This window comes from Eleginops maclovinus, chromosome 15, assembly GCF_036324505.1.
Source record: "Eleginops maclovinus isolate JMC-PN-2008 ecotype Puerto Natales chromosome 15, JC_Emac_rtc_rv5, whole genome shotgun sequence".
NCBI lineage: Eukaryota > Metazoa > Chordata > Actinopteri > Perciformes > Eleginopidae > Eleginops > Eleginops maclovinus.
Genome location: NC_086363.1, coordinates 21,508,154 through 21,578,402, shown reverse-complemented (window position 1 = coordinate 21,578,402; position 70,249 = coordinate 21,508,154). Strand labels below are relative to the sequence as shown.

Here is a 70,249-nt window from a genome sequence, read left to right as displayed (position 1 = left end):
AATCAGCTTCTTCCAATTTGAAAAATGAACTTGACAACAGATGCAGGAATGTTTTTCCTGAAGATTAAATGCCTGAACAACAGCCAGACATGTCCCATTTCACGTGTGGACAAGAAAGTGTGTGCTATGCCAAGTACTCTTTGACATTGTTCCAGATGTCCAAGTCTATCAAATGCTGTTCAAGGACTGCCATACGTGAAGCTGGCCAAGAAAGCACTCGCTTTTCTTATCTGCCCGGGGTCTCTGGGTCTTTGAATAAAAAGAGCCTCTTTTTTTCTTCTGCTTGAATGAGAACTTGACATTGTCAGAAGCAGATAATGGCTTCTAATAGACTCGCTCTTTGATATACAATTGTTAAACCAGAAGCAGTCTGTTAGTCATGAACAGTGGGAATGTTGGCATCAGCCATGTGCGGTAGTGACAGACGGTGACCTGATCAAAGGTAAATCAAATGTTTGGACTTTTGGATATAACACAGTGCTGCCAAGATGAATGTTTGCTTATGAGAATATCCCCACCGATGCGTCGCTGTGTGCGTATGAAAAGATGAAACAAGTCGGTTCAAGTAATCTTCCGCCAGAGCACGATTAAAAGAATAAATATTCAACAATCTTTATTCAGAGTCTGTCAGGGCATCGCTTCACCATGCAAGCAGAGAGGAATGATCGATGGCGTTATGCAGCGGACCTTTGTCTTTCTAGCTCCCAGAAATGAATATAGGCAATCATCCATCAGAGCAGCGGTTGCTTCCAGGATCTGAATCTATGATTATGTTGCTTTAACTCCATTTATCTGCATAGTTCCTATTCAGCAGTGTGGACTGGAGTGTGCTACTCCACCCCAAAAAACTGCAGCCTAGAACATTCCTCACAGGCTGTCCCAAATCCTCTTAATGCTATCAATCCTGCTTTCGCACATTCCACTTCATTGTCTCTTTATTTCCGCACTTTCCTGCATGGGGAAGCTTGATTGATTTGGCTTTCAAGGAGCGGAGACAGGAAAGTTGGGGAGCAAGGCAAAGTGTTTGGAAGCATCGTCTAAACTCTGACACAGACAAATGGCCCGAGCCGGATTGGATAAATTATTGGACTTTCAGAATATAGCAGACGCTTCCTCTCCTGAGCGGCCCTCTCATGCCTACTCTCCTGCTTCAAAACATGACAAGCGAATGTGTTGTCCTTTGGCCCATTTTTACAGATCATTACACCCACAAGACTTCAAAATGACCAGGAGTAAAGTAAAGTTTCCTGGTAAATAAATGACACCCTCACACAATAGAAACATGAAGTTAATAATATACAAATGTATTTAATATATGTACGTTACTTACTCACAGTCAAACAAGAAGATCACTATTTATTCAGTCATGTTCCTCAGAAACACGCCCCCAACAACTACCGAAATGTCTTTGTTTGAATGGTATCTTGTGAAACATATCTAAATATAATATGTATCATAAGCTTTGGCTAATTTGTTAGCGTACCATAGTTGGTAATAAATATGTGTAGATATGCGAATGACACATTGTGGATATCCAGGTGGCATACAATGGTTTTAAATGTGCGACATAGTACAGTCACTGGATAATATCAAATCAATCTAAAAAATAAAGATTGGATATGATAGTGACTGATGTTTTTTCAGATGATTATGGTCTGGTATGTGTTTTTAGATACATTGAATGAAATTGGCTACAGAGCTGAAATTGAAATGTATTGCTATATACTGGGATTTAATTGCAGCCATGATGCGAGGAAACTGCTCCGGTAAAGCGTGTTATTGAAAACAGTCTCTTCCCCCAGTAAGAGTGTATTTCCCTCCTCAACAGCACTGGATGTTCTTCACTTAGTTTTCTAACTGAAGCTCTTTTGAAGCTGCAGCCCGCTCCGCTCAGTACAGAATCAAGGAATATAAATCCTCTTTGCAAACATAGTTACAGAGTTGGCCTTGTTATGGAAATAGCGGTGGCATTGATTAACACCATGTGCAGATTAGTCAGACGGGGCTGAGAGGCAGCTGAGAGCCTAACTATGGGATGGGGACTTGGGGACAATTAACAGCATTGACACCATTCTGTGTGTTGATCCTGAGCAGCAGGGTTTTCATGGAAAGGCCCTCCAGTGCCAAGCGCTCTCTAATCCTCCGCAAGATTTCCATTTTTAATGAACTTCATTTATTTTTGTTACAAGCGCTTAAACATTTCAACAGGGTTGGAAGGTGCTTAACTTCATGTGTTTCAAATAATTGGTGCATCGGGGGCTTAGCTAAAATAATTATAAAATCAAGTCTGACCCCATCTAGTAAGGAGACGTCTGCATTCAGAAGCAGACACCCTGTAATGAAGATCTCGCCCAGCTGCACACTGCACCGTGTCTCTAGCAACTGTCTTATACCTTTGACCAGTAACAGACAGTGTAAAGGATGAGGGGGAGGGGGGGTGGGGGTTATGTTAGTTACTCTCTACATGGCAAACTTGATGATTCATACAAAAGTACAGTTACTGCCTCACCGTGCAGTTTACATGCATGTCTTTCTCTAGATGTCAACGCCTCGTCATATCATCCATATGGTGTGAAATATATTTCGTTTTTGTATACATTTTTGAATTGCAACAGGTTTTGTGAGGTCACAGTGGCCTTACCATTGGCCATCAAAATCTAATCAATTCATCTTTTATTCCAATAGGAAGAATTGACATTAGTTTTTTGTAATAGCGTTAACAAAAAAGATGCATCAGTACGTACAGACCAAACGAAGCAGAAAAAAGAGAAGCACCTATAGGTCATTTCAAAACATTAGTATATGGTGGAAAAGTTAACTATTTTCAGTAATTCAATTTAAAAAGTGAAACTCATGTATTATATAGATTCACACACAAAGTGAATATTTGAAACAGAAATGTGGGCCTTCTGAAAAGTATGTTCATGTGTCTGCTCTCAGCACATGGTTGGGCGTCCTTTAGCATGAATTACTGCCTAACTGCGGTGTGGCATGAAGACGATCAGCCATTGGCTCTGCTGAGGTGTGATGGAAGCCCAGGCTGCTTTGATAGCGGCCTTCAGCTCGTCTGCTTGGTGGGTCTAGTGCAGGGGTCTCCAACCTTTTCCCCTCTGAGAGCTACCTCTAAAGAAAAAAAATTACGGAGAGCTACTTGTGTTTTATATCATGTGTAACATTTATTCACATGTATCTAAATCCCTGAATAAGGTTTCGTTTGGCACAAGCATATACGGAACATACATCCAACACTCACTATGTGTGTAAGAACATTAATACTCAAATTAAACTCAAAGTATGCATGTCAAAACATTTCTTTCTCTTTTCAACAACATGTTTTTTTTGCATGAACATTTTCAAAATATTGGCAGCCAATACTCACACTCAAAATACAGAAATGTAACTAAATATGTGTCAGTATGCATGTCTATGCATTTCTTTCTTTTCAGCTATCACTGATAAACTCACCTTTTTTGCATAACATTTACAAAACACTGACCTCTAATACTCACACTTTGTGTGAAACATAGCCCAAATTGAACTCATCAGCATATGCATTTCTTTATCTGTGCAAACTATAAAACACATTAAACTCACATTTTTTGCATAACATTTACAAAACACTGACACTTTGTCAAAACATAACCCACACCTTTGAAATCACATAGGCTACTATTGATGTTGAACAATTATAACTTCTTAACTTTGTCCACATCACACTTTCAGTCATTTATTCACTAGCCTACATATTCAGTCAAGCACCTTTAGTAAGTGAGATACCTAACACTGCATGGGGCCAACAAGAGAGCTGTATGCTGGAATATACCCACTTAGGTTCACTCTTATGGAGTCTTTCAAATGTTCATCTGTCAGTCTTGTTCTGAACTTAGATTTGATGACATTCATGTCAGAAAAAGATTCACAGAGGTATGTAGACCCAAACAAAGCAGCTGTCTTCAGAGCTGCTTGACACAGATTCTTATAGTTTTCTGGCTCAACCAAGCTCCAGAAATGTTCAGCATGCTGTTGAGATTTCAGCTGTATGTCGTTTTGGAGGTTTAAAAGTTCCATTTCCATTTCCACAGGATCGATACAGAAAAGGTCTGCCATCTGCCCAGAAATCTGACTAATGTCCACATTCATGAATGGGTTGGCAATTAATGTCACACAGGGCTCAAGTCTCTCAAAGTCTCTGAACCTGTCTGCAAACTCCTGGCCAAGCTTGATCAAGAGGTCACAGTACTTCTCTGTGTTCAAAGCATCAGCTACCCCTGCATGGGTTTCCAAAACCTTTGTGACAGAGGGGAAATGCTGGAATCTTTTGGCCTTCAACTGCTGGATGAAAAAGGCCAGTTTTGCGCTGAACGCGTTAACAGCACTGATCATGTTGCAGACGTCTTTCTCTTTACCTTGCAACTGTACGTTCAAGTTATTCATTTTCTCAGTTACATCTGTCAAAAACGCAACATCAAGGACCCACACTGCATCAGATAACAAGGTGGTGTCCTCCCCCCTCTCTTCCAAGAAAATCTTGATTTCACCCAGCAAGGAAAAGAAACGTTGCAGTACTTTACCCTTACTGAGCCATCTGATGTCAGTGTGGAGCAGGAGATCTCCATAGGCCACAGTGCATTCCTCCAGGAATTGCTTGAAGGTCCTGTGTTGCTTAGCCTTTGCTCTGATGGAGTTGGGCTCCATGACATGTTCAAATCCCGTGACCTTCGCGCATCAAGCCTGTTGGTGAATTATGCAATGGTAGGCCAGAAATGGCGGAAACTCCGGGTCTGCTTTGCATCGGGCAATAAATCCAGAGTGACGACCTGTCATCGCTGGTGCTCCATCAGTGGTTATTGACACCAGCTTTTCTGGTTTATTGCTCAGTGGTCCAAAGTCCTCTTTAAAGATTAGGATTTATTTTGTATTTCATCTGGAAATCGAGAGGCGCACATAATCTAGGTTGCTTAAAGTCCAGTGTGAAGGTACCGCGGTTAGTGATGATTTTGGGAGCCATGTCCTTTGCTGGTGTTGGTCCACTGTTTTTTCAAAGTCAGCTGTCTACCAGGACATTTTATAGCACGTCATGCTTTGTTCTTCTGACTAGCTTTATGGAGATGCTGATTTCATATTCCAGCAGGACTTGGCCCCTGCCAAAAGTACCAATACCTGGTTTAATGATGATGGAACTACTGTGCTTGATTGGCCAGCAAACTCATCTGAGCTGAACATTTATGGGATATTGTCCAGAGGAAGATGAGAGACAAAAGACCCAGCCATGCAGATGGGGTGAAGGCTGCTATCGAAACAACCTGGGCCTCCATCACACCTCAGCAGAGCCAATGGCTGATCGCCTTCATGCCACACCGCAGTGAGGCAGTGGTTTATGATAAAGGAGCCCCAACCATGTGCTGAGAGCAGACATATGAACATACTTTTCAGAAGGCCGATGTTTCTGTATTCAAATCAGTTTTTTCATGGTTTTATGTAATATTCTAATTTTCTAATATTCTGAGATACTGAATGTTGGGTTTTCATTAGCTGTAAGCCGTTATTAATCTAAATAATACACAAGTTTCCCTTTTTAAATTGAATGACTGAAATGAATGAACTTTTCCACCATATTCTAATTTATTGAGATGCACCTGTACATAAGCTCAAACTACAGCAGCACAAATGAACGGGTTATGCAAACAGTTGTGATTGCACTGTTTGTCATGTCATTTCTGGGAAGGTCAAAACTACAACACCAACAATTCCTTACCTCCCTCCTAAATAACCTCATGATTTTCACTTTAAATGTAACTCCTGCAGAAGTTTATATAATACCATGCAACAAAACAAAAAAAACTAAACAAATCCTTCCTGTTTCCAGTGTATAGCGTTTAAGATGTATGAACATCTATTGACTCCCTGCAGTGCTTACATCTCAAATGTCTTTTTGTTTTAAGGTAGGCCTGCAGTGCAATGCAATATTTATTGAACCTTATGCTCTCCTAGTTGAGTCTTCCTCTAGGACAGAGGCTGAGATGTTTTGATGTGTGTGGCAGGAAGGCAGGAGCCTCCCACTAATTGTCTAGCCCGCTGATAGGAGCCTCAGGTGCTGTCGCCTGCAGACTGTAGCAGCAAAACACAAATCAGGGGTGTCGCCACTCTACTAATGAGGCCATATTGTCAAGGGACAAGGGAAAGAGAACAAAAGAGAGAATATGCAGACAAACAAATATATCAGAAGCATGGGTGATTTAAGAAGTTAGAGAAATCAATCACATTGGTTGTTCTATATTAACCGTCCTGTTGTGTTCGTCCCCACCCCTATACTTTGGTGTAACTGTTTTTACATTAACACAAAAAACATTAATCATCCCCAAATTTCATTTAACACCCTTTCAAACTGTGAATATTGAATCAGACTACTGGTACACATGAAAAACTGCAGCAAATATACAAAGAATAGGCACTGAACATTCTTTTTGAGATGTAATCAACATTTATTGTAAACAAAAACAAGTCAAAACAGAGCCCAAATTCTAAGAACATCAGAACATTAACAACAATAGTCATCTGTGTTTGTGTGTGTGTGTGTGTGTGTGTGTGTGTGTGTGTGTGTGTGTGTGTGTGTGTGTGTGTGTGTGTGTGTGTGTGTGTGTGTGTGTGTGTGTGTGTGTGTGTGTGTGTGTGTGTGTGTGTGTGTGTGTATGTGTGTGTGTGTGTGTGTGCACGTTTTCAGACACAGCAATGGTATGTTATGATCGGGTCCGAGTGTGCCATGCAGGGGCGTCTCTGCATTAGGGGCCGGTGGGGCCGGGCCCCACCACTAGTGACCGCTGTGGCGCAGTTCACGACATGATCAATAATTCGATTTCCACTAACAACAAGTAATATATATGTATTTTATTTCTTAACTAACATTATTGCGTGTTTATTACATGATATGACAATGGTAGCGCTGTAACTGTCTGGTGCATTCCAAATTGCTTCCTGTACGTGTTGAGTAATGTCGCGCTTCTCCTAGCAGTCTTCCTCAACGGGCATGGGGCCGGCCCCTCAGCCCCTGTTTAACCAGGTTAGCAGTCAAAAACACAGTGCGCTTGCTCAATGCGATTTCAATGATGAGCGCTGGGGCACAACGGTTTTGGCCCCATAGCCAATGAACAATAATAGAAGGACATACGTCACATATTACCATCCACCGTTGATGCAGAATTCTGTACAGTTAGACCGATCAGAGTTATTTGCATCCTTATTTGAATTTTGAACGAACCAATAGTCATTTGATAATTCACTTTGCCCGTGATAGGCAGAGGCATTTTGTCAGTCCAAGTTTCTGTTCTGAAGCGGCAGGTGCCATTTTGTTCTTTGCTATTGAGTCAGACCTTTATAGTTGTATATTACCTACATTTCTTTTTTTGTGAGTTAAGTAATGTAAGTGAGTGTAGCTGAATGACCTAATCTTAGCAAACACTGCTCAACTTTACGGCTTGTTCGTCGTTGAGGCTGAGTGGGCTTTTTGGTAGTGGCTGCTGTTAGCCTAACTTAGTTAACTTTAGCTGTGCTCCACTGGCACCTAGCCGTTCCCATTCCCATTGAGCTTGAGGACGACGGAGGAGTTGTTCTGCCAGGTGCTAGGCCCACCGGAGAACTGCCACTGGAGTCTTGTGGACTGAGTGCAATCGTGGTGAGTGAAGCCAGTCCAAAATGAATCAAATCGATAATTTACTCAGAGTTAAATTTAGTACCTTGCCATTAGAGCAGAAATTGGAGAGTAAGCGTTTGGGACCACACCAGCCAGTTCATTTTAATATTATTCAGTCTGGAAAGGACAGAAACCGCTCCTTTAATTCAGAGTGGTTAAAAAAAAAGGCATGGCTAACTGCGAGTGTGGCTAAAGGGTCTCTCTTTTGCTTTCCTTGCCTGCTCTTTGGGGGGGACACTACTTGGACTACAACAGGGTTCAAGGACCTGAAACATCTTTCGGAACGTCTGAACAAACACGAAAGCAGTGGTTTGCATGTTGAAAATGCTGTTAGGTTAGGCTTGCTTGGAAGGGTTAATGTAGCAGCTCAAATTGATAACGCTCACAGACTAACTATTACTGTACTATAGGCTACTACACCTGGCTTATGTGATCTCTCTTATTTAGTAGGTTAGCAGGTAGGTGCACTTTACACGACTCACATGTAGCTGCATGTCTATACATTACATCACCACAGTCAAATACTGATACAAATACTGCCTCTACAACTCTCTTCCTAGTAAGCAAAGGAAAGCTAGACCGGTTTCTGTATAGAGAGCCCACCTTCTGTCGGTGCTTGGAGGCGAGGCAGTCTATATGAGTCTTAAATGAGAGCTTCTCATCAAGCCACAGCCCGAAATATTTATAATCAGTAACTCTGTCTATAGGAGAGCCATCAACAGTTAAAATATAAAGTTTCCTTAAAAATCAATAGTTCTAGCTCTTCAAAATAACATAAATTTAGTTTTTCGTGTGTTAAGGACTAGTCTAAGGTCAGAGAGAGTGTCCTGTAATAAGTTAAAGGAAAGCTGCAAGTTGTCATTAGCAGCCTGTGGGGTATCTGCAGTACTGTAGAGAATAGTATCATCTGCATACAGATGGTGAGGCAGCCAGTTAAAGAGGAGAGCTCATTAATAGACATGGTAAAAAGTACAGGACCAAACACAGAGCCTTGTGGGACACCTTTTGTTATGGATAAAAATTCCGAATTGCCAAGTGGTGATTTCATGCATTGACGCCTAGAAGATAGATAATCATGAAACCACGCACAAGCACCCGTATCCAAGCCGATATCAGACATCTTTTCTAAAAGTAGATGGTGATCGACCGTGTCAAAAGCCTTTAAGAGGTAGCCAAAGAGGGCCACACACTGCTTCCTCATGTCTAAGGCCGAGACTATGTTGTTGGTAACTAGAGTGATAGTACTAGCAGTGATGGTCTGAAACCGGATTGGTGAGGACTAAGAATACAGGGGCTTGACAGGAAACACTTTAATTGAGAGTTGACTAAGATCTCAAGTACTTTGGCCAGGCATGGAAGTGTAAAGATTGGACGATAGTTATCTAGGTTGTCACCCCCCTTGTGCAGTGGAATAACACCTGCAGATTTCCAGATCAGCGGAAATAAGCCCGAAGTGATGGAAAGATTAAAAATGTCGGAAAATGGCTCACTAATAATTGAAGCAGCCATTTTTCTAAAAAAAAGAGTCTAAATGATCCTCACCAGTATATGACTTAGGGTTTATAGATTGTAAAATTCTGAGGACCTCAGAAGATGTAAATGGCTGAAAGGAGAAAGGCGAGACATGGTCCAATCAGTGACCCTCGAGGAAGAGGCTAATATCCTTTGGATCAGAGATCTCACAATAGTTTACTTTGATACTGAGGGGCAGAGCACTAAAGCGCCAACTTTTAGTCATGTTAATTGCACCCCAGAACTTGGCAGGATAAGAATAGGAGGTGTCTAGATTTTAAAAGTATTCAGATTTAGCCTTCCTTACAGCTGAAGTACATTTATTTCTGAGTTGTCTAAAGGACAGCCAGTGTTGGGGGTCACCAGTGTGTCTGGCACGGGACCATGCACTATTCCTATTATTGAAAAGGGTAGATAGGTCATGAGCACATGGCACTACCCTATCTTTAATCCTGGTCCTTTTATATGGGGCGTGCTTGTCTACAAAGTAATTAAAGGCACTTACAAAGGAGTAAGAGTGACCTCAACGTCATCAAACTGGCCCATATAACTCCAATCCCAGTCTTTAAAATCCCCCAGAAACCGCTCTGCATCAAACTTTCTAAATTTCCTCTAGGAGACCTGAGATGCCGTCTTTTTTACCCGCACATCCCTTATGCAGGCAATGGGGCAGTGATCGCTGACTCCTAGCTCAAAGACATCGCTAGTAGAATATTTGCCAGTCTTGTTGGTGAGAATTAGGTCTAAGTGTAGATTTGGAGTAATCTTTAGGGTTTGGTCTAATTGGCTCTGTAATCAATTGTGATAAGTTTAGACTGCACATGAGATGTTTAAACTGCACAGAAGCATCACTCAGCCAATTCAGATTTAGATCACCTAATATAATTAATTCATCAGCAGAATATTTAGAGAGCATATTCACTAGGGCAGAGGTTCTCAATTGTTTTTCAGCCAAGGACCCCTTACAAGATAGAGAATACACCAAGGAACCCCCATTCTGATTTGTGATGTTGGGCTATATAAATAAAAATAGACTTGACTTGACATGACATGTATGCCCCTTGGAATAATCTGAAGTAGCCTATTATTTACACTTCTATAGCCTTAGTAATGTGAAAGAACAACACAAGAGAAATGTATTAGAAAGATATTAGATATATATTAAAAATAGTTGCACCATCTCAACACAGAATACCCATAAAACAATCAATCATTTAGCTGCAAGTAACACTGTACCTAAACAAAATATCAAAGGAAAATCAAGGGAAAAGTGATCATTTCAGAACCTACACACACACACACACACACACACACACACACACACACACACACACACACACACACACACACACAGAGAAAGAGAGAGAGAGAGAGAGAGAGAGAGAGAGAGAGAGAGAGAGAGAGAGAGAGAGAGAGAGAGAGAGAGAGCTCTTACCATTAATGTGAGATATGGGCCCGTCTCTCGCTGCACAACCATTTAGCGATTTTAGACCCTCTCAGTCTTTCCAGCAGTTGTGATTTGATATCAGCAGACAAGTCCTCAATTCGTCGTCTGATGGTGTCATTTGACAGAGGTTCTCCATTTGGCAGCCGCATCTTTCCCCACCATCACCTCACACAGATCCACCGCAGCAGGAAGCAGCAGTTCCTCCGCTATTGTGTGGGGCTTTCGCACCTTAGCAATCCTCTGTGCTACCAGGTAGGAGGCCCGCTGTGCTTTAGCAGAAACAGACGTAACATTAACCATCCGTTGTTGTTGCTGGCGGTAGTCCTCGCCCTTCCTCTCAAAAATAGCCCGGTCTTTTTTTAATTCAATTTGGCAGGCTTCATCGCCTCATTGGCAAGACACTGCAGGCATATCAGAGATTTCGGTTTCCCTTCCACCTCAATAAATCCATATTGGAGTGTAGGCTACTCCTCATTGTATTTCCTTAGTTTTGTTTTTTGTTTTTCATTTATATCATTTGTAGCCGTAACCACTCGTTTTAGAAATCTATGCTAGCCGTGTTATATCTCTATGACGCTAGCAGCGGAGCTCTCTGTCGTACCAGTTATTGTTGTTTCCACGGTAACGGGTGACTTTTAAATGTATAGATTTGTTAGATTAGAACGTAATCTATGAACTATTTTAGATTAAAAAAAATACAAAAAAAATAAAATAAATGATATCATGATAATTTAAATTAATGAATCTGAAAACTTTTCACGGACACCCTGGGGTCCGAGGACCCCACTTTGAGAACCACTACACTAGGGAGTCAGTAGCATGTGATTCAGCTGAGGGAGGACGGTAGACTCCGACCACAGTCAGTGGGTCCGGACCACGATTGACCTTTAGAGCTAGAAATTCAAAGCAGTTAGGAAGAGAAACAGCATTTAAAATTGACACTGAGAGACAAGATTTGACATATCGTCGCTGTCCGATGAAACTCACGTACATCCAAAACGGTTACTTTTCAGGAAATGAAAAAAACACCCTAATTTCAAAGCAGTTGAACGTAGCGTTGTCATACTTGGTACGTCATCTTTAATTATAATCGTAATATTGCCAGTGTGAAGGTATAGTTCACATTTTACCAAAATCTAGTTTAAATGGATATACGTGCATATTTTACAGTAACGGTGGTCGATACGCGTTCTTCCGATCATGAATGGGCAAGTCGCGTTTCATACTGACAGATGAATAGGCTACGCTAAGTTTATTAAATAGCCTACGTCCAACCTAAGGCTATTTAATAAACTGAGCATAGCCTATTTATCTTGTCAGTATGAAAATCAGTGAACTGATTCATTGTCCCTTCATAATTATGTCTCCTGCTAACTATGGGATAATGAATCAGTACGCTAACAAGCTAGACAGAGGTTGTAACGAGACCTACCGTGCCAAAAAAACGAATTACGGTAGGTCTAACGTCACTCCTCCACTCCTAGACCTACGTCTCAGGCGACAAGGGGAAAACTTTTTCTAGCGATAAAGTTAGGCCTACTGTAAAGGAAAGCTATTGTCTCACCAGGCTATCATCAAAATGATATTTATTTGGCACTGTATTGCAGAAAAGAAAATGAAAAATGAAGCTGCCATTTCACTAAACTCCAGTTAGCCCGTTCCTGTTTATTCCCTTTTCTTCTTCAGGTGATTCAAGCACGACTAATTAGGCTCACTACTGCTACTACAGGTGGAATTATAAAATAGCAACTTGCCTAAATGCAAGATTTTAATCATGTCTTTCCTGTCAGATTAGCAGATAGGAATTCCAAGAGTTCAACAGATAAAACCAAGTCATTTAAATCATGCACATAAACAATAACTTGTTCTATTTATTGACATTTCTTTAATTAATCAATAACACATTTATCTAGGTAATCAGAAAAACCACACTTGCTTTTATCAATAAATAAATAAATACATAAATAACGTTCAATAGTGGTGTGTATGTTAATTGTTTGTTGAGCTGACCATCATTCATGGTCAAGTGCATCGTAAAATGGATGAAAGTCCTTCGGTAAGACATGTTTCAGTTCTTGAAGGTGCTTGAACTTCAGTGCTTTAATTTTCTGGGGGGATGTATAGAGTGGGGCCACGCTGACACATGTCTTCCTGAGGGATGGGGATGTGAAGGGTTGCCAGTTGTCGGAGTGGAGTAATTTGAACTCCATACCGCCATCCACATTGTATCTAATAGAGAGATGAAAGAAAAGAGGGGTGTTGGGGAACAGAGAAAGGAGGGAACCAAAAGCAAGTTTAGATTTTTAAAACAAAATATTTTAATATGATATGGCTAATGTTTCATGTATGAAAAAGTAGTATGTACAAACCTGACTGCTCGGAGGTCATGCACCGTAGGATCGCCAACTTTGCTACCAGGTCGAATTGACTTGCAGATGTTCACTTTGCTGAAGTCTTGGAAAAAGCTGTAATCAACATACTTCAGCTCGTATGGTTTTGGACTTGAACGAGCTCCCCGAATGACTGCAGCATACTCAGCTGGAACATGTACATCTCGGTTCCTCAATTTTCTTTCAATCACACTGTGCACCGAGTCACATTCCATCTGTGTGTGGCCTCTTTGAAGGTTCTTCTGCGTCACTTGCTTTTTTCTTTCAGTGGCAAACTTTAAGAGGGCATTGCTCAGGACCAGGTTTCGGTTTTGATAACCACACCCATCACTCCAAAGAATGAATTCAGTGTAAGTGGGGTGTGTTTCAAGATAGTCCACAATGCAGGAGGCAAACTCATTGGCAGAGACCCCCCCCTCACCCTCATGCCAAAGGTAATTTGTCGCTTCATGTGATGCCATATTGTAGATGGTAAAATTATGGACACCGAGCTTCATTTTGAAGTAGAGGGCAGACGCTTGAAGCTTTGGGCAGAGGAGAAGGCCCTGCAGATCCATGCATGCAACCAAGGTGGTGTTATTTGCAAGTTGTTTGTCGCTTTCCTTTTCTGCTCGTGCCTCGTCCTTCTTAACGCAGTGTTCCTCCCACACAGCAGCCTCGATGTTACCGGCTTTGAAGGCACAGCAAGTGTCACATTGATCTTTCTTTGGATGGAACAATGACAGATTTAATTCTTTAAAGGTGTTACTGAACACTTGTCTTGACAGAGGCTGGATGCCGTTGGCTGCACATGTTTGCTTATATTGTGAGTGGAGATGATTAATTGACCTGAATAACGGCTCCAGGTACATCTTGGAAGAGGAGGACCTACAGTAGTGCGATGGTACTTTCGGCAGATCAAGAAGAAAGGACTTTAAGAAGTCCCGCTCCTCTGTCCTCACCCTCACTCTTGCCGTCTTCGCAGGACTTTCCTCTCTTCTTCCAACCCATTTTAGAAAACTCCACTGCTTGATGCCAAGGGTTGACAGGAACATCCGCTGACAAACTCTGAGCCTTCTACCATCAACACATAAAAAACAACAGAGAGATGCTGACCTCCGAGACTGAACCGCTTCTGTCCGGCGCCGCTTGACATCACTAACCTCCGCCAGTGACTTCACGTAGATTTTCCTTTCTTTCCAGTCCAATTTCCCCCAAAAATACTTGAATATTTCTTCCCTCTTCCCTTCATCGATTTCGGTGCAGTGTAGTTTGCTGGATTTCTGGCAGGACTCAGCCAGGCACCGCCCCTCCATTTTTCGTTCTTCTTTGTTGATGAATTCATTTTTTTTCCGTCCAAGATATGATTGGCCCCTCATTCTTCTCCTTTTCTGGATGTTACCCTTCCAAGCGTCTGGGTTGCCTCGTTCCTTGACCTTCCCCGGTCAACAGCAACAGCATCTTCATATGATTAAAAGAAAAACAAAAGAAAACATGTTTCACAAATTCACATTTCTCTTACATGGTTTCTTAGCATGTGGAAGTATGTGTGTCAGTGTGTAGGCATGCATTAAAGTTTGGCATTTGCTGTGGTGTGTGTGTGTGTGTGTGTGTGTGTGTGTGTGTGTGTGTGTGTGTGTGTGTGTGTGTGTGTGTGTGTGTGTGTGTGTGTGTGTGTGTGTGTGTGCGTGTGTGCATGTGGCTGAGCCCATTAGTAGCTTACAGAAATGTAAAAAAACAAATTGACAATAAGTTACTCACCTTCATTGACAGGTGTGTAATCAGGGTCATTTTCAGGATCGTGTTCAAGTGAGTCTTAGAGCAATATAGAGGAACACATTTAGTACAACAAATGCACTTATGACATCATTCTGATATAAGATTGCATTCATTTTGACTCATAATTGATTAAATACACTAGATTTGTAATTAGTAATGGGCTTTAGTCTGTCAAACCAATGTGAGGTGGAGGCTGTAGTTTAGCCTAATCTGAGAATGAGAATAATAAGATACTTACCCTCACTGTCACTTTCAGTGAGATTGTCATTATCACTTTCCAGAGAATCTAACAACAATAAAATACATTCAGCACACTACAATGCTTGAATAATTCAGAACTGAGCTTGCATCATTAGCTTTGACCAGCAAACGTACAGTAACTATTCATTTTGAATTCTCTATGAGTAATCATTTTTAATTTAGCTACATACAACTTGATGAGTTAGTATTTGGATTCCTTCCTTGATCAAGGGAATCAGAACAACAAGTGTGGCAGGCTTTCATCTTAATGTGCAACACATCAATAGGCTTTGGGTTGCAGAATAGTAGGTAGCTGCTACTGGGAGAAAAAATAATGTAAGCCTAAAGTACTTACCCTCATTGGCAGCTGTATCTCCACCGTCACTTTCAACTGAATCTAAGAATGACAGAGAGGGAAACCATTTAGAGTAATGAATAGCCTACAGTGTAGACTTTCCTGTCTGGCTGACTCAATTCTAGTTTCCTACAGACCTTCCTCCTCATTGCTGACCCTCACGTTCGCCTCAAGTTCCCTATCATAGCTGACATTGACCATTTCACACAGCTCCTTAACAGAGAAAGACATCCTGAAGGAAGGGAGAAAACCATATCAGAAAAAATATAGCGCTATGCCCTGTCAACATAGCTTCACTTCGGAAATCCGTGCGTTAACATCTCCGCAAATGAAATCGTAGCAAGTTGGGTATAGTGTTGGAAATGCTCAGCCTCTACCAAGCGGTACGAGTGAGGCATGTTCTAGTGACAATCACGATAGTAACATTACAGTCTATAATTTCATCACTAAAACTCTGGAAAAAAACATATTTGTTTGAATCGTATCAAAGTCACTGAGTTTATTTACCAACTAGCAAGCAGCAAGCAAGCTAATCTGTGGAGAAGTAGGCTAGCCTCTGGAGAGTTTAGCCTAGCCTACTACATTTACGTTCGTCATCAGCCAGGTTCACAATAAAAAATATTGGATGACAATTACCATTCTAGACGGTAGTGAGGCATTTTCTAGAGACAATCACGACAGTTATATTATAGGCTACAATTGGATCATTTTGACTCAGAAAAAAACATGATTGTTTGAATCGTATCAATGTCACCGAGTTTGTTTGCACTAGGCTAGCCTGTGGAGAGCTTAGTTATTATCTTACGTTCGTCAGCCAGGTTCACAATAAAAATATTAGATGACAATTACTTAATCTAGATAATTTAGGCCTACCGGTAAATAACAGTTGTGAATATATTGCAACTAGATTAAACTTGAGTACAGTTGACAAAAAACCGAAATACCTTACCTTCAAAGTGTTATTCAGCTACCCGATGATGCGCTTCCAGAGACGCTAATGAGATGACACGAGACAGCTGAGATGGCTCCACAGAGCGGGAGATACGCGGCGTGATTGACAGCTTTGACACCAAATGGATATACTTGAAAATCAGATGACATGATTTCACAACTTTTCATTGGTCACTTAGGTACATGACGCATACTGTATACGGAAATGAACCTGGACATTGTATCCATCGTAAAATCTCAAAATCGGCAAAAATGGACATACGAGGTTTTCATCGGACAGCGACGATATATTCCAACTCCACCGCCCCTCCCTAACAGATCTATTCTATAAAAGTTATAATTAAAGAGAGCCACATCTGAGTTATCTATATTCTTCCCAAGCCAGGTTTCACCCAACACAAGTATATCAGAGTTAGTCTGTTTAACTAGAATAGTTAGATAGTCAAAGTTCTTAAGTAATCTTCTAATGTTCAGATGGATTATACCAAGACCCTTGCGCTTTTTAAAACTCAATGGAGTAAGGAGAGGGATAAAGGTACCAGATGCACTAGGCCCATTAGTGGGAGTTGGTTGAAGAGATATTGTAATTAAGTTAGAAGAATTGCTTCCACAAAGTTTATTAACAAAAGACAATCCTAGCCCAGAGAGGAGTCTGTATGTGTGAGTGGAACCATTATAACAGGAACTGGGATCAGGGGAACATCAAAGTTCGAGAGACCGATCCAGCCTGCAAGAAACATGGGCGGGGACTGTTTCAGTTTCAGTTTGGGTTCGCGGTGACGCACTTACCTTGTTTACTCGGGATGTACTGCTTGAAAGGACAGCGACCTCTGAAACGAACCAGGCGCTCGTCCACTGTCACCTCAGGGCCTGGATTGTACAAATGTTCCTGATGGCAGCCAGTTTGTCATTTCTCCAGCGGACAGGTAGTGATTCTCTATCATCAAATCGGATAACTCTCGAGAGGACATGAAACTGCTATAAGGACATGAAACTGCTGTAAGGACATGAAACTGCTGTAAGGACATGAAACTGCTGTAAGGACATAGTTGACCGAAATACAGACCTCCCGTACTCTGCATCCCACAGACTTTGTGTAGCCTCATTGTTCAACCGATAAACTCCTGCCAAAATCAACAGCCATATGTAGGCTTGGAGGTCTACATGGTCCAAATCTCTCCACGTGTCCCCAAACACACGTGATGTTGCATATCGTGTTGGACCTGGCGTAATCCTAACAACATTTACCACCCTCGCTCTTCCTCCTCTGTCCTGGGAGGATGAATTCCAGAGCAAGTTGTCATCCTCGGACTGAAATATCACCTCAGAGGCCTGTTCTTCAGTTGCCTCCGCCTCAGGGATCTCTTCCTCGCCATCAGTTGACTGGTCAGTCTCAAAAGAGTCTGGATCAAAATCAGGATCGATATTGTCTTCCATCTCTGAGACATCTTCCTCAATTTCGGGTTCCACTTCAATCCCTCCTTCATCTGGCTCAAATTTGGTCTAGAACCTCTCTGACAGATAATAGCTTAACCGGTCACCAAATCATTGTACTCATGGAGTAAAATGATAGCAGGGCCAAAATGTAATTATATATAGGGGGTCTGTGAGAAGATAAAAAAAATAGATGAAAAACCTGATTCCCAGCCTGCTAGCTCCATGCATACTAGCCTTCTGCCCGTTCCCAACTTAGCCCCTCTTGTGGACCCCTTTTTGGCTTTTTCAGGCTTGGCCTTTACTCCAGAGCAGACCCGCCGGCCTCCTGCCTTCCTCCAGAGGGTTCCCATTGCGGCCTTCATCTGCCTCCAGACCGCCGTCCTCCAGCCCGTCTTACAGTCCCTCGTCCAGAGGCGTCTCAACGTCCTACAGCCCGTCGTCCAGAGGCGTCTCGCCGTCCTCGAGCCCGTCCTACAGCCCGTCGTCCAGAGGCGTCTCGTCGTCCTCAAGTCTGTCCTACAGCCCATCCCCCAGAGCTGTCTCGCCGCCTTCCAGGCCGTCCCCCGGAGCTGTCTCGCCGCCTTCCAGGCCATCCCCCGGAGCTGTCTCGCCACCTTCCAGGCCGTCCTCCGGAACTGTCTCGCCACCCTCAGGAGCTATTCTACCTTCCTCCAGGTTGTCCTCCGGAGCTATTCCACTGTCCACCAGGTCGTCCTCCAGAGTTCCCTCTCCAAGGTCTACGCCCCTGCCTCCGCCCATGTCTCCGGCCTCCGGAGTTCCCTCGCCGTGATCTACGCCCATGTCTCCGGCCTCCGGAGTTCCCTCGCCGTGGTCTACGCCCCTGTCTCCGGCCCCCGGAGTTCCCTCGCTGTCGTCTACGCCCCTGTCTACGCACCTGTCTCCGGCCCCCGGAGTTCCCTCGCTGTGGTCTACGCCCATGTCCCCCTCGGTTCTTCTGCCACAGGCCCTGTCCATGTTCTACCTCGTCTTCTGCCTTGCCCCCGGGCCGTCTGCCCGAGACACCCTTCTCTTCCTCGGCTTTGCCCCCAGGGCCATCCGCCCGAATTTTTGTGAAACAGCTTTTTGGAGTAAAGCTCGCCTTGTTGTTTGTACGTGTACCTGCCTTCCTTTGTTGCTGCACTTGGGTCCTACTTCCCCCACCCTTGACACACTTCTAGTGTGTGTGTGTGTGTGTGTGTGTGTTTTATCTGATCCAGATGGTTACTAATTCCTTTTCTTTATAGGGAACCGGGAACACCATGGGTGTTACAAAGTCGACTAAATCATCCAAAATTCAATGAAAGTGGTGATCAGCAATTTTGTATGTTCAAATGTCTACTGTGAAGGATATCATAAAGCTTTAGTGCAATCAAATGTAAAACAAAAAAGTTATGATTGAAAGTAGTAAATCGGTGAGATTTGACTCGAACACAACAGGAGGGTTAAAAATCAAACTGAAAGCAAAGGCACAACTATTATTTTAATATCTGAGAGTTTGAAACAGGGAAACCTGCTGTTGAATCCCTGCCAGCAGAGGGAGAGTATATCAGGTGCAGACAAGTGTTCTAAAAGGAAAAGGGAATAATAAGAAAACAGATATTGTATAAGAAACAGGAGTAAAGAAATGTTAAAGAATAATAAAAAAAAGGCTGCTAGTTCCAACTTCAAGGGTAAGGCTTCTAAATATCTGGCTCCGTCAATGCTGAAAATGCAATATGATTGGGTTTTGATTTGGAACTCCCCTCACTGGCAAACCCCCACACCTTACATTTCTGACGTAGGCTTTCTGTAATATGTTTCAACCTCAGTAGCATCACCAGGGTCATTTTCTCTGACAAAGCTTCAGGTTATGTTAGACAAACTGCTTCCTATACTTTCTTTTACAAAAATATATATACCCAAGAGGAACCAAGGAAGGCTTTTAACTCAGAGTCTTGATTAGAAGATGGGGCGTTTTTAAGAGAGAGGGAGATGACAGTAGGTGTCCACAATGGCAGCGCTGGGGTCTTAAGACCCTCCAGTCAAAGGCTTTGCCCCCCCATTTGCCCCCCCTGCCCTCGAAACATATAAGCATTACAAACTATAATCCGAATAAAGAAACCACCGAGACATAACAATCATAGGTAATCGTCCGACAACAATTGTTTATAAGGTTGCTGTAGTGGTCCGTATTACAGAAGCGTCTGTATCTTTTTAGTATCTATGGTAACAAGGGTTAGGATGTGTAGTGCGATTTGATTGGCAGTTTGCACGCAGACGGCACGCAGACATGCGTTTGACGTTCAAGGATAACATCTTATCCTTGGCATTATGGACCTTGCCCAAAGTCCATGATAAAGGGTCTTGGTGCTCCAGTACTTGTCAACATGGGAACCTACTCTTACAAGTCCAAAATAAATTAGCATTGCCATCAGTCTTTTCATTTCCTCAGGGGTTGTTTCAAGCCAGCTCCCATCAGAACTTGCATAAGAATGGTGACTTCCTGCCGTAATATGCGCATGAGCATAACTATTGGTATGATAACATATTTTTGTGATCATCTCGAGTGAGAAAAACAGCTGAAAAAACTTGAGTGCCGTGGTCATGCTGTTCCTCAGTAAAAGGTGTCCAATGTGTACTCCTGGAGGACGACTGGGGGTGAATGGTGGCATATTATTTCCTGTATCAGGGTCATTGTAACTCTTTGATGGCTGGTCAGCTTGTTGTTGATGCAGCCCACGTCCACAGCCTCCAGGACCACTACGTCCACGGCCTCCACAGCCACCACGTCCACGTCCACCACGTCCACGGCCACCATGTACACGTCCACCACGGCCACCATGTACACGTCCACCACGGCCACCATGTACACGTCCACCACGTCCACGGCCACCACATCCACGGCTCTGATTAGGCCTACTCTGATTCCACTGCTCTGTAGCATCATCACTGGAGACGTCATCACTTTCATCAGCTTGAGAAACATCATCTTCATTACTAAAGAAAGAGAGAATTATATAATTATGAACACCAACAAGAACAATTTGCCAGTAATTAGTTGCTCTGATAAATACTTTTTTGTGTTTGTGAACTCATAGAATTATATAAATATATCGTTAGCTATAATTGTTTACTTGAGTGAAAATATTTTCTGTCATAATAATAGGCTACATAATATGTTATGCTTTATTCAAAAGAAAACCAAACAATAAGTAACTTCCAAGAATTCAATATAAAAAGATCCATTTATCAACCATTTACTAACAAAAATGTGTCTTACATTTGAGAACGCCATGAAATGTAAACAAACTTTGGATCGTATTTCACTCAGCCAATCGCTTCCCGCGAAGCATCCAAATCTTAATATGTTACGTTGTAAATTGTAAAACAACAACTATTTTAGTTGCCAGAGACTTTTTGTTCAGTTTCTAAGACACATAGGCCTCTTCAAAGCCCAAAATGTAGATGTATATACAGTGTTTCTTTTACTATGGATACTAAAGTGTTACCTTTACTGTGGGGTAGCGGGAGGGGTGAACTAGCGGGAGGGGTAAACTAGCGGGGAGGGGTTTAGCCTTGGACTCACCTGGAAACGTCCGGAGAATTTAGCAGCTGATGGTCTAATTCACTCTCTTCACTACTTGACATCCCTTCTGGTTCACTGTCTTGCTCTTCTTCGTTGTTGTCCTCGTCCAAAATAGCTAAAACTTCATCCAAAGTGTATGATTTTGATGGTCTCGCTCGCTTCGGTAAAGACGCCATTTTGAAAATACGAGTGCCAAGATCTGTCATGCGAGACTGACATAATATTCAACCAATCCCATCTCGTGTACCATTCAAACTCAGATAGAAGACATTTTCTCATTGGCTTATCTCTCTGTCACACAATACAACAGTTTTTTAACGTTTTTGATGTTAGGTTATGATAAAACAACGGCAGTACGTCATCAGTACTGGAGTACTGATATTTACACTGCCATTCTGTGATATCTAAACAATGATATGATTCTTGAATAGTTTCTGGACTTTATTTCTGCAGAGGGCCTGGATGCAGAGTCTTTACACAAATCAGTTAAACAAACACTGGCTAAGTGTAGCATAGACAAACATGCATGCATTGCACAGTGCTATGATGGGGCCTCTGTCATGTCCGGGTGCAACAATGGTGTCCAGGAAAAGTTTCGCCAAGAAGTGCCACATGCGCTTTACATCCATTGCTATACACACAGATTAAACTTGGTTTTAGTTGACTGTGTACATAATGTGAAACCAGTTGCAGAATGCTTTGCAACGGTCAAGATGTTGTACAACTTCTTTTCTGGGACAGTGACTCAATAGGTGTTCATGGAGAAGCAACAAGAACTTGAGCCCACCAAACGCACAGTGGAATTGAAAAGACTATCAGATACCAGGTGGGCCTGCCAATATTCTACACTGTGGGCAATAAAAAGAACTCTCCCAGCTCTCTTAGCAACTCTTGTGGATGTGAGCAACCAGACGAATGCTCATAGAGCTACTGAAGCAAGATCACTGATTGGACTGATTGATGCACAATTTGTTGTGCACATCTGTATGCTGGAGAGCATATTCAAGCTCACAAAGAACTTATCTGATCATCTACAGGCCACAGATTTGGAGCTGGCATCTGCCATTGATCTGGTCTTTGCAGTACCCTCAATGACAAACGCAATGCTGAAACATGGACTGAAATCTGGGAGTGTGCCAGTGATATGTGTGAGACAGTTGGCATTGACCTGCAGCGCCCACAGGTAAGGAGAAAAAAACAGCCCCACCACCTGCAGGACTTTGTGGTGAACAGCCAAACAGGATCAAAAGAGCCGCTGGAAACCTCAGAAGACTATCAGAACCACTGCTATTTCCCTGTAATCAATCGATTAATCAGTGAATTGGACAGGCGGTTTTCCTCTGACAGCTGTCACGTTCTAAAAGGAGCAGCAGCTCTTAACCCAAAACACGAGACATTCTTGGACAAAGATACTCTTTTGCCCATGGCTGAACATTATGGCGCATTGATTGAAAACCTCTCAGCAGAACTTCACCAGTTAAAAAGACTGATTGAGAGGAAAGACCAAAGGGGGGACGTTGTCAGCACCACCCATGATGTGCTGGTGCTTTTGAGGCCATACAAGGATGCATTCGTGGACCTGTTCAAGCTTGTCTGTATCTCTATGACACTGCCTGTCACATCGGCTTCATGTGAGAGGAGCTTCTCCTGCTTAAGGCGTTTGAAAACCTACCTGAGGAACAAAAGCGGAGATGCTCGTACCAGCAATCTGGGTGTCCTGGCAATTAGTTCAAGCAGGGCCAAAGCACTTGATGTCGAGGCAGTGATTAACCGCTTTGCAGCCAATCACAACAACAGGCGGATCGTTCTGTTGTGAGTGACCAGTGAGTACACAATTCTTTTTTGACAGATTTTAATTATGCTACCGGTACTTATTGTTTGCCTCATATTATGTCAACTGTAAGTGTAGTAATTAGCCTGTGTGTCTGTCTGTGTGGTTGTTTCAGCAGTTTCAGTGGAGTCCAGAGGAGGAGGAGAGAGGAGTTGAGAGAAGAAGAGAGGAAGAAAGCAGTGGAGAGTGAAGGAGAGGAGAACAGAGGAGGAGGAGAGAGGAGTCGAGAGCAGAAGAGAGTAGGGATCGACCGATATGCTTTTTTCAGGGCCGATACCGATATCAATTATTACCAAAAAAGGAGTCCGATAACCGATATGTAAAACCGATATTAAATTTTTTTTTTTTTTAAAAACAATATGTCAGTTGTCAAAAAAAAGGCGATATGCAGCAGAAATGTAATTCAAAAGTATTTAATAGTTCTTATTTTGTAACACAAAGTGTAGGGAGCTGCCTGCAGCATTTAAAAAAAAATATGCATATAATGTAAAATCATAGAAAAATAGAAAAAGTAAATCATATCACTCCCTGATGTTTAATGAACTGAAAATGACAAACTAATGAATTAATTGAATAAATAAAATCACTCCCTGTAGATTAATGAACCAAAAAATGGCAAAAAAAACACTTTGGTTTACTCAAGTCTAGTATTCCCAATTTAGCAAGAGTAGGTTATGGTGGAGGAAGCAGAGCTTTTCTGCATTTTCTCCAGTGAGGCGGCTTCTGGTTTTTTCATATATAGCAGAGACCTCACTGAACACACGCTCACTTGGCACAGAAGAGGGTGGGGCACACAGGAACTTCCTTGCCTTTGGAGCAAGAAGCTTGAAACGGGTCTCATGTTGGCTCCACCATTGGAGTGGATCCCCCTTGCGCCTGTCTATCAGTGGTTCTGTGAGGTAGTCATGCAATTCCTTTTCAAAGTTTTGCTCCGTTGACACCTCTCCTGTGTGGGGTCCCAGCAGAACACTGAACATGGCATCTAATCGGCTATGAGATGGTGTCTCTTCTCTCCGTTGTCTTTTTGGGCTTTGTTCGTGTGCAGTGTCCCCCCCCTGCCTCAGCTTGCTGCTCTACACCACCTATCTCTGCTGCATTCTGCTCTACTTCACCTTCCACTTCCTCTTTGAGCCATTCTTTGGCCTTGGTCAATGTAGAATCGCAGGAGAATGCATGGCTTTTGTAGCGTGGATCCAAAAGACATGCCAGAACCACAGATTTAGCCTCCTCCAATTTGGAAAACCGTTTGCTGAGAGCCTCCCTCATCACTCCCCTAAGGGTTCTGATTCCCTGTGTTGAGGGCCCATCATCTCGGAGTATCATCTTGAGCACAGTGACACAGGGGATGATGCAAGATGCAGAGGAATCATTGCTGCTCACCTCAAGTGTCACCTCTTCAATTGGAGTTAGTGTTTCAACCAAATTGGACACAATCTCCCACTGCTGAGCATTTAGGCATGAAAACCCACCATACTCCCCAGAGTAGATGGTTAGAGCACGCTTTTGCTCCAGTGCCCTTTGAAGCATGTGGAGTGTGGAATTCCATCTTGTAGGAACAGCCTGTATCACCTGGTGTTCAGGAAGGCCCAGGTCCTTCTGAATGCTCCGCAAGCGCTGCTTGGCCAAGATGGAGTGCTGGAAATGATTCACACATTTCTTCACTATGGCAATTATGTCTATCACAACCCTTTGACATGCCAAGCCTTCATTGACCACCAGTTGCAGAGTGTGGGCTGTGCAACTTCTGGAAGTTCAGCCAGCCTCAGCCCCTTCACGATGTTTGCTCCATTATCCCGAAGAACAAGAGCTACACGTTCTTTGGTGATTTCCCACTCTTGGAGCATGTCCAGGAAAGTCTCCCGGATATATTCACCTGTGTGGGATCCCTGCATTGCCTTTGTATTTAATACAACTTGCTTTCGTAGCCACTCTTTGTCAATAAAGTGGCATGTTAGGCTCATCAGGGACTCTGTTGCTCCAGACCAACAATCAGTGGTAAAGGACAGTGCAAAGCCAGCATTCTCTGGCTTAATAAGATCTTTGATCTTGAGCACAACCTTACCATGGATTTCATCTAGTTTGGCTGTACGGTAAAATTTCTCGCTTCTCAGTTCATACCGCGGTTCAGCTGCAGCCATGACTCGCTGAAAGCCAACATCAGACACCATTGTGAACGGCTGGTTGTCTGTAACCATCATTTCCGTAATTAGTTTGTCCATATGTTTTGACCGGTCATCTGAATTTGTCCATTTTCTTTTGTTCTGAAACATGTGTTCAATTGCAGGCTGGCATACAGCTGTTGCCAGGTTGCCAGCTGTTGATGCAGGTCCAGGTTCTTGCTTCTTTGCAGATTCATACAGGGCAAGGTGATGAATCCTAAGATGGGACCAAAGATTTGAGGTATTGGTAATTTTCGGCTGTGAACCTCCCATACTGACAGCAACTTTGCAGGTATTGCACAATGCCTTCCCTGCTGTTGATGGAGTGTAGTACTCCCATACTGCACTTTTTTGCCTTGCTTTTTGTGCACTCATCTGGATTAAGAAAAAAATATATAATTAGTTAAATGGGGCCACAGGTGATAGAGAAAAACTGTATGGCAGACACGTGTGGATCCACAATCCTCTCTACAACATTGATGATTCTGTCAGTAGGCCTATCGCCTATGTAACCTGTAGCCTGGGTGACTATTTAAATTAATGTATTACCATAATAGGCCTATCTAATGCAAAACGATCAAAGGACACGTCTATCAGCTTGCATCTGAAGTGTAAATCATTTGTATCATGTTAATCCGTGTGTGTGTGTGTGTGTGTGTGTGTGTGTGTGTGTGTGTGTGTGTGTGTGTGTGTGTGTGTGTGTGTGTGTGTGTGTGAGAGAGAGTGCACAAGAGAGGGAGAGGGAGGTGCATGCGTGATGCCTGGGCAAGTGTTAAGGTTAACCCAACAGAATTTTACAACAATGCTCCAGATTCCTGGGAATTCCGAAAGAAAAGGGCAATTTGAGAAACATTTCAAATAACCAAGAATAATAAAAACTAAAGACAAGTGTCCATTGTAAGTTTCTTTCTATTTAAAGATTGGAAATGGCTCTTTAAAATGATATGAGATCCATTAGGAATTCTACATTCATGTTTTCCATAGACGACCATTGAACTGTATCAAAAAAGATATTGAACAAATATTCACTCCTCTTTTTAACTTGAAATGGATAGTAAGAGTACTGTACGCATATTTAAGTATTATTGTGCATATCATATCAACATCTCAGGTGATTGAGGTGTTTGTTTTAACTTCTTATTTGTGCAGTTAGCAAAGCACGTCATATGACAGGCCTACTGAGGTGACTTGCGCCACCAGTCATCCATTCACTCGCAGCGATGCAGATTGCAGACAAACGGACGGTCATAACTCGTAACAATAATGGGCCCAAGCCCGTATGACAGTCAAGTTTTTGACCGAAAAATGTCACGTTTATCTTGCTGTATCCACCCGTTGACCAATAAAAGTTTAAACAAATCTGATTTATCGTCAGTCAATTGCGACCAGGTAAGATAAACAGCAAGCTAGCCCTCTCCATAACACTGCCTGAAACATGTTATAAGTTAGCTCGAATAGCTAAACCTATCGTCTATCGTCTGTGACTGTCAGGCACTGATGAAAACTGAGGTTTAGATTGGTGTAGGCCTATTTATTAAAAATGCTTAGGGAAAGTGAGTAAAATGTAACAAATGATATCGCTGGTGTTTCACAGAATTTTAGCTGGGACAGAAAACTTTTACTGGATAGGTAGATTTAAAATGACGAGTGACATCAGGCGAACCACGCTCCCTCCGTTGCGGACACTGATGTAACTCATAAGAAAACGAAATTATTCCAAATTAGTTCAATACAAATATAAGGTCTATAGACTACAGCTATATGAACTACCAAATTGTGAGACATTTAAACGTAACGTTACGTTTTGTAAATGTTTCAGTAGTTAGACTGACATCTATTAAGGCTCTATTGGCGAACTAGTAAACTAACGTGCATCGATAGCCTCGTTGCACGGTAACCGTAAATTCTACTTCCGCTGTTACTTGTATGCGCGTCTAAACTTCCGGTCGAACACTTCCGTGTTATGATAGCGTTTGACAGCTGGATACCGGTAACCGGCTTTTACTATTTAGAAGTGTACAATGAGTGTGTTCACAATAAAAGAAAGACGACTGACCTTTCAAAGGGTGGGGACATCGGCACTGCACTGTTGTGTACCTCAGTGTACGAATTCTTCGAGGTACAATAAGCTACTTTCCTTTCATTCATTTCCCGTTGACCCGGCGGTACGGGCCGAGTGGCTGAGGAGAATCCGAAGGGATAATTTCAGTCCGACGAAACATTCAAAGGTCTGCAGTAGGCACTTTAAAAGCACAGATTTTGTCGTGACAGCCGGGGGACTAAGAAAACTCCAAAAGGGATCAGTCCCTGTTCTGTTTTCTTGGAACGGGTTTGAGCTATCGGCACCTAGACCGAGTGTTTGGGAGAGGCGCCCGCGGCCAGATGTGGAGAGTCCCGATGTCTCTGACAACGAGATGGAAATCGCGGCTGTAGCTACTGACCACGACTACTCGGTGTTGCCACAAACGGTGATACGAGCAAGTGACTTGGTTGAGGACAACGAAGCCTTGCGTCGGAGGATTTTGGAGCTGGAACAGCAGATCGAGGGGCTACACCTGCGGCAGAGGTTTGGGTTACATCGTCTGACAGCGTCGGATGACAGCATTCGGTTCTACACCAGATTTGCGTCCTACCAGCATTTCCAGGCATTTTGGAGACTTGTGGAGCCTGCCGTGAACAGCAAAATGGTGAGGATTACCAGCTCGAAAACCGCCTCAAACAGCAGCAGCAGTTCCCCTCAAACGGTAAGTGCAAGTGATAACTTGTCAAAGCAGAGTTGTGGATCTAATATAATGAAATTAGTCATTTTATTACTTAGGCCTATATCAGAAAACCAATGTTAAGTTAATCAATAAACTTAGCCTACTGAAGGTACAATGTTACAAAGGAACAATGTTACTTATTATAGTTACAATGTCAATGTTAAAGACAATGGCAAGTAAATATATATATTTACATTTTTCAACAGAAACTTCCAGCTGTTGACGAGCTACTGCTCTTCCTGATGTATCTATCAGTGGGTTTACATCTCAATGACCTTGCTGAGAGATTCAACATCCATCGCAGCACTGCAAGTCGGATTGTGTCTACTTGGACACAGTTCTTGTACACTTTGCTAGGAAGCAAGCGTCTTTGGCTCCCATCGGAAGTTGTCAGAGCTCACTCGCCTGAATTTGCTGCCTTTGCTGACACACAGGCAGTGTTTGACTGTACTGAGATTTTCTGTCAAACGCCATCCTCTCTTCTCCTACAGTCTGAGGTGTTTTCTACCTACAAATCGCATCCAACACTCAAAGCGATGATTGGTATGGCACCACATGGTGCCATTACCTTTGTTTCAGGACTGTACGCAGGGTCCATAAGTGACCGAGAGATCTTTAAGCTTTCGGGGATCACAAAGCTGCTGAAGCCAGACATGGCAATAATGGTGGACAAAGGCTTCCGTGTGGATGACCTTGTTCCCTGTAAAGTGTACCTGTTCTGCCCTCACTAAAGAGTTCCCCTTCTTCAATTAGACAGACAGATGACTCCCATCACACACCGGTCAGATTTGGTAGATTTATTCAAACTGACAGCATGTAAAAGGTGTAAAACTAAAATGAAGAAAGAAAGAAAATACACAATCAGCATAAAATATGTAATAACTAAGATATCAGATACACATCCCCAAAGATAAGGCCTACAACAAGCCTAGAAAGTTACTACAGTGACTAGCTGGATATATGAAATCGCATGTCAAACATTAATTGCTCTTACTTCGCTGAAATTACAAAAATATGCAGAAATAAACACATCAAGTAATTACACTAACAATATCCTGCAAAGATACTCACAGACGATGCTCCTATAAAGTGAATTCAAAAGAGGATGGAATAAGATGTAGCTGCTGCTCACACTACCATGCCAAAACTGGTCTGATAAACAAAGCATTCCAGGTGACTTCCTGTAAGTGTCACATGACTATCATGAATTTCAATATGACTGCCCAAATGTTAAACCCAACCCCAAAGCAAAGACACCACCTAGTGGCAGGAGTAGGAAATGCACATTAATTACTTGTAAAATAAACTCAGTCCAGCACACTCCCCGCCTGGTATCTAAAAAGATGCCACCTTTAACAAGGGGAGCTAAGAACGGTAACTCTAATCAGTCTCTGGGGAGAGGAGTAGGACGACCTCTGAGACAGGTCGCAGAAAGGTCTTGCTTGACCCATCCCTCGCAGTCTTGATCTCCACCTTTCTTACCCTCCCGTCGGTGCCGGGGAAGGTCTTGACGATGACGCCAGTCGTTTCTCTGCAACTGGTCGTTTTTCAGGAGGATGACGTCACCTTCTTTCAGATTGCGTTTCTCTTTTTCCCACTTCCTGCGTTTCTGCAGGGTGGGGAGGTACTCTGTCCTCCATCGATGCCAAAAGGTGTTGGCGAGGCTTTGGACCTGCCTCCACTGCTTGCCGTAGAGGTCCTTCTCGTCAAACTCACCCTTGGGAGGAGGAAGGGCACTGACCTTCTGTGTGAGAAGTGTCGCTGGTGTCAGGATGAATGGGGAGTCAGGGTCTGTGGACACAGGAACCAGTGGACGGGCGTTCAGGATCGCTGAGACCTCTGCCATGAATGTTGTCAGGATCTCATGCGTGAGCTTTGCTGGGCCGGCCTTCAACAGCATCGAGTCCAGGATACGCCTTGCCAGTCCAATTAGCCGCTCCCAACTGCCCCCCATGTGGGAAGAGTGTGGTGGGTTGAAGATCCACTTACACCCATTGTCACTGAGATATCCTTGCACCTCCTTGTCACTAGTCACAGAGTCCATCTGCAACTCCTTACAGGCCCCAACGAAGTTGGTGCCACAATCGCTTCTGATCTGTTTCGCTGGCCCCCTGACTGAGAAGAACCGCCGTAGAGCGTTGATGAAGCTTGAAGAGTTCATTGACTCCAGTACTTCTATATGTATGGCCCTGGTGCTCATACATGTAAAAAGCACAGCCCATCTTTTGAGTCTCCATCTTCCTGCGTAGTCTTCTGCATGTGACGCAGTGATGAAGGATGCTGCTGATACGCCGTTTCCCACTGATAATCCACAGGCCTGCCGCTCTCACAGCACCCTCGGTGAGGTGCCGCCCTTGGTGCTGGACCTGCTCATGATAATGTCGGATGAGCAAGGTTGTGACGTGGCTCTGCCCAGGTAAGATTACAGGACTAACCTCTTTTCCATCCAGGTTTGCCTTGGACAGGCGTCCTCCAATCCTGAGAATGCCAGCACTGTCAAGGTAAGGACACAGGCTGAGGAGTGGGCTTTGCTTAGGAATGGCTATTCCTCCCCGGATGCAATCCAAAGTCTCCGCGAAGGCATCTTGTTGGACGGCCCGTATTATGATGTTTCTTGCTTCCTCCAAGTCTTCTGTGGGACAGAGCTCTTCATGGATGTGCCAACCCTTGCATCTGCTCCCCTGGTTGAAGGAGTGGGCAACATGCACAAGCCTAGCAACTGCTCGATTGAGTGACCGCCATCTGGAGAACCTCTCAAAACGCATAGGGTCAAGTTTGCCACTGGTAACCCTGTTGAGATGACAAGTGATCTGTGGGCGGACATCAGAGTCAGAGCTGGGGTCAACCAAGTTGAAGGAATTAGGTGCAGGTTCAGCTTCAGCTGATGTCAACAGGAATGGTGGTCCGCACAGCCATGAGGTGTGAGTTAGGCTGCCTGCTGGGACTGATCGTGAGCCGTGGTCTGCAGGGTTTTGGCTGGAGGGCACGTGCTTCCATTGTTTAGGGCTTGTTGACCTCCTGATGCGCTGCACCCTGTTGCTCACGTAGACGTAGAATCGTCTTGACTCATTGTGAATGTAGCCTAGGACCACCTTGCTGTCTGAGTAGAAGGTCACAGCGTCAAAGATGGTGTCCATCTCATCCACAATCACGTCTGCAATCTCTACAGCCAGGACCGCAGCGCACAGCTCGAGCCTTGGAATTGTCGTTTCTGGACGTGGAGCAAGCTTTGCCTTGCCAAACATGAAGCCAACCTCAACATTACTGCTTGCATCGGTTGTTCTCACGTAGGCGACAGCAGCTATAGCAATGGTGGAAGCGTCACAGAATACACACAGCTCCTTACTGCATGCTTGACGGAGAGAGATGGAGGTGTATTGGCGCGGAATCTTGAGCTGTTCAAGCTCCTTCAGAGAGTCCCTCCACAGCTTCCATTCTCTGTACTTTTCCTCAGGGAGAGGGGCGTCCCAGTCGCATGACTCTGTGGTGAGCTCCCTCAGTATGGACCTTCCTTGAACGCTTACAGGGGCAGCGAAACCTAGTGGGTCGAACAGACTGTTAACAGTTGACAGGACCCCACGTCTTGTGTAAGGCTTCTCTGCATCAGCAACTTGGAAGGTGAATACGTCTTCCGAAACATCCCAGCTCACCCCTAAACTTCTCTGCATGGGAATGGGGTCTGTGCTGAGATCCAGATCTTTCATCCCCTTAGCCAGATCTTCAGGAGGGAAGGCTCTCATCACAGCCACCCTGTTCGACAAGATCTTGTGAAGCCGGAGGTTGGAGAGGGCCAGCATACCTTGAGTGTTGTGAAGAAGAGTGATGGCTTCCTGTTCTGAAGGGACAGACAGAAGGCCATCGTCAACATAGAAGTTTCTCTCAACGAACAGCCTCGCCTCTACGCCGTACTCCCTCTCTCCCTCTGCAGCAGCTCTTCGGAGCCCGTATGTGGCTACGGACGGTGACGGGCTATTTCCGAAGACATGTACGCACATCCTGTACTCAATGACGTCGTCATCCAGGTCATTATTGCGATGCCAGAGGAAGCGCAGAAAGTTCCGATGGTCCTCACGTACGACAAAGCAATGGAACATCTGCTGGATGTCAGTCGTCACGGCCACTGGCTCCCTTCTGAAGCGCAGCAGTACCCCGAGCAAACTGTTGTTCATGTTTGGGCCTGTGAGGAGGACATCATTGAGGGACACCCCTTGGTGTTGTGCACTGGAGTCGAATACCACCCTCACCTGTCCAGGCTTCTGAGGGTGGTATACCCCAAAGAACGGTAGATACCAGCTCTCCTCATCTGGTGGTAAGGGTGGTGCCACTTCAGCATGTCCATTCTCGAAGAGCTTGCTCATGAACTCAGTGAAATGCTCTCTCCTCTCAGGGTGTTTCCTGAGTGTCTTGGTGACCATAGCGAGACGGGTCCTAGCCTGCTCACGGTTGTTTGGCAGACGCTGGCGTGGGCTTCGGAAGGGGAGTGGAGCCTGCCAGCTGTTGTCTTCACCCTGTTTCAGTTCCTTGTCCATAATCCTCAGGAAGGCAAGATCCTCCATAGAAGGTGCTGTCTTGTCGTCGTCCTTTGTGTGGCAGAAGATGGACTCCCCCATGAGTCGCGTTTTGTCACTTGGTAAGGACTGCCGCTCTGAGGCTGAAGGACTTTGGAACTGACAAGTGTGGTTGAGCTTTTCTTTGATTTCAATTTTGTTGAGGCAGGGACACAGAACGCTGGGACGCCCATTCTCATGAATGTAGGTTCTGTATGTGTTCACAGGTGAGGGTACGTGTGCACCGTTAATACACACATCCCCTACGATCACCCAGCCGAGGGCTAGCCGCTGGGCGAAAGGAGCGTGTGGGGGGCCATTGCGCTGTTCAAGGACCTTGTGGACCTGAATAATGTCTCTCCCTAAAAGAAGTAAGATCTCGGCCCTCGGGTCAAGGGGAGGTATCTTGGAGGTTAGGGATTTCAGGTGTGGATGGTACTTCACAGCAGCTGGCGTAGGAATCTCTGCCCTGTTATCAGGCAGTTGATCACACTCGATGAGTGTAGGCAGAGCTAGACTGGTCTTTTCATCAGCTGACTCCACTATGAACCCCCTTGCCCTGCGGCCTGCAGCCTCTGACACACCCGCACAGGTTTTGAGTGTGTAGGGAGAAGTGTTGTCAGCTATGCTGAACAGCTCAAAGAATGATGACCTGGCTAGTGACCTATTGCTCTGGTCATCTAGGATGGCGTATGCTCTTGTCTTCCTCTCGGGTTGGTTTTTAGGATACACATAGACGAGACAGATTTTGGCACAGGATTTGGTTGCCGCGCTGTCGCCACAGACCTCAGTGCAGATTGAGGTAGTGACTGAAGCCGGAGTAGATTCCTCTCCCTCCCCGCCATGCTCTTCAGAGGGGCCGCTAGCTGGCTTTGTTGTCCATGGTGCAGGGCCGGCATGAAGGGCTGCAATGTGCCTATCGCTGTTGCACTCAGAGCACTGGATGATAGCCTTGCAGTCCTTAGCTTGGTGGGAGGTTGAGGAACAACAACGGAAGCATATGCCATTCTCCTTAAGCAAGGCCTTACGTTCGTCCAGCAGTTTGGCTCGAAAGGCTCTACACTTAGGTAGGGGGTGGGGCTTTTTGTGTATGGGACACTCTTTCTTCGGGTTGTCTGAACCCTTGGTCTCATCACCCTTGGCAGGATTGTCAACCTCTGTTTTATGCACAGCTATAGGGGTTTTAGCTGATTTTGTTGGGAATTTCTCCCACTTAGGTGGCGTGTTGCTGGGCGTGTTGCTGGGCGCTGCAGCAGCGAAGCTTGGATCATTTCTCATCTTTGCTTCTGCACGAATGAAGTCGGCGAACACTGAGAAGGGTGGGAAGATGGTGTGGTGTCTTTCTTTATACCTTGTACCTTGCACCATCCACTTCTCCTGCAGGTTGAATGGCAATTTCTCCAGGATCGGATGAATGCCTCGCGCCGTGTCCAGATAAGCCAAACCAGGCAGGAACCCATCCTCCTTGCCTGCCTGTATCTCCAGGAGAAGATCACCTAGTTCACGTAGCCGCTTGGGTTCTTTATTGGAGAACTTGGGGAACCGTTCGAGCTTGTTAAAGAGTGCTGTCTCCATGGCCTCTGGCGATCCATAAACCTCCTCTAGTCTTCTCCAGACCATGCAGAGGGCCTCACCAGGGTAGTTGATTCGAACCGACCTCACTCTCCTTGCATGCTCTGCAGATTCCGGTCCAAGCCACTTAATCAGCAGGTCAAGTTCCTCACTAGGCTTCAGACCCAGATCTTCAGTAGCGTTAGAGAAGGCGGACCTCCAGGCCCAGTAGTTTTCGGGTTTGTCATTGAACTTCGTGAGTCCAGCTGTGAGTAGCTCACGGCGAGCTAAGAACCTTGCTAGCACTGATACATTAGAAGTGGATTCTCCTCCCCGTGGATAGCTGTAATCTGCTGTATCGTGTCTGGGTGTCCATTGGTTCCTTGGTTCAGATGCTGGTTGTGGTGCAATAAATTCACTTTCTCTTTTTGGTGTGAATTGCACTGGCGGCCGTTTTGAATGAGCAGCTGTTGCATTTGGCATTGTGGCTGTCACAGATAAACGTTGCCTCTCACTTTGCCTAGGTAGCTCATGATGTCTCTGAGAATCATCATTAGAGTTGAGGTTAACAGCTGCTGAGGGAGTAAAATCAACCTTTTTATCCTGCTCTGGATCGTCTGTGCGCTCATTAGATTTCACATAGGCATACTGTTCTTGAACATATTTCTCTGTTCTCTCAACTGAATGATAGGATGAGCCTTGGTATTCATCATGAACAGTGAGCTCCCCTAAAGCTGCCAGATCCACTGCCGATTCCAATACATTAGCTTCAGCAAAAGCGGCGTCGGCATCCTTCTCTTGCTGTATGGCTTCCAATGTGGCATCAAGACGTGTCTCCTCCACTTTCAGCTGAGCCTTTTTTACTTTAACATCAATCTCCCTTTGTGCATGTAACGTTCTCGCCCGTGCACCTTCTGCCTTTGCGCGTGCTTCCAATGCAGCCTGCAAGCTAGCTGAAGATCTCACAGAGCGCTTTGATAATTTTGATGTGCGTGAGCACTCTGACCTTGTTTCATAGTTCTTTTCTTCTCTTAATGACATCTTGATACTGGTAGATGCAGAACAGGCTGGATATCTTACTCACTGCGGTAGAAATCACTGTTGAGTCCGTCTTTTACTGTTCTGCCCTCACTAAAGAGTTCCCCTTCTTCAATTAGACAGACAGATGACTCCCATCACACACCGGTCAGATTTGGTAGATTTATTCAAACTGACAGCATGTAAAAGGTGTAAAACTAAAATGAAGAAAGAAAGAAAATACACAATCAGCATAAAATATGTAATAACTAAGATATCAGATACACATCCCCAAAGATAAGGCCTACAACAAGCCTAGAAAGTTACTACAGTGACTAGCTGGATATATGAAATCGCATGTCAAACATTAATTGCTCTTACTTCGCTGAAATTACAAAAAATATGCAGAAATAAACACATCAAGTAATTACACTAACAATATCCTGCAAAGATACTCACAGACGATGCTCCTATAAAGTGAATTCAAAAGAGGATGGAATAAGATGTAGCTGCTGCTCACACTACCATGCCAAAACTGGTCTGATAAACAAAGCATTCCAGGTGACTTCCTGTAAGTGTCACATGACTATCATGAATTTCAATATGACTGCCCAAATGTTAAACCCAACCCCAAAGCAAAGACACCACCTAGTGGCAGGAGTAGGAAATGCACATTAATTACTTGTAAAATAAACCCAGTCCAGCACAGTACCGACCAGCCTTCCTCTCCAAAAACAAACAAATGAGTCGGGAGAATGTCAGGCAGACCCAGTCGATTGCTCGTCTGAGAGTGCACGTGGAGAGGTGCATAAGGAGGGTAAAGGAAAACAAACTTTTTGACACCGAAATACCACTGTCTGTATGTGGAAACATTGAGCAGTTGTTCAGTGTTGCCTGCTTTCTGGTAAATTACCAGAACGGGCCACTAGTGAAGGCGTGGGCAATTCAGCAATGAATTGGGAGCACTTTCAATCAGTTCAATCAGCAGTTCTTACAATCAGTTAAAATGAATAGTTCTTTCAGTCAGTTCAAATGATCAGTTCTTTGAGTCAGTTCAAACGATCAGTTCTTTCAGTCAGTTCAAACTATCAGTTCTTCCAATCAGTTATTGTTCATTTTTAGAAATCTATACAAAACCTGAACTGATCTTTATTGTTTGTTTGTGCAAATCTCTACCAGTGTAGAGGTTGTATTGTTCATTTTTAGAAATCTATACAAAACCTTTAAGACGTTGTAGACAGTTTCACCTCAGTGCTTCCAAGATGACCAAGTTGGTATCATATGTATTGTCCAGTTTTACATGGCTTTGAAAGTCTGCTTGTCTGTAAAGACTGTAGAAGACAACAAAACATACTAACCTAGCATTCTGTCACTTTAGCCCCAGTTGTCACATCAATTTCAGTACTGCTATCAGTGAGCGCATCAGCTCTGCTATCAGTCCAGCGTTATAATGTCATTATACTGCAAATGTTGTAATGAGATGTGTGCATATTTTGAGTATGTAATAATATATTATTAATGTATTAAATTACATATCTTCCTATGAATATTATCCATTGTGTGTATTTTTGAGGTGGTAAGATCCTTTGTCATTTGACTGTATCTATCAAAAGTGGTGTAAAACAAGAAAACAAGTACTTTCCTGACTTGAAATTAAAATGATGACGCACAGAGATGACATTACAACATGTAGAATTTAATAAGTAAATCTTGAACAACCCTTATTCAATAATCAAATATCAACAAATTAACACACACTAGGAGTAACAAAATACTTAATTTAATAAGGAAATACTGCAAATGAACAATACAGTATGGTCTCAGGTAATTTAAAGACATAAAGTAGCAATACATTAGTTAAGATTTTGTATAGATTTGTAAAAATGAACAAACAATGAAACCAGAACAAAATACTGATTTGCGTTTTTGTATAGATTTGTAATGAACACTGAAACCAGAACACTGATTTGCGTTTTTGTATAGATTTGTAAAAATGAACAATGAAACCAGAACACTGATTAGCGTTATTGTATAGATTTGTAAAAATGAACAATGAAACCAGAATGAAAAAACTGATCTGTGTTTTTGTAAAGATGAACTATTAAAGTGAACAATAAGATCCAAACAAAAACATGTAACAACTGATTGAATGAACCACGGACTTTAAAACATCAGCCCAAGTAAAAATAAAAAAAGAAATAATCCCCCCTCTCCCGTATCACCCTTGCCACCTCAGGATCCCTATGGATACGCTGTACGAGAATGTCCTCCTCAGCAAAAACAATGAAATCGCACCATTCCATCCCAGTGAGTAACAGTTGACCTTGTACCTGCCAGTAGTAGCTGTGGCTATGTTTTAGTTTTAATGTGCCGCTCTGCATTTGCATATAGCTACAGTCCACATAACTGTTAACGTTGGGGCACTTGACCTCGACCAATCCAAATGGTGGGCTCTCAGTTGGATCGAACACCACACCATCGGGAGAGGATCCGAGCCAGGGTGCATCTGGGTGTATCACAAAGCCACATGGCCAGTAACTTACATTCTGGATTCTGCTATACTCCTGGATAGCAACTGGCTCCAGCGCCAGCCCCCTCTTCATTAAAGTGGTCTGAACCCCACCTTTGCGAATCCTCTCTGCCAGGTTCTCAGCAGAACTGTGCCCTCTCACATGGCACACCTCCCTGAACCTGGAAGATGTAAGCCTTGGTTTCCTGACATGGTACCACTCTACACTGTTGCTCTGCTCCCTCGTTGCAACTTCTATTTTCCTTGCCATATCCAAGGTTATGGCAAGGGACGTCAGCTGGTTCTGTTGTTGGTGGCTGCAAACAAAGTTACAGGTGGTTGGATCCAGCCTGTATCCATCCAAAGGCAGAGCTGGTGGAGTAGGGGTGTCCTGGTGACGAACTACTACCCGACTCAGTGGCACTGGATGTTGGTAGGAGATGGGGCTACCTTCCTGGACTGGTCCGTAGGCCGAATCAACAAGTGGAACATCGCTGCTTATTGCCATGGTGGTGATGAGTGGAGCAATGTCTGCAGTGAAGTCCTTGTATGCCTCATCTACTTTCAGGACATCTGGGTCTGGCAAGTCCCCTCGCACAGCCTTGTAGCGCTTACTCCTTAGGAAAATAAAGTTCATAGTTAAGAGAAGAAACAAATAACGCGCTGAAAACAAAACAAAAGGAAACATAGACAGCAGTAAACAAAGTTTTATACAACAATTAGGTACTAATTATCACTCCGCATTTTCCATAGAGAGAATTTCCAAGCCGTTGATTAACTGTTGCCTTTGTCTTCGTGCCTGTGGCTGAACCACACCCATGAATGAGGATATCCAAGAAAAACCTCACTTCCAAACCTCACACCTCACTCCCACTCATTTTATGTTGCTTAAACATATGACAGTAGATACTACCTTACACCATCTGCTACCGTGTACTGCCTGGACTTTGGCCGTGTTGAAATGATGACCATGTCACCTACTCTGCCTGGTTTCACACCCTGAAAACCATAACAAAATTATTAATTTAAGTAATTAAAACATAATTAACAAATATCATAGATTAACAAAGAAGGCTATCAATGTATGATTAGGTTCTAAGCATACTTACCATTGTTCTTGGTTTGTGCCATTGCTGCTCCGTTTCTGTGCAGCTAAGGACAGGAGGCACTGCCTTAAGATTGAGTGTGGAGTAGTGCGCCGTTTGATATAACAGCGCCACATTATGGTTACAGAGTGCTGTTCCGGCCACACAGGAACACTCTGCCACAGCAATCTGAACAGGTGAGCTGTTCTCAAAAGTCATCTATAAATCAAAAGAAAATGGCTTTAATGTCACATTTAAATCATTAAACTTAAATGTCTACTGTATAACAAAACCAAAAATGAGAAAGATGAGGGCAGGCTGACTTTTCAGGCTAGAGTAGGTCTGCAAAAAGTGCAACCTTTTTAGTTTATTACAGTACCTAAATTAAACACTTTAACAACGATTAACATTTGGTCTGAGCACATTCAAACAAGTAAGCCTGTCTCACGAATCTTTTAGATGGTTTTCCTTAAACTATACTATTAAATCAACGGTGTTAACATAGAACAGGTGATTATAGCCTAGGTTTACAGGTACAAAATCAGCTCTCACTTCATACTGACTGATGTACCCACCGTAGGTCTACACTTAGCCTAAACGCTCCAAAGAACAGGAGCAACAGCAACCCATTTCTGGGATAGTCATGAAAGCTACGCATGGGGTTGTGTCTTTAACTGCACTTATTTTCGTCTACATACAGCTTACCAAATCTAGCCACATAAATACCCCAGAATTGGACATGAACAGATGAGTTAAGACCATAGGTTAAGACACTTTTTCTCCCTACTCTGAGGTCGTGAGGCTTATCGTTTTTCCTCATCGACCTGAAACAAACAGCCCTGACGCTCACTCTCCCTGCTGGATCTTTATTTGAAACTGTGGGAATTCAACATCATACATGTTATTTTATACAAAACAATAATCTTATATCTTTCTAACATTGAAAAGTCGAGCAAAGACCACGTTAAATTATAAAAGTAAGTAAAGCTATTACCACAGTAATATCACTATGTAAGCGCTAATGTTAGCTATGTAGCTACAATAATATTGTGCCATAGTTACAACTTACCTTCATAATTGTCGATATAACTGGATAGGTACATTTTGTATCCCTTATCACGTTTGCTCTTCGGTGTAGAACTGCCCATCCGAACAAGTCGGTGGACATCTGAGATGGAAATGTTTGGGAGATCCTGCAGGCATCTAGTGTAGAAACTCGCCATGTTTGACGTTCACCGATATCACACCGGAAGTTTAGAAGCGCATACAGTAACAGCGGAAGTAGAATTTACGGTTACTGTGCAACGAGGCTATCGGGAATTAGCTAAATGGAGGAAATGGGCGCTTTGCTTATGGGTCCGGAATGAAAGAGAATAGCTTACAAAGTGGTGTTATTGCAACTTCAGTGTAGTGGATTGTGATTCATTGCAACTTCAGCAATGAATGTACGTTACCTTACCTTTGAAAAAATAGCTCCGTACCGTTGAAGCCCAGTCTGCTACTGCCTCGCTGAGAAGCCAAACTGTTCTGAGCATTCAGTCCTCCATCCTGATTGGCTGGATCCGTGCTCACTAACAAATCAGATGGTGTAGTGGGTGGGACAATGCTATCGACCTCTATCAGACAGCAGTGGAGAGTGAAGGAGAGGAGAACAGAGGAGGAGGAGAGAAGAAGAGAGGAAGACAGCAGTGGAGAGTGAAGGAGAGGAGAACAGAGGAGGAGGAGAGAAGAAGAGAGGAAGACAGCAGTGGAGAGTGAAGGAGAAGAGAACAGAGGAGGAGGAGAGAAGAAGACAGCAGTGGAGAGTGAAGGAGAAGAGAACAGAGGAGGAGAGATAGTGAAGATGAGTTTAGAGAGGAAAAGAGGGGAAGAAGAGAGGAAGACAGGAGTGAAGAGATAGTAAAGAGGAGATCAGAGGTGAGACCAAAGATTCAGTGAGTTAAGAGACAGTGGTAAGACTGTGTTGCACTACACACTGCTACAATTCTGTTACACTAGTAAATCCACAGATGTTCTCTGTGGTGGCTATGATTTGAATTGTATTCTTGTGCTTGCTTGTTTGTTGATTCATTAAATACAAGTAATTAAACATGCTTGTGTTTGTTGCATATAAACATTTAGTAACCCGCATTTCAATGTAGTGTATTAGCCCGGGAACAGTGGTGTTTGGTGTTCGTTATGTCAGAATTCACTAGCACCTCCTATAAAAAATCAGACCCCCCCCATTGCCCCCCCAACAATAATTTTCTGGAGCCGCCCCTGGGCCTGAGAGTTTTAGACATAGCTAATCTCAAAATGAATGTAGGCTAGCCTACTAAACAAAAACGGAATAATACCCTATAACTTTCCATAAATGTAAATGTCAATAGTACAGTAGACAAGGGATCGCAACCTCATGAACGGGTCCAAAACGGACCCGGGCTGGATGAGCCGTTTAGATTTTTTATGAGTCCGTTGTGGGTCCGCCGCGGAGGTGAGGCGTTAAACCCGGATGCGGGTTGGATACAGCGCGGAGCCACGGTGGGTCCGCAATCCGTGGCGGATCCGTCACACTGTGCAAGTGGATGCCGATACGGGTCGGTTTCGCGGGTTGGGAAACCTCCACGGCAGATCCACTGCAGTGTCCTTTTGCTGTGTGGGCTGTAACGTTTTTTATTATACAATGTAAGAAATGTTCGTTTATTCGAAGCCCAGGAGTCGGTTTAAAAGAAAGAAAGCAAACCTCCCTTAAAAGTTATAAAAGGAGTGTTTAATAATGGATGCAGCAGTAGGTTTTACAAAAATTTCACAGCTGTGGCTCAATAGCCCGGTACACGCGTCCACAGGCCACTGACTGAGTGGAGCTCATCAGTAGTTGCTGTCTGGCGGTCCGGAACAAAAGAGAGCTCGAGTCTACAATACAAACATGTTTTATAGAACCACCCCTTTCCGACCATACAATAAACAACTTCAAAATAAGACGCTCTCCGCTCTCGTGCTCTCATTGGGTGGTAGCGGGGGGCTGGATCCTGTTGGCCGCTTGTCACATGGGGTTCTCCGGACTCTTCTATTGGCTGACGTCGTCGGGGGCGGGTCCTCTTATGACGTCACTGGCGCCATCTTGTTAGTGATGTCCTGAAGCTCTCAACTACAATATTCTATTATGCAATTCTTCTGAGGTTTATCAGTTATTAAACAGGCAACTGTATCATTGCAGCATGATCAATGAGTGAGAGGTAGAGGCGGTGTGTTTAGTATGTAACTTGTAAGAAATAACAATCAATATTCCGAGTAACTGCAACACTGTCTTATTTTGAAACACTGTCTTATTCTGAAATGCACTCTTATTTTGAAATGGTCAACTCGTAACCGGATGTATACGACATTGAATACAACATTGCTGGCGCTTGAGGCCGGACGGAGGAAAACTGCGGGTTTGAGCGTTGGTTTCCTCAACGAGCGAAATGTAAATACAGGGTGAATAGGGGAATCTCTTGTGGTGTTATACATAAAACACACAATGAGTAATTCTCCTTATTGCCGCTGTAATACCCTAAGAAGCGACTTGGCTTTATGCCACGTATACACTGAACTGGCCGGAAGTGCTGTTACGACTTGAAGCAACCAATAGGAAGAGGCAACCGCTGGACAAAGACCCATCACAAATTGGGTGCGGCCTCTTTCTGCTCGGACCCACGGACAGTGAACACATCGTGAATTCTATTCATGTTTTGGGCCTGTTCTAGTGTGTGTAGAGCTTTAGGGCCACAGCTGTGAAACTATTGTAAAAACCTACTACTACATCTTTTTTATTAAACACTCCTTTATAATTTTTACGGGAGTTTTGCCTTTTTCTTTTAAACCGACACCTTGGCCTCAAATAAACGAACACTTCCAACAATTGGTGACCCCGGACGTGATTTGAAAAGCCAGGCAAGACGGAGATTGGAGGGAGAGCCGACTCTTTAAGGCACTCACAGGCGCGTCATTAACATACGGTAAGCAGAACCAGTTTATTTCAAAATCTGCATAGTTTAGATAGGACTTTTAGATGCGAGTGCCTTGAGGCGAGTCGATTATCCTAACATAACTGTCTATTTAAAGTTAAAAGGTGAAATTAAATATTGAAAAAACTTGGGTGTTGTCCTGGGTTTTACAAGAGTTTTTGTCGTTGTTTTGTTTTGTTTGTCTTTGTTTGTCCTTTTTACGCAGGAACAAGAAAGAGATTTAGGTAAAATAAATACGTAAATATCGATATAAGTTTGATAACGTAGTGCTAATTAAATTTGGCAGAGTAGATCCAGATTAAGGTTCTGGAGCGTATTTCGGCATTGATAGTATAATTTTGTAAGTTAAAAAAAAAAAAAGTCCTAATAGGTTAAGGCCTAATCGAGTGATTAGTGAGTGGGTCTGTAAACGTAAGCTTTGCGACAGAATTACGTTGAGAATTGTGACGACATTCCAATAGTCTCTGATTAGCGTGTTGCGTTATTGAACAGTCATAGTTGGTACATAGTGTTAATATTAAAAGGAAGACTTCTCGGCCAGAGAGGCGTAGTATTTGGGATTTAAAGTCCCGACACTACTGTTTGTTGAAGGGAGGAAATCAGTGAGAGAGCACGAGTTCGAGTCTCGGCGTCTGCACTCATTCTGGAATTTAACAAAGCATAGTTCATAGATTTAGAAAAGATTTGTTTCATGGTACCAAAAACAACGAGAAGAAATGTGGTTGAAGTCCCTTCTCTATCTGCGATTGTTTTGAAGAGTACTTAAATTGTTAGGCCAATGGAGAATTTCTAAATTATTAGTGTAGGGTTAAGTGTTATGTGTAATCGTAATCAGAGAGATTTAAAAAAAAAAACCGAGCAGTGTTGGGCCTTTTTGAACTGTGCTGTTTTGCTTGAAACCATCTGGAAACGTGTTCTGTATTCCCCTCCCCCAAAGTCCTTTGTCTTTAATAGGCTAACCCAGTTAGCATAGTCTGTTAGCATCAGCCATTAACAGAAAACTTAACAGGAAGTAATGGTCAGAGAGGCTAAACCAGACAGGAAGTAGCCAGTAAAGAAAGAAAAAACAGCGCCCCTACTATGGAGTAAGATCGCTGTCAAAAAGATGTGTGTATGATTGTAGCCATTCGTATTCGTAATGTTAAACATTTGTATGTCAATTAAATTGTTGTACCCAAAATTAGGGTTAGGATTGTTTTTATGCGAGTATGAATCTAAAAGCTACGACTACGAACTCTAATTTCTACGACGAATCTTTCCTGTGGACACGAATTCAAGTGTGTGGGTACGAATCGAAAAGTGTTGAAATGACGTCACTTAGGTCACAGGGGAAAGTAATCGAACCATGATTCTCCCAAACGCGCATGCGTCAATTCAAACGCAAAGATGGATGAGGATGGACCGGGTGATAGAGCTACCAGCTCAGGTGAAGCATCACAGCAGGTAAAGTCAATAACGTCTATATCCAATATTTATTTCATAGAATTGTACTATTTTAAATTATGTAAAGCTCTGAACTTACAAGTTAACAACATGCCGGTGTCGTTTTTAGTTAGTGCTAGCATTACTAGCATTAGAAGTTGGCTTGTGCTAGTCAATTAGCACTGACCTGCAAAATATGAAATTATTAATTTGAGAGATAATGTTGATCAAATACGACTTGAATTGACTTATAAAATGCGTCATTTAGCCTATAAATATGTCCATCGTGTTAGTTCGGTCTCTGGTCTCTTTTCCTCGGCCATGGCGGGCATTTAGTTCACTATGAAGCCGGCGGGAATTCAAACCATGGAGCGGTGGATTATCATACACGTATCATGGCGTGTATATTGTCGTTTTTTTCATAAACAACAGATTATAGGAGCTGGGACACCGGGTCGGAGGCTCCATTCTACCTGTAACAAGTTACAAAACATTTGTTAAACCAGCACTATTACTCTGAAGCTGTTTATTTAAAGGGACACTGTGTAAGACTTTTACTAGCTAATTACCGAAATTTAAGATACCCATTCATAAATACAGTCTTTTTAAACCCATTTCACATCTATCCCGAAATCTAAGTATTCTGTTGTACTTAGATATAGTCAGTTTTACCTACATACAAAGGGGATCTTCCCCATGGCCCGCAGCCATTTTGAAAGTACAACCTCCTCTGGGGGACATACAGAATTTGCAGCTCCGCCTCCGGCGTTTTCCTAATGACTAGTCACCGCGCGTTCGGGATCGTAGCTACTAAACAAAAATGCAGGACCACACATACTCCGAGCGGCATGAGCAACCAACTCCTTTATCCAAGAGAAAAAGAAGAAGGACTCTCGACACGGACAGAAGTCGAAATACCAACAAAAGAAGAGTAAATATAGGATATTCTTTCCAAAGGTGGAAAGATCTTATGCAGCAGAGAGGGGTTACAAGAAATGCTGACTTCGCAGCGTTGCTTCTGGACAAGTAGGTCAAAGTTTGGTCTCTGTTCAGTGAACATGATTGGAGTACATCTATGATGTAGAAGATTATACATACATCGATTTCTTCTTCCCTCTCACGTCGCTGTTCCTCAATCCTCTCCTCGTCCTCTCTTGACAAAACCAATTGTCTGGAAGCTCGACCTCGCCTCCTTCCCGTCAGTGCGCGAGTGCTGGGTCCGGCGGCACCTCGGCCTGAAAACCCTTCCTCTTCTTGCCGTAGCACGGCGCCCCGTCCTCTCCCTCTCGCTCCTCTCCCTCGTCCACGATCTCCGCCTGCCTGTTCTGGTTCAGGTTCCCCTGATGACGCTTGGATCGGCCCTTCATCTCCTAAATTTCCCTCGGGATTACTATCTATTGACTGCAGAGTGCTCCGACCTCTGCTTCTGCTGCTTCTGCCCCTTCGCCCCCGACGACCCCGCCGTCCTCTCCCACGTTGGCCTAACCATTCTGTCACAGAGTCATCTGAGGTTGATGATGTATTCCGCTGACTCTGTATGTAGCATAGGTAATCGGACGGTCATTCATTACCAGTCACAAGTTCAAACTAACTTTGCTATGTAACAACAACGTAATTATTATCGGTATCATCTGTATGAGCAAACGGCAAACAGCACGCCACTGTAGTATCGTTTGTAGTGATTAAGTTTAGGAATAAACTGTACAAAAAACTGACCCGATTTGTTGTTGAAGAGGAGGACATCTTGCTGTGTCGCGCAACTGTGTTGTTACTGCTACTGCTAATACCGAACTAGCAGGTTTTATATCAGTTTCGAAACCGGAAGAAGTTTTGTGAACTTCGAGAGTCGCCGTAGCCGGTTTTGGCCAAAACCGTAGTTGCAGTACCCTTTTTGGCCACTTTGGCGCCTTTTTACACAGTGTCCCTTTAAGGTAAAAATGAACCATAAGGAAAATATCCCGCACAGTTCCTCTTTCCATCTGTACTCGTCTGATCAGAGCGACGTCCCAAGCAACGATCTGTTATACAGAAATAACAGACCATAGAATGTTGTCAGCGATTGAGCCCTATATTAATTGAAAGGTGTTGTTTTAACTTGCTAGCTAAGGATTGGCATATTCATTTGCTAAAAATACTTTTGCAAATAAGTATTTTGAGTGTTCAGCCTCATGTAACATTATGTGGAATTGATAGAGTACTATATGTTAAACGACTAAGTTAACAGTGGCATTTAATGCATTAAACTTGTATTTTGTGTTGTTTACAGGGACCAGTGGCTACCCAATTATTGGAACGCCTGAAAACAAGGGTATCTGATGTGTTAAGCCAACCACACTTGAATTTGGACTATTTCCAATACGTAGTTAATCAAGAGGCATTTATTCTGGCGGCTGCCTCCAATACTCTACACATCCCAGCTGAAATTGTGGATTGTCTTTTATCCCTGCAAAGTAAGATCCACGCAGCTGTTTCCCAAGAGAGTCCTTGTGCTTTTATTAGAGCTGGAGAACGAGGCCGACCAAAGTTCATTTTTTCTGAGGAGCTTCTGTCCCGGCTCATCGATGTCCCTTTACCAGTGTCGTGCATTGCAAATCTGTTGGGTGTCAGCCAAAGCACAATCTTCCGACGTATGCGTGAATTTGGGTTGTCCACAGTATCCACATACAGCATCTTGTCAGATAGTGAATTGGATGATGCTGTGCAGTCCATAAAAAGCAGGATCCCAACTGCTGGATACAGAATGGTCAAAGGCTGTCTGCAAGCAGATGGGCATAGAGTTCAGTGGGATCGCATCAAGGAGTCCATGCACAGAGTCGATGCTCCCGGAGTTTTGGAAAGGATGACACGGCTGGGGTGCATAGTAAGGAGGACATACTTTGTGCAGGGGCCTTTGTCATTAGTCCATGTCGACACAAACCATAAGCTGATACGGTAAGACATTTATCTACATGTTTTTTATTTATTGGGGGGGGTGATTGCTCATTTGTAATTTTATCTTTTTTTTCAAGGTACAACATTGTCATATTTGGTGGAATAGATGGGTACTCGAGAAAGGTTTGTCACCTTTTATGACAGTGCTTTATTATTTGTGTTCATGTATTCATTGTTCCCATTGGACATGTGTATAGTGACAAAGGCATGCTATTCTATTCTAATATTTTGCCTCTGCATATTCAAACACTGTCTTTCTGTACAGATTTTCTACCTGGAAGCAGCTACAAATAACCGCTCAAACACTGCTCATTCATTTTTTCTGAAGGCAGTGGAAAACTACGGATGGCCTTCCAGGTAAACAACTACATAAACTTGGGCTATTGTTTCCATGCCTAATTACTCATTTCAGTAATATTCGATTGAATGATTTGGTTGTAATGAATATGGCTTAACATTTCTCTCATGTATTTCCAAGGGTCAGGGGCGATGAAGGCGTCGAAAATGTCTCAATTGCTGAAACCATGTTCACCGTCAAAGGTGCTGGAAGAGGGAGCTTCATATCTGGGAGGAGTGTACATAATCAGAGGTTACAATAATAATTCACATAGTTTACAGTATATCAAAAGTAAGATGTAAAATGGGAAATTTTTGATAGTATTTTCAGTCAGATCATTTAAATTACTTTTAAGCTGAATAAATCCTGTTTCTGATCTAGAATTGAGCGCCTGTGGAGAGATGTCTGGACCAGTGTGACACATCTTTACTACGAAGTTCTTCACAGTCTCGAGGAAGATGGTCTGCTGCATTTGGGAGATGCTGTACATCTGTTTTGTGCACAGTATGTGTTCCTTCCGCGTCTGGCAGAGGCCCTTCACACTTTCACAGAAGGCTGGGACAACCATCCTTTACGGTCTGAAGGTGGACTGTCCCCGAACCAGCTCTGGGTTATGGGTCACATGCAGAACCCTTGTGACCTGAATGAAGATTTGCAGGTTTGTTGAAGCTCAAACTCGAAGCGCTGTGTACAAAGGCAAAGTGCAATAGACAAGTTTTGAACCTGAATATGTGGAGGCTAAAGTTAATATAAAAACCTTAAAATATGACATGCAGTTATTCTATGAGGCTAAAAATTACCGTTTCATATAAAATCATATTAACAAGATCCCCCCCCCCAGAACATGGAGCTATTTGGAACGGACTGGGAGATGTTCGATGCTGTGGATGAGGAACCATATGGAGTCCAAGTCCAGGAAATTGAGTGCCCTCTGACTCCAGATATTATGGATACTGTACAGTCCATGATAAATCCCTTGGCATCATCAGAATCATTTGGCAGAGACGTTTATGTAACAATGGTTCAGTGTATTGAAGGTCTAATGGCAGCACAAGAAATGCCTGAGCTGTAAAACCTACAAAGTAAGGTAGAGCCACACACCAACTCCCATAAAGGTATTTTTACCTCCGTCAAGGAGGTTATGTTTTCGGTCGCGTACGTTTGTTTGTCTGTTTGTCAGCAGGATAACTCAAAAAGTCGTGAACGGATTTTGATGAAATTTTGAGGAGTTGTTGGAAATGACAAAAGGAACAAGTGATTAAATTTTGGTGGTGATCCGCATTAGCGTCTAGATGTTATGGCGTGTAGATGTTATGGCATCAGTGACCGCATGGTCTTGACGGAGGTTTGCGCTCTCTGAGTGCTTCTAGTTTATTTTTGTTTTTGCAGTGACGTTTCGAGCTATACGCTCTTCCGAAGAGCGTATAGCTCGAAACGTCACTGCAAAAACAAAAATAAAAAATACCTTTATGGGAGTTGGTGTGCGGCTCTACCTTACTTTGTATACTTGTTCACTTTTTGAAGCCAGCACCCGTAAGTCGTGATGTGCGTGACTTCCCTACACTTTTTGAGATGTAAAACCTTGCAAAAGAATGAATGGTATATTTATTAACATTTGCAGACAGTCTACTTGTTTAAAAAAAAAGACAAGATATCTGTTCAATTTTATATGAGACAGGAGTCCCACACATGTTTATTGAAAAAAGAAATTTCCATTACAGAATAAAAAGTTTGACTGTTCAGAATGCCCACAGTATTTTTTTTTGTTTGCGAGTCAAGTTTTTGAAGAGTAACATGCACCAACAGAATAGCAATGGTTTTGTAGCCATGAAAAACTAAAAAGTTGACTGAAACAGGAAGGTTACACTCTGTCAAACGTTTGCCCGTGGCATATGGCTAGCGTCACAATGTTTTTGAACTCACTGTACGTTCCCAGGTGAGCTGAGGGGAAAGTGACCGTGCGACTGCAGGCGCTTACAGTGGGAAAGCAAACCGTGTGTTGCGTGTCACAGTCATGGCAGAATTTTATATTGACGACAAAGTCCCTCTTGTCGCTGGGCAGAACAGGCTTGTGCCGCTGTCCTGTCATCCATTGCATGACACGTCCTACATTCAAGCTTTCGGGAGCAACACTGCTGTTGCTGGGGCCCCCTTCTTGTTCTTGTTCTTAATGAAGAAATTAACACAATGTTAGTTTGAATTGAAAAATAATACATTTTAGTGACTGGATGACAGGCATTATGTTGTGGCAATTGTTCAGACACCTCCAGTTATTGTCAATATAACTGCATCTGTAAGCCCTTCATGTCTAGTTTCAAGAAACTGTTATCCTAGAGGTCACAATATTGCATTTCATCTATTATTCATTTGTGACCAAGTTTCAAAAAACGCCTCATGGGTTGTATAGTTTGAATCAATTAACCTTTAACTACTACACTGTATAAAATGTACTGCAGGATGGCAGAACAAGTTACCCTTTCTTGGCTAAAACATACCAGAATCCTCAAGTTCTTGAAGGTAGTCCTGGAAAAAGTTCATTATCATTACTTCCTTTTGGTGCTTGGCCGTACCCATCTCACTGAAGACGGGGCGGCTCCTCTCCAGAAGGAAGGCTGCATCCGCCTTTAAGAAGAAGGAGGTGCATTTCAGTCTGCATCAACGTTGTAATTCTTGCAGAAGACATTCATGTTCAATTTAAAAGCAGTCTAAAAACGTAAGAATATACCTTATCATCTTCCCCTGGAACAAACAGTGGTAGGCAGAGGTCTTGATGGGTCTTCATGACCTTTGGTAGGTCATACAGCTGCAGGCCTTTTCTCAGCTGGTCTAGCATCGGGATGACTCTCATGGTGGAGTGAAGTACAACAGTTCTAATGGACAGATGTTTTATCAGGAACATATGCTTTAGTGTTAAACCTGTAGCATGAAACCAATGCCATGTTACTTTTAATCCATGTTTTAGACATGACCAAACAAGTAGCCTAATTCAAGTCACAAATTATTGTACAATAGACCCTTGCCTTAATGAAAATAAAAATGTCACCAACATACCTTATCATGCTGTCTTTTTTCCCCATAGACACGATTCCAGTGTATCCGCAGGTCACAATATGGTCAGCTAAATCACTGATGTTGTCATTACCGGCGCTGTTTATCTGAAAACAGTAGGTGTCAAGTGAAACAAGTAAAATTAAGTTGCATTGCATCATTGTTCTCTACAGGCAACAAACCAAAAAAGTAAAGTAAAGCAAGCCATATCATAATGAGGTTAATGCAATTACTAACTTTGATAAAATTGTATTTACCCTCTCAATAAGCTCTGACAGTTCAAAATCTGTTACATCACTGGCAGACACTTGTATGCTATCAGAGTCACCGGAGCAGAGATATCTAAAGCACCACTCGCGCATTAAGTTAGGGCAAGGTCCGCCTTGTGCCAGGCTAGCTGCCATGACCTCTCCTGCACTCCTAACCAAAACAAAACAACACAGCATATGAACTGCCTGAATATAGTTAGAATTACATAAAACAGGGTTAAGTAGTATTGCAATTAATACGCTAAAAGAAAAAGGATTTCACTACACACCTGAAGTAGTTAGAATCCAAACTGTTGAGACAATACACAGGATTCTTCCCTTTCTTATCTGGCCCTCCAACAAAGAGTCTGTTTTCGATCTCTGCCACCATTTCTGTTTAACAGCAAATACAGGAGATTCAAAAGGTCTCTTCTGTCTCTGTCTCCCCCCCCCCCATTTATTTAGCATTTGAGCTCACTACACCACCAGAGGACCCATGTTGACAGTGTGTCAAGTGTGTCTGATTTGACAAATAGGAAGGAGGAATTATCTGTACATCAGTCCAATACAATTTCTTGGAACTAAATAATTCCTTTCTCTTTTGTTCTCGTTTATCTTTTATCCTGCACCTGGCCTTGAAAGAGTTTGATGTGCACAAATGTTCTCTTATTGTGAAATTAAATATAGACAAACATTTATACCTGTGAGGAATTCTTTGCTAAGGGCACCAGTATCGATGCCTGCCTCGCCAAAGAATGTGACTTTAAGTCTACATTTGGGAGATGTCTTCTTCTGCCGTTGCCACTGTTGCATGCCTCTGCTGAAGAGGTCAGTTCGCGACACACAGATGGAAAATGTGTTTGTTTCATTCACTTGACAAGCGATCCAATCCAAGATTTCCTCAGAACTGGAATTGAACATTAAAATAGAAAAAAATTGAACATTAAAATAGACACCTCCTATACTGGTGAAATTCTAAAGGGGTGCGAGCAGGCCCCACGAAAGTCAAGATGAGAGCAAAATATTTCATAAACATACCACATTTCTCTGTGATCACACTCCAACACATGACAAAGCTTTCCAACAGGAAAAAGATGATTGATACCGCAATATCTCTTTAAAGTGTATATTATCTAGATGACATAATTTGCCACCATAATTACCTAATGTACAATATTACCTTTGAAAGGTACTGATCTGACTGACCGATCCACTTGATGCATGGCCATCATTATCTGAAGGTCTGCAAAACAAAGACCTTCAGCTCAGAAAACAGCTCGTCCTAAATTATCTTGACAAACACTTGCATACAAATAACATTTTGCAAGGCAATCTCCTTAAATGTAATTTGTAAAATGAACATTAAAAAAAGTTACACTAAAAATCATTAATATTACCGTAATCCGCATCTGGCTGCATGGATCTCAATTATGTCCACTTCAAATGCTTTGCTGCACACAGGACACTCTGCTGTCTTAAAATATAATTCACAAGGCATGTGAATAAAGCCTTACATTATTCCAGAGATTTATATCTTAACTTACCAGGAAAGCACAAACAATTTCACCTTGTCTGTCTGGTTGCACATGAAATCTGGGAATTCATGTTCTTCGTTGCAGCTTTCCTGGGGGAGAAAAAGATGATAATACGTAAGTGTTTAGAGCGTAATACAGAATAACATCTAATTTTTCAATATAAACAGCTGTGAAATAAAACCTAAAAGACATACCTCTTCAACAGAACAGCACAAATCTACCAGTTCTGTCTTGCATTGCTTGACGTGCACAGGAAGAATCTGAAGTGGAAAACATTTTTGGCAGATTGTGCACTGGGCTTTGGGCATGTCCTGAAACTCCTTTGCCTCGGGTGGTAATGGGATTTTATCCAGCTCTTCTTGTAAAGGAGAAATGTACAAAGTATATTTCCCATTCCCACTGACAGCTTTTAGCTGTTGGCCAGTGTATCCATTCAGATCTGGCGGTATGACGACCAAGCTCCGCCGCCCACTCCCACCTAAAATTGAAAAATGATATATACTAAACAAACTTGAATATACAGCAACTACTCATACAGAGAGTAGTTGGAAACAACATTACTCCAGTGTATACGCCTACATACCTGTGGACTTGTGCAGCATCCAGCCACCACAGATGTTTGCCAGTCTTGGATATGTACTAAGCAGCAAATCTGAAAACTTAAGAGACAAAAGCATAGTTAAAGCTTTATTGCAATTACTTATATTTATAAGCTACCGTGTCTTTCATCATGCAAATATTAATTAAATCATGTGTCAATATGAATTCTAATATGGGTGTTTTTCTCTTGAGACATGAAACAAGGCAGCAGATAAATGGTGGCATACCTCTGAATGGGTCATGTTTTCACATATAGTCAGCGAACGTTTTCCCAGGCCAGCCAGCATGAGAGACATTTCCTCTTCTCCGCTTGGAGTTTTTTTATATTCTTTTTCAAGAAGTACAAAAATCACCAACAACTTCTTCCCTGTTTCATTTGTCTTAAATGGTGCAAAACGCCTTTTGCCTTTTGCCTCCTTTCGGAAAAATCCTGGGAAAGACCTAAAAAGGTGGCATACTATTATGGGTAAGGCTATTTGCACCCCTGGTACAATTAGCACTGTATGCTATTTGTACCCTGGTGCAAATAGAAGTGAATGCTATTCGTACCCCGGTGCACTCAGCAATGTGTTCTATTGATACCCCGTCTGGTGCAAATAGCAGTGAATGCTATTCGTACCCCGGTGCACTCAGCAATGTGTTCTATTGATACCCCGTCTGGTGCAAATAGCAGTGTATGCTATTTGTACCCTGGTGCAATTAGAAGTGTATGCTATTTGTACCCCGGTGCAATTAGAAGTGTATGCTATTTGTACCCCGGTGCATTTAGAAGTGTATGCTATTTGTACCCCGGTGCAATTAGAAGTGTATGCTATTTGTACCCCGGTGCACATGGTGATGTTCTATTACTGTAATACCCCCTCTGGTACAAAATGCAATGTATGCTATTTGCACCCCTGTGCATTTACACTGGCATATTGATCACATAATTACATTTTAATGCAAAATCTGCAATGGAAATGTCTCTTTTATGATACTCGCATTCTCATTTACAGAGCTATGATCTACTTATTATAAGACATTTTTTACATGACCATGTAGAAGCTTTCTACTCAGAACTGCGCCTTGTCATGATGAGAAAGATTTCAATTCCTCAACCAATCTGTTATGTTAAACTCCATTTATTAAAATGCAAACATGCAACCATGGAGAAATAAAATAAAAACACTGTCTTAAAGAAAAACTTTTCATTTTGGTGCTGCCTCGATCAGCCGCTTCTTAATGCACATCCTGAGGTCCCTGATTTGTTCCTGTTGTACTTTGGTCGGGTCAGCATCTGTGAGGAGGGCTTCTGCATTCTGAAAGAAAATAACACATGATTTGGTATTACAATTTGAACACACACAAAACAAATCTATCACCATGTTTATGTGCTGCAAGATTTATGAATAATCTATATAGCCCATCTCTGGTCTTTACTTCCACAAAAGACAATACTTTCCATCAGGACAAATACGCCACAGCTTGACCCATCCCTCTGTTTAGTTACAGGGATTTTCTGACAGGTCCATCCGTCAAGTCTCTCCCCTGTTGTGGACCCTCTCTCCTTCATGAATTTTCTAAGGAAGACAATACAATTAAAATAATATTAAAAAACAAAACAGTGAGATGGATCATTGACCCTAATTTATCCCAAAGAAATTAGCAATAGTGTTGCCACTGGTCTCCCACTCTCAGACCTCGTTTAAGTTCAAGTTCACTTTATTTATCTTTTTAAAAGGAAATTTGGTGTGCAGTAGGCATTCAAAGAACATTAAAGAACATACAAAGGAGTTAAAAGGACAAGACATAGACATGGACCAAACAAATAGCCTGATATGACCCGCCCATAATACTACTCTTCATTCGTATTCATGGTCTGGAGTCTCTCCTCTGGGGAGCGTTTTAGATCGGTTGCGCGTCTACCGACCAATAAGCGATCGAGGCAGGTTGGTGGGAGGGTCATATCAGGCTAGCAGCCACTAGCAAAGATGCAACTGTCAGTGATGGACAGCAGCCAACCACCGCTAGCCAATAGTTTCAAACCAGAACTGAGTGCAATCCTCTCGCCCTCCACTATGCTGCAATCGCGTTCGGTAGAAGAAACTCCAGACCATGAATACGAATGAAGAGTAGTATTATGGGCGGGTCATATCAGGCTACCAAACAAACACATTGATGACAATATTTGCACGCAGGCACATTACTCAAGTGGACATACCCCCTTCCACCTAAACTCATGACAGGGCCACTAAAAAAAGGGGGCTATTGTAATTACTTGGTATCCCACTGCCTGTCACTAAATATATTCATAAATAAATAAATAATCTAAATAAGTAATCTACATGTCACTAGATGAGTTGAGGCTCCTGATGGCCACTGGAATAAAGGAATCTCTGGCACGCCTTGTCCTTACAGTAGGGGCTCTGAAGCGACGGCCTGAAGGGATCAGACTGAATTCCTTAAAAAGTGGATGGTCAGGGTATTTCAAGATTTGTTTTGCCTTACTCATGACCCGTTTTGCATACACCACATGTAGCTGAGTAAGATGAACCCCAACCACCTTAGCTGCCACATTAACTAGCCTTGATAGTCTACCCTTACTGGTCAGTGGCAGACTACCACACAACAATGCAAAAAGACAAAACAGATTCAATAAAACTTTGATAAAATAAAGTCATTAGAGTCCTACACACATTGAAAGATGTAATCTTCCTCAAAAAGAAAAGGCGTTGTTGTGCCTTTTTACACATGGCATCAGTGTTGCTCTCAAATGACAATTTGTTGTCAATAATGGTTCCCAAATATTTATAATCTTTGACCACATCCACATTCTCATTCTGAATCACAGTATGAATAAAAGATTTCTGAGACTTACGGAAATCAATTAACATATCTTTGATCTTCGCTACGTTAATTGATAGATAGAACTCATTTCACCATGCAATAAAATCATCAACAACAGTGCCATGACCATACTTATCATTGTTTAAAAGGCTAACTATGACTGTATCATCAGCAAACTTAACAAAACAATGTCTATTGGGATAATTACTCCTAGTCATTTGTATAAAGCAGGAAAAGCAGTGGGGAGAGCACACAGCCTTGAGGTTAGCCAGTATATGAGACTAACCTAGAGGAGAGAGTACCATTAACTCTGACACATTGTGTCCGTAGTGTACATCCAGAAAATCAACTATCCAACCTATGAGGTTAGGCTCAAGATGTTTACAACATGAGTCTCAAGAGGTACAAAGAGTTTTTGGGTAAATTGCCCATCATATACCACGTGAGGCCTGACAACACTGTTCCTAGTCAAAATAAGTGAAGGGTTCCTAGAAAAAAGTGTATGTGCTGTTTGCTTGGTTGCATCTCATCTGGAAGAAAGGCACAGTCACCATGAATCAAAAGTGTTGATGATGTTGATGTCGCTTGTCGGTAATCCCTTTAAAATGTTCTCTTGCTCTGCTAACTTCCATACGTGCACTGTAGCCCAGGCACCATAAATAAACTGGACTCAAAACATTCTGCAGCAGATAGCGACACTTTTTTTAAGAGAACACTGAATGTAGGGGTGAGTTATCTCTCTTCTGTGTCTTGAGTTATCAGGCCACATTTAAAATTGGTTACATTGGAAAAAGCGTCTGCTATGAAATTTGAACATAAACACAAACAATAACAAATGCAATATTGACCAGGATTGCTGATACAACTTTAAGTTTAAGTTTGATTAAATAAATCTAATAAATGGCGGTAGATATTTGATGAGTAAACGTACTGCCAGTGTAAGAAGTATTGTCGCTCCCTTGCGACACTCGGTATGGAGTCCAAGATGTATCTGTCGGAGTTGAACTCTAGCTGCCACGAGGAACCAGTGTCCATGTCTGCATAACGGCAGAAGGAGCCATTCATATTCCTCAAAACACACCTACTCACCAAAACAAACAAAATAGTCTCAGTAAGGACACAACAACAGTATTAAGTCTGGCTAAGTTGAAATGACAATGACAAGACCCTACACCCATGTCTATTTTCGCTCACTGGTGTTATTACCTCTGCCAAGGAGGTTATGTGTTCATAGGGGTTTGTTTGTATGTCTGTTTGTTAGCAAGATAACTCAAAGTTATGGATGGATTTCAATGAAATTTTCAGGAAAGGTCTGAAATGACCCAAGGAAGAAACCATTACGTTTTGGGAGTCATCCGTATAACCGTCTCGATCCAGGAGGCGGTTATGTTTTCGCTTGGTGGAGGTCTGCGCTCTCTGAGTGCTTTTCTAGTTTGTTGTGAAGTTACCTTTGCTTTGGTCACCACTGGAGCCGACTTTCGAGGGTTTGGTTGGGGATTCATCACAACGACGTCTCTTGGCTAGAATAAGAGTAAAATTGATACTTAGAAACTTACAGCATAGTGAGTTTGTTTCATTTGTTTTTTTTTTACCTTCTACCTCTACTTTTCATTGGTGTTAGTTGTAGGCCAGAGTTACCTTTGCATTGTTCATCATTGGAGACGACAGGGGATTCATCATGATGTCTCTTGGCTAGAATAAGAGTAAAACTGTTACTGAAATCATATTTGACCATATTCCCTGGCTACTGCAGTCTTTTCTATGACGTTTTTATGAACATAATAGATAACTGACCCTTTGTGTTGAAACTGAAGTTTCTTTGTTTTTTTGGCCTTCCACGCCTACTTTTCACTGGAGTTATTTTGACTCCAGAGCTGACTTCAGTTGGCAGACAATTTGTTTCACCATTCAACTGGTTATCACAGGTTGTCACAGGTGTTGTTGGACTGCATGTGTCTTCATTGATAAATTGGTCATCAGGTACCGTCTCAAGCACTAGTATTTCTTTGTTTGACTTCCAGGAAGTAAGCAAATTCTTTAATGTTTGCAGATGATGTGAATATTCTTGACCTCCACAACTGGCAATAAAGGATGCAACCTCCATTGCAACCTGGTGAACTGTGTTAAATCTGTCATTGCCACTGTATTTAGATTTGGGAACTGTAATGACTTTGAATGGTCTTGAGTCATTATTTAGGACATTTTCTAGAACATCCTCAGTGTGCTTTATCCATCTCGGGTGTATGTTCGATGGGTCTATTCCACCAGCACCTTTGCATTCCCTGCTGTAAAGAATATGGGCACAGGGCAGTCCATAGGAAATTGAAAAAGAGCAGGAACAGTTTGTCATGCTTAGGTTGACCATACACGTCTTGCAACCATGTTTCCCTTCTTGTTTGACAGAGTACCATTCCTCCTCCTCCTCAATGGTGAAGCAACCACTTTCCAACTTATTTTGCTCTTCAATTACCATTCTGTACGCCTTGTTCGTAACAATCTCAGACAGCTCCACAGCTGTTTTTGAATTTGTACAGGCATAATTGAAGTGACTCGTTGCTTCACAATGTTCCTGAAAATTTCTTTCGCTCGCTTGTATTTCATTGAATGAAATAAGATCTCTGAGGGCTTCGGAAATGGACAGGTTATGATGCAGGACCTTCTTCACTTTTGAAAAGTGACTCTCAATGATGTTGTTGGTATTAGTGCCCATAGTGGCTGAAGTATTTCTGAACATGTGTGCCCAAGCTGGTTTCTCAGCATCCCAATGTGTCATGAAGTAGTTGAGAAATCTTTCATCTTTGCACTCACATTGGAAATGTTCAAGAGCTTTCAGATACTGTTCATCTGTACCGCTGTACAGAATAGATCTCAGCAAGGTCAGTAGTTCTTTTTTTTCTGACGTTGGTAGTACCAACTCAGCAATTTTTTTTTTCCAGTGTTTGACAACATGGAAAGAGCATAGCAAGACGTTTGCAGCTTCAAAATTCTTCCGAATAACTTTAATCTGAGTCTTGTCTTTGTCTACCATGAACATTTTTATCTTTTCCCAATCACTGTTTTCCTGCTGGAATAGGTCACACATTTGAGAGAGGCTTTTTTCATTTTCGGAACGAAGGAAGGCATAAGCCACTGGCTCTCCAGAACCTTGGTCATTCATTGCTGCAAGGCATTGCAGGGTATAGCCTTGTTTGTTTGTCTTATACGTGGCATCCATAAAGATGATGTCAGGATTTTGCTTGAAAGTTTGTTTCATTCTCAATGTCTGGATATAAATCATCTGGATGTTTCCTTCCTCATCTGCAACAATATCTGCACTGTCCCCTCTGGCTTTCAAGTCTTTTACTGTATTCACAATCTGATCGGCATCTGAGAGGTTATTTTTGCTTTTTACTTTCTGCCTAATGTTATGCAGATCTTTCAATTTCATTTCTTTTCCGTATCTGTTTTTGACCACTGCTTTCAGTATGGGAGCACTGACCTGGCAATGTCAAATTCACATAATTAGCATAGTGGCAAGTGTATGACACCCTAGTCCTTACACCCACAAACCTAAAAACACATTAAAATCACACTTACCTTCAACTCCAACAGCTTCTCAATTTCTTCTCTTTCCTTCACATTTGGTCGTCTGTTGTGGGCATACTTTGCAAACAGCTCAGCAGATACAGGATGGTTGTGTTCTTCAACCATATTGGTAACAACCAGCTTGTTGACTTTTTTATCAAAATGGATCTTAATGACCACAGGACAGCCCATCCGCAAAGAGTGCTGAAAAGGTCTTTCGTTTTTGCCTGTAAGAATATGATATATGTCTCTTAGTCATAGTTAAGGTGCTAAATGCAAGTCTGCCATCTTCACTTACCGACTAGTTGTTTCACACTGCATGCACATCAGTGGCGGCTGGGGGTTTGACAGTAGTGGAAAGCATAAATACACGAACCCAGCCCTACTAGGGGGGCATGCCCCCCGGTAAGATTTCTTTTTTAAATACACCCTAAAATGGTGACTTATAATGACGTTTGAAGGAAGAAAATAAACAACTTTGATTGTGTTTACTATACAAAACAACCAACAGTGTAATCAATTAGCAAGAGGATTCCCAGTTAACCATGGATGGCTCCGATACCAGTTCCCGCATAAACGCCCGGGTTGCAGACTTCGTTTTTTGAATAAAATTGACCATATCTGGTGTTGGTCTACCCTCATTTTTATACAGTATCCTACCTTCTCCTCGTAGGTCAGCGAACGGGAGGATGCAAGTATCCTGTCAACTACGTTGACGTTTTCTGCGAGACATTTTATTTCACAATTCAAAGCTCTGAGTAATGCTGGTTATGCTGGTTATGCTGCGCTGGTTCAGCAGTTTTTGGTGGATCCTGCATATCATTGGCCAACCCTACTGTCATCTTTACATGAACGCGCAAGTACGCGCCCCATTGAGTATTAATGGTGAGGCCGTGCTTCAAAAGAGGGTACATTTCTCCAATTAAAAAATAGATTGCCTCTCATAGACAGCCATTCATTTGCTTCAAATGCACTTTGCTTGCGTACAAAGGGGGGGGCGCTGTTTACCGGTTTACTTTGTCAATTCTTGCCGTCAATACAGGCAAGTCACTGATGCTCACCATGTCATTAAATCAACGTAATATAACCGACGAACGCCAAAGCCACACAATCACAGTGTCCACAACCCCAAGCACACCGCCATTTAATGTTGTTTTCTAATCTAGTCCGGGAGGACCCCGCAGGATGATTGACAGACAATCAACTCACCCATCTCCCGCCTTCTCTTAGATTTAAACCCGCCAGCTCATCCTCACATTCACGCGCCCCGGCAAGGCGAAGCATCCTTCCCCCTCCCCCTACACCTCCATTTCACTAGTGGCTCTACTCTTCCTTTTCCCTCTACCTCCGGGGGGTGCAAGCGGCATCGTTCCCGACGATCTCCGCTTCTACCATCCCAGGACCAAGGCCGGCTGCCATGCCAATCACGCACGCTATAGCCTACGCTATAATATATTTTGTCTATGCGCTAAACTATCAAGAAGCATAAGGGCGAACTAGTGAAACGAAATGGCATAAACTAGAATAGATATGGAATCTTGTACGCAGCCAATTTAAACAATAGCCCATGTTAATAAATAATTTTCTTTCCAAATATAATTTGATTGCATTGGATCAAACATGACTAACCTTTTTGTGTCCTCCTGACTCCATGATGGACACACGAAAGCGTCAGTTTTGAGTACTTAAAAGTACTTAAGAGAGTTGTATCTGAGAGTTTTTCAGATCTCTCTTTATGGAGAGGATGGAAGCCATCTTCACTCCATGCCTCCCTTGCTAGCTGGAACTCATTGTAATTGTCAAAGGTCTGCCCCAAGTGCAGTTTCCCTGGATGGTGTTCCTTTAAAGAAGAAAAAAAAGATTGTAGTCGAAAAGAATTATGATAAAATCTCTAAAACTTTGAGAAAGTTAATTAATCTAATTAGCTACATGCAGTCTAGGGACTACTACAATCTAAAACAAAATCCAAGTAAACATCACTAATGACCTATGTTAATATCGACTAGGCTAACCCTTTTTGTTAGCTAAGTTCCCCCCAAAAAAACCTTTAGACTTACTTTATCCGATGTCAGATAGCAATTAACCAGAAAACCTACCACTGGTTGACTTGTATAAAGTGCTGTAGTGCTAATTATGTTTAACAAAAATGGCAAGTTTATGGCAAAAGCCTTACCTCTGAATTCCTTTTCAGAATTGCTTTCTTCATTCTGCTGCTACAACCATAGACAGTAAAAGGCTACAACAGGTTGATGTGATGATGGAAATTGCGCGAAGTTGCGCTTTCTATCCGGGGACGTTGACACAAATGCGCACTTCGCGATGCAACAAACTTCAAATAGTTTAGCCTCTCCAAAACCGGCGCCAAAATGCCTCTGACCAGGGCTCTACGCTAACTTTTTTTCCAGGAGCACTCGTGCACCTAAATTAAAAAAAATTTGTGGCACAGAAAAAAAATGGGGGCACAAGTAGGTTTTTGTGCCTCTCCTCAGATTACGCAATCCACCAGGGTTAAGCGCATCCGCAGAATCTATTTAGTCTTGCTGATCTGATACAGAACCGCAGCGAAAAAAAACACAGTGAGGCAAACAGTACCTCTTCGTCAATGAGGGGGGCGTGCGATAGCCCACCGGTAGAGTGTGTGCTTGTTCTGCCGCCTCTCTTCCTATTTGATCTTGATCGCGAAAATAGAAACATTTCTCAAAACATGGACTTTCTATCCAAACGTGAGGTGATCAATAAAGGGATACCAATGCCGGAGGTCAAAGGTATATGCTTCAAGCAACAGGGCATAAGATGTCTCGATCTAGGCTATACTCGCATTCAAATTGAACCCAAGGATGATTATGAAATATTAAACTGAAAAGGCAGCTAAAGTTTTGTTTCATGGTTGCTTTGGTTATATAGCTAATAATCATAACTTCAAGCTTAAAGATTTAAATGGGAGAGGTGATTTAGCATGAAATGATATGGAGGATTACGTCGCTATCCATTAGGCCAGAGATATCCTCAACTAAGAGTTAAGAAAGACATCTATATTTCAATTAAAAAAGATATTAGTGCCATCAGAATTATTCGCTTTCTGATGAAGAAAAAACGAATGTCCGCAATGGCTTTTGTGCTCACGAGCAAGGTGTTTTTGGTGGTAATTCACGGGGTGTGAATCACAGATCTATAAAGAACCTTCTTTGACTATTCAGATCAGTGGTGTGAATAGTGTGGCCAAGGCTATTGTACCAGGGGTGCTAATAGACATTCAGAATAATGTATGCTATTTATAGCAACGTGTGCTATTTACACCCTGGTGCACTAGCTAATTGTTGTAATCAAAACTTCCGTTTGAGAACTGAATTGTTTTTCAAATTGCGCGCCTTCTCTGCAGAGATGTTGGTATGCGGACTATCACTTCTACTACTCACTGCCAAAACGCATCAGGCAAGAATCGAACCCGGGACTCCTGCATCTTAACCCAAGTGGCTTACCGCTACGCCAATTAATACTATAACATGTCTGTGGTTTGCAAGCAAAAATATACTTAATATGGCTGAACGTAATGATCGCGTAATTTCTAAAAACTAATAAACTGACGGTTGTAATGTGTTCACTAAACATCGATTATGAAAATAAAACACAATGTTTTCATCTCGTTTTTAATTGGAACAGATATTAGTAGGGATGGGAATTGATAAGATTTTTACGATTCCGATTCCCTTATCGATTCTGTGAAACGATTCAATTCCTTATCGATTCCAATTTGGGGGAAAAAGGAGAATAAACAGTTTGATGTAACATTTATCTTTGTTTTAATGAAAAATATTCTATTGTGAAAGTTACTTATTAATCTCTAATAACGTGTGTGTGTGTGTGTGTGTGTGTGTGTGTGTGTGTGGTGAGTGTGAGTGTGAGTGTGTGTGTGTGTGCACTCAAGTAGTAGTAGGGAAAATTAACAGTTCTTTTGCAGAAATATGAGCATATCTGCTTTTTCTGGAAGGATACGGGATCTTTCGGGGCTTATGGTGTCTCCAGCCGTGGAGAACACCCTCTCAGATGGGGTGGAGGAAGCCTGCACACAGAGGTAGTTTTCAGCCAGTCCAGATAGCAAGGGCAGCGTATCCTGCTTGTTCCACCACCACAGTGCGGCGCTATCCCTGCAGGGGATGGAGGGCAGGCTTTTGTAGAACTGGATTTCCTGATCCACCTTCTGAGCCAGGGAAAGACGGGGCTGTGATTCACGGATTGACTGCAGCTCGTTGTCCTCCTCCTCGAATAGTTCTTCCAAGGCTGTCTTTTTTGATGGTGGTGGCAGTGCCTGAAATTAAATGAACATGAAGTAAAAAAAAAAAAAAATACATATATAAGTCAATAATCATGACAAAACAGCATCCAAAGGTCATTACAAATGAATGAGTTAACTTACATAGTGTTCCTCTACTTCTTCCTCCTCCCCATCTTCGCAGCCTTCCCTCTGTGTCTCTCCTTCCCCTGGGAGCTTGAGAAGTGATGTAAACACATTAATAACTTTTAACACAGAGCCGTAGAAGGTCTCACTCACAATGGAATCAAATGCAATGATAAGACAAACAGAATTTAAACAGAAATTAAAATACCTCATCTCTTGCTGCCACTGTATTTGCTGTTATTGCAGCTTCCCTGATCCTGTCCCAGACTGCATCACTTTTCACTTTGTATTTAAATCTGGGGTCCAAGATGGTGGCTTCCTCCAGGAATCTCTGAATGTCAGTTCCCTTCAATTTCAAAAAGGAGGATAGGATGACATTAGACTAGTGGTACAAATTGGCCTAAAGCATCAAGGTAAGATTAAATGTAGTTGTGCTTACCTGGTAGCGTTTGGAGAGATCCTTCCAAATGTTCTCCTTGATGCTCCTTGTGAACGCAGAGTCACCTTCCTGCACAGTGTACTGTTGCTCCAGCTTCTGCAAGATGGGCAAAATCTCACCGCAGGTTGCACTTTTGTCGCTGGAGACGGCCAGTGTGGAGGTGTAATGCTTCCGCATGAGATGCACAAACTCCTCTGCTTTCCTTAAGTCCTCGTTGCCTATTCTGTCCAACCTACAATGTAAATAAAAACAGAAAAAGATGTATGTAGCACAAATAAACAAAAACAAAACCAGTCAAAGTTTAAAAAAAAGTTTAAGTCATATTATCATTTAAAATATATATCACCTTTCCTTCTCCATGGGCCTTCTTATGCGTGGATCTATGGCTGCAGCCTGGATAGCAGGGAACTGCTCGGTGAATCTCTCCATCATCAAATAGAGGGAATTCCATCTGGTCCTTACATCCAGGAGGAGCATGTGCTTGGGCAGCTCTGAGGGTTCACACAACACAACGTAAATATTTATTATCTAATAATTTACATACACATACCTATACATGTATATTTTCATGTACATATAGTATAATGCTTGCAATGTACTGTAAGGAGAGTATCTTACTGAGCAAGTCTTGTTTCTCTTTAAGAACAACTTTTGCCATGTGGGACCTCTTCATCCAGACAACAACTGCTCGAACTCGTGCTGCCCAATTGGATATGGCAGTGCAGTTGTACAGCTTTTGCGCTCCCAGGTTCAGCGTATGAGCGAAGCATGGAAATTTGACAATTTGCAGCTGTTTGATGGCTACATCCATGTTCGCTGCATTGTCTACAGTTGCTGCCACAACCTTTTCCCGTACACCATATTCTTCTAAAATGTAATCAATCTCCTCTGCTACAGCTGAGCCTGTCTGAGATTGGTACACGGCTTTGGTTTTTAGGACCTTTTCCTTTACCTGGCCATTGCTCACGTAGTGCAGAGTAACCGTGAGATAATGATCCTGACAAAAGCTTGTCCACCCATCAGCCGTGATAGCTGCCTTTGACACTGTTTTCAGTTCAGAGATCACATTTCCCTTTTCCACACCATACCAAGCAGGGATTAAGTGGTTGGTTAAGCTTTCCCTGCTGGGGGCTTTGTATTTTGGATTGAGAACCTTTGTCCTCTCCCTAGAAAACATATGAAAATGAATGAGTGTAAACATCTGTTTAATGAGGAGGAAAATATTCTATTCTATTCTATTCTAATCTGACATTTGATAATCTGACAACAACCTCACATTCACCTACCGAAATTCAGGGGCGTCTACTGTAGAAAATGGGTGCAAACCCTTAACAACAAATTTGGTAACTGCCCGGTGACATTCTTCTACCTTTGCCTGGGACATTTTATTTCTGCCTGCCTCGACGAAAATAGAAGCCAGAGGTAAACGGGAGCAAGTGCTGCTAGCCTCTGAGTCAACCAGACTACCCGTCTCGTCCCGGTCATCATCTTGTTCTAAATCTAACGAAGAAGGCATTTGTTTGATGAAAAAGCAATACTGTACAATTTCGGGAAATAAACTAATTTCCCACCTCCCTTTGATTTAAATAAATGAGCGTCACCTTTCTCTGGCTCCCTGAATCAGCGGCGCAACTTACTAGCATGTTTCATTAGCTACATAGCAACAGCTAGAATTCTTCCCTAGAACTACGGATGCCTTGCCATCAAGTAAGCTAATTAAACATGCTAGCAAGGAACGGCTTGATTAACCAGAAACATAAACTCCCTTAATTACCCCAAGGAGAGGTAGGAAATGGGTTTATTTCCAGAAATGGCGTGGTACATAATTTACTAGGAATCACATTAAGGATTAGTCAGTGGGATAGCTACTTACCACCAGAGTTGCCTTCGGTGTTAGCCCCCAAGGTCACGGTGGTCGTAGAAGCTTGGCTGCTGTCACTCCGAAGGGCATCAAAAACGCGACACTCGTTAAAGTTTATCCCGTGTTGTGTGCGCAGATGTTTATGCATATTTGAAGTATTCCCTCCCGTTATCAACAATTTGCAGTGGTTGCAAAACGCCCTGTTGCCATCCTTATGTAATGTGAAATGAAGCCACACTTTGGACCGTTTTAACCTTAGGGGTGCCATTTCAGACTTGTAAAAAGTATCACGAGCGTCACCTGCGTAACCAAGCAACTACGCCACGTCAAGCCGGGCTTACTGAATCATTCGTGTGTACCTTGCTGCGTAAATAACGTTACATAAACCGTGCGGTCTGGAATCTATAAGAGAATCGTTTAACGAGCTGCCAAACGGTTCCATGGAATTGAAACACAAGGAACCGGTTCTCAACAGGAACCGGTTCTCGATTCCCATCCCTAGATATATTGTGAATAGCTCAGCTGTGTGGCCAAGGCTATTTGTACCAGGGGTGCAAATAGACACTCCGTACTATTATTCTCATATTTTATATTCCATCAACAAAAAACAACCTAACTCAGATGACGTCTACGTTGTACATGATCATGATAGCTTATGTAAATTTGTTTTATGCAATAGTTTACATGGTGATGGTCTGAAGCTCCATAAAATATTCTAAGGCAAATAATAAAATTTAAAACATCTGCAGCTCTTTCTCTGCCTTCTGCTTAAATCAGAATTGGGGGCCTAGTTTGTCCAAATGTGCAAGCATTGGGAGTGCAATAAATGACCCATGTACCCTACCGTGCCATTTCTTGTTGCACTGACTGTCCAGGGCCATTGTGCCTTACATGTTGCTGCACTGCTTGCTGAGGTCTCGCTGTTGGAACTGACTGCGCTGCAGCTTCTCCTGTATTTCTCTGTCTGACTGGCCTGACATTCCCTGATACACCGCTATTTAACATCACCACCAGATTTTGTGCTGTGTTTATGATGTCTCTTAATTGGGCCTGAGTGAGGGGAAAGACAAAATTGAATAGCAAATGTTACAGACATGGGTATTGTTCATGATTGTACAGAATGCCTGCAAACTTGCTTCTTCTTCAAGCCTGAGTTTGGGTCTGCATCCACACCAAACAGCAAGCCAGTCTGGACCCATGCAAACCACACTTGTGTATCTCATCTCAAGCAACTGACTGTAGGCAAATAATTATTATTATTATAGGGCTCTATTGGATGCTGGCAATGGCTGACTTAGCGGAGCAACTCCCCTTCGCTGCGCGTCGTGGAGTTCTTTGCCCCGCTGCGTCCATTGTTTCTGTAGAACTGTACACCTCGGCGGCCGTTATCCCTTACATGGGGGCATTCCGAAGTGGTGGAAGAATGCTTAACGGACGCCCTTTCAAGGACGCCGTCAAGCACTGTTCCAAAGTTGAGAACACTCTGAAATTCGCGCCCTTTTCGAACCCTTTGAATGGATACCATTAACAACCAGTCAAACGTTTTTTTCTAAGGGCAGCACTGGGCTTCAAATGCAGAATTCATCAGGTTATTACGTATATTTGTTTCCTAAATATAAGGGAAATTTTAAATAATAATAAAAACAACTTTCTGGATGTTTTTACAAATCGCACGCTGGATAAGACACAAATATACACGCCATGATACGTGTATGATAATCCACCGCTTCATGGTTCGAATTCCCGCCGGCTTCATAGTGAACTAAATGCCCGCCATGCCCGAGGAAAAGAGACCAGAGACCGAACTAACACGATGGACATATTTATAGACTAAATGACGCATTTTATAAGTCAATTCAAGTCGTATTTGATCAACATTATCTCTCAAATTAATAATTTCATATTTTGCAGGTCAGTGCTAATTGACTAGCACAAGCCAACTTCTAATGCTAGTAATGCTAGCACTAACTAAAAACGACACCGGCATGTTGTTAACTTGTAAGTTCAGAGCTTTACATAATTTAAAATAGTACAATTCTATGAAATAAATATTGGATATAGACGTTATTGACTTTACCTGCTGTGATGCTTCACCTGAGCTGGTAGCTCTATCACCCGGTCCATCCTCATCCATCTTTGCGTTTGAATTGACGCATGCGCGTTTGGGAGAATCATGGTTCGATTACTTTCCCCTGTGACCTAAGTGACGTCATTTCAACACTTTTCGATTCGTACCCACACACTTGAATTCGTGTCCACAGGAAAGATTTGTCGTAGAAATTAGAGTTCGTAGTCGTAGCTTTTAGATTCATACTCGCATAAAAACAATCCTAACCCTAATTTTGGGTACAACAATTTAATTGACATACAAATGTTTAACATTACGAATACGAATGGCTACAATCATACACACATGTTTTTGACAGCGATCTTACTCCATACCCTACGATGGCGCATTGCATTCACTCAATAATAAAAAAATTCACCAAGCTATCTCGTAATTACGAGATCATTATCTCATAATTACGATAATATCTCATAATTATGAGATAATTATCTCATAATTACGAGATAATATCTATAACTGTCTGCATGATCTGTCCTCTAATTGACTCAGCAGCTTTAGTTCGTCTAGTGACTTCTGACTGAATAAGGCAATAATGGACGTCTCTCGCGGAATTTGTTTTGGAATTTGTTTTTATTTCCTTCTTGGCATGAGGCACTGGGAAATATTAACATTTCTCAGGATGGATGGGATTAAAATAAGCATGTCAACGTTGCGAAGGCGACTGAAATCGTTGGGGTTGTACAGGAGGAAAGCCCAATCTGACCTGCTGGAAGTTGCGTTGTTCGTGCAAGAGCAACTAAACCAATATGGTATGTTGCATGGCTACAAATTCATGCATTTGAAATGCATCCAGGCTGGCTTAGTAGTTAGTCAGAACACTGTTCGGGTTCTGCTGAAGATTCTCGACCCCCAAGGAGTACAGCTGCGGTCAAGACGACGTCTACGGCGACGTCTGTACAGAAACCCCGGCCCGAACTTCTTGTGGCATGTAGACTCCTATGACAAGCTGAAACCTTACGGTATATGCATCAATGGAGCAGTGGATGGATTTTCGCGTGTGGTCATATGGCTTCACGCATACTCCACCAGTAGCAACCCCAAAGTTATTGCTGGGTATTTCATTGATGAGGTTGAGAGTAGAGGTGGCACTCCTTCTCGTATCCGGTCAGATTTGGGCACCGAGAATTGTGTAGTGGGGCAAATGCAACGGTTTCTAAGAGATACTCATCATGATGAGTTTTCCAGCAGATGCTACATAACTGGGTCAAGTAACCACAATCAAAGAATTGAACAATGGTGGGGATTTCTCAGAACGCACCATGCACAGTTCTGGATGAACACGTTTCAAGATCTCAAAGACCAGGACCATTTCTCTGGAGATTTTCTGGACAAAAGTCTTATTCAGTTCACTTGCCTGGAAATAATAGAGGTAGGTACATGGCAACTTTTATAAGCTTTATAAAACCTGGGTTCTGGCAGAGACATGGTGTTCTGATGCTGTTTCCTGTTCGCCGTCACAGTTCAACTGTAATAGCCAAATAAATTAACAAAAGTAATTCACAAATGCAAAGATGTTTGATAGCCACATGCTGTAGCGGATATTTCTTTGAGAGACGCAACAGAACCTTGTAAAAAAAAGAGGCCCGTGCGTAAATGATGGTAATTGTTTTGTGCGCAAACATTAGGGGCTATGTTTACGCACAATATATTATCCCTGAGCCACTCATAATCTGATTAGAAAACCTATTACCCATTAATTATTACGTTATTTTCATTAAATATGGCCGAATGAACATTTGGCCTGAATTGAGATAATGAATAATCTTATTTGTATCCCTCCAGAGAGAGCTGCAGGAAGTGGCTCAGTTATGGAACTGCCACAGAATTCAACCCAGCAGGAATGCCGTTACTCCAAGTCGACGACCACTGCTGATGTATAACATTCCTCAACTGTTTGGCAGAACAGACCACATAAAAGCGGTACATCCTCAACAAGTACAACTTTGCAGAGAAGAATGCCTGGCAAGAGGACCACTCCCCTGTGACCAGACTGTTTTTGACATTTGCTGTCTGATAATGTCAGAAAATCATCTGCACCCTCCCACTACTGTTGAGGAAGCCATCGAACTGTACCTTTTTTTACGAGCTAGGATCCACACTATGCTGTAATCCATAGATTCTTACC

The 70,249-nt window shown here is 42.6% G+C and overlaps 6 protein-coding genes and 1 long non-coding RNA gene across 10 annotated transcripts; 1 reads left to right on the top strand and 6 right to left on the bottom strand.

Moving 5' to 3' along the window:
* Positions 1-14,799: 14,799 nt before the first annotated feature.
* On the bottom strand, positions 14,800-16,606 carry LOC134877097 (uncharacterized). Of its 2 annotated transcripts, none has more exons than XR_010167526.1 (4): positions 16,339-16,606; positions 15,527-15,621; positions 15,390-15,431; positions 14,800-15,080 (listed from the first exon to the last, which is right to left on the bottom strand). It is a non-coding gene; the product is annotated as an uncharacterized LOC134877097 (long non-coding RNA). The 2 variants fall into 2 exon arrangements; XR_010167527.1 differs by having other exon boundaries at positions 14,819-14,830.
* A 7,557-nt stretch (positions 16,607-24,163) lies between these two features.
* On the bottom strand, positions 24,164-27,128 carry LOC134877257 (zinc finger BED domain-containing protein 4-like). The gene is given in 2 exon segments (XM_063902689.1): positions 24,164-24,918; positions 24,921-27,128. Coding segments are annotated over 2 exon segments (1,542 nt in total). The 5' UTR covers positions 25,708-27,128.
* A 2,350-nt stretch (positions 27,129-29,478) lies between these two features.
* On the bottom strand, positions 29,479-34,743 carry LOC134877255 (uncharacterized). The gene is made up of 4 exons (XM_063902688.1): positions 34,708-34,743; positions 30,530-34,444; positions 30,310-30,460; positions 29,479-30,209 (listed from the first exon to the last, which is right to left on the bottom strand). Exons 1-4 carry the CDS (start codon positions 34,741-34,743, stop codon positions 29,479-29,481), a joined length of 4,833 nt encoding a protein of 1,610 aa, XP_063758758.1.
* A 2,289-nt stretch (positions 34,744-37,032) lies between these two features.
* On the bottom strand, positions 37,033-40,039 carry LOC134876621 (uncharacterized). The gene is made up of 4 exons (XM_063901641.1): positions 39,873-40,039; positions 38,828-39,022; positions 38,632-38,717; positions 37,033-38,335 (listed from the first exon to the last, which is right to left on the bottom strand). Exons 1-4 carry the CDS (start codon positions 39,969-39,971, stop codon positions 37,381-37,383), a joined length of 1,335 nt encoding a protein of 444 aa, XP_063757711.1. The 5' UTR covers positions 39,972-40,039; the 3' UTR covers positions 37,033-37,380.
* A 6,431-nt stretch (positions 40,040-46,470) lies between these two features.
* On the top strand, positions 46,471-49,207 carry LOC134876586 (uncharacterized). The gene is made up of 6 exons (XM_063901598.1): positions 46,471-47,142; positions 47,220-47,265; positions 47,408-47,499; positions 47,621-47,731; positions 47,861-48,137; positions 48,321-49,207. Exons 1-6 carry the CDS (start codon positions 46,841-46,843, stop codon positions 48,549-48,551), a joined length of 1,059 nt encoding a protein of 352 aa, XP_063757668.1. The 5' UTR covers positions 46,471-46,840; the 3' UTR covers positions 48,552-49,207.
* Positions 49,138-53,349, bottom strand: LOC134876585 (uncharacterized). Its single transcript, XM_063901596.1, has 13 exons — positions 53,138-53,349; positions 52,894-52,969; positions 52,505-52,788; positions 52,320-52,399; positions 52,173-52,226; positions 51,956-52,018; positions 51,477-51,682; positions 51,066-51,168; positions 50,785-50,947; positions 50,531-50,634; positions 50,205-50,349; positions 49,975-50,101; positions 49,138-49,645 (listed from the first exon to the last, which is right to left on the bottom strand). The coding sequence occupies exons 1-13, from the start codon at positions 53,204-53,206 to the stop codon at positions 49,341-49,343; spliced, it is 1,779 nt and encodes a 592-aa protein (XP_063757666.1). The 5' UTR covers positions 53,207-53,349; the 3' UTR covers positions 49,138-49,340.
* Positions 53,350-63,192: 9,843 nt separating this feature from the next.
* LOC134876600 (E3 SUMO-protein ligase ZBED1-like) lies at positions 63,193-66,156 on the bottom strand. 3 transcript variants are annotated; one of them, XM_063901612.1, is made up of 6 exons: positions 66,009-66,156; positions 64,482-64,626; positions 64,136-64,367; positions 63,905-64,042; positions 63,715-63,786; positions 63,193-63,606 (listed from the first exon to the last, which is right to left on the bottom strand). In XM_063901612.1, the coding sequence occupies exons 1-6, from the start codon at positions 66,142-66,144 to the stop codon at positions 63,241-63,243; spliced, it is 1,089 nt and encodes a 362-aa protein (XP_063757682.1). In that variant the 5' UTR covers positions 66,145-66,156; the 3' UTR covers positions 63,193-63,240. The 3 variants fall into 3 exon arrangements, with proteins under 3 accessions (XP_063757682.1, XP_063757681.1, XP_063757683.1); XM_063901611.1 differs by lacking the exon at positions 66,009-66,156 and adding an exon at positions 64,754-65,287; XM_063901613.1 differs by lacking the exon at positions 66,009-66,156 and adding an exon at positions 65,088-65,287.
* Positions 66,157-70,249: the final 4,093 nt, after the last annotated feature.

Bases quoted from the DNA above. Each gene is read 5' to 3' on its own strand.
- LOC134876585 (XM_063901596.1), bottom strand. From the start codon at position 53,206: ATGTCTCTCATGCTGGCTGGCCTGGGAAAACGTTCGCTGACTATATGT. The intron at 52,227-52,319 runs GTAAGTTAAGAT...TCCTGTGTGCAG, and splicing joins AAATTGTTTGTGCTTTCCTG to CAAAGCATTTGAAGTGGACA. The intron at 51,169-51,476 runs GTATAAATGTTT...GCTGTTAAACAG, and splicing joins TAGCAAAGAATTCCTCACAG to AAATGGTGGCAGAGATCGAA.
- LOC134876586 (XM_063901598.1), top strand. From the start codon at position 46,841: ATGCGTGAATTTGGGTTGTCCACAGTATCCACATACAGCATCTTGTCA. The intron at 47,732-47,860 runs GTTACAATAATA...TTTCTGATCTAG, and splicing joins AGGAGTGTACATAATCAGAG to AATTGAGCGCCTGTGGAGAG. The intron at 48,138-48,320 runs GTTTGTTGAAGC...CCCCCCCCCCAG, and splicing joins ACCTGAATGAAGATTTGCAG to AACATGGAGCTATTTGGAAC.
- LOC134877255 (XM_063902688.1), bottom strand. From the start codon at position 34,743: ATGATTCTCAGAGACATCATGAGCTACCTAGGCAAA. The intron at 34,445-34,707 runs GTGAGAGGCAAC...GGACTCACGAAG, and splicing joins TCATGAGCTACCTAGGCAAA to TTCAATGACAAACCCGAAAA. The intron at 30,461-30,529 runs GTTAGTCCTGTA...TATCATGAGCAG, and splicing joins CAAACCTGGATGGAAAAGAG to GTCCAGCACCAAGGGCGGCA.
- LOC134876600 (XM_063901611.1), bottom strand. From the start codon at position 64,946: ATGGATGTAGCCATCAAACAGCTGCAAATTGTCAAATTTCCATGCTTC. The intron at 64,627-64,753 runs GTAAGATACTCT...GTGAACCCTCAG, and splicing joins AGAGAAACAAGACTTGCTCA to AGCTGCCCAAGCACATGCTC. The intron at 63,607-63,714 runs GTAAGTTAACTC...ATTTAATTTCAG, and splicing joins AAGAAGTAGAGGAACACTAT to GCACTGCCACCACCATCAAA.
- LOC134876621 (XM_063901641.1), bottom strand. From the start codon at position 39,971: ATGTCCACCGACTTGTTCGGATGGGCAGTTCTACACCGAAGAGCAAAC. The intron at 39,023-39,872 runs GTAAGTTGTAAC...TTTGATTTATAG, and splicing joins TTATATCGACAATTATGAAG to ATGACTTTTGAGAACAGCTC. The intron at 38,336-38,631 runs GTAGTATCTACT...TATTTTCCTAAG, and splicing joins ACGGTAGCAGATGGTGTAAG to GAGTAAGCGCTACAAGGCTG.